This window comes from Miniopterus schreibersii (assembly GCF_964146895.1).
Source record: "Miniopterus schreibersii genome assembly, chromosome: 5".
Classification (NCBI taxonomy): Eukaryota; Metazoa; Chordata; class Mammalia; order Chiroptera; family Miniopteridae; genus Miniopterus; species Miniopterus schreibersii.
The window spans coordinates 50437951-50510039 of record NC_138106.1 but is presented as its reverse complement, the minus strand read 5'-3'; the positions used below and the strand labels follow the sequence as shown (position 1 = coordinate 50510039).

General features: G+C 41.2%; 1 protein-coding gene across 1 annotated transcript; it reads left to right on the top strand.

Annotated features, from left to right (window-relative positions):
- Positions 1 to 39633: 39633 nt before the first annotated feature.
- Positions 39634 to 65801, top strand: UPK1B (uroplakin 1B). Its single transcript, XM_081138463.1, has 8 exons — positions 39634 to 39816; positions 50245 to 50332; positions 51317 to 51517; positions 53490 to 53564; positions 54245 to 54367; positions 56244 to 56423; positions 61103 to 61186; positions 64883 to 65801. The coding sequence occupies exons 2-8, from the start codon at positions 50264 to 50266 to the stop codon at positions 64931 to 64933; spliced, it is 783 nt and encodes a 260-aa protein (XP_080994589.1). The 5' UTR covers positions 39634 to 39816; positions 50245 to 50263; the 3' UTR covers positions 64934 to 65801.
- Positions 65802 to 72089: the final 6288 nt, after the last annotated feature.

The window sequence follows — 72089 nt, the reverse complement described above, 5'->3', positions numbered from 1 at the left end:
AGTGGTTAGAGCATCGGCCTGCAGACTGAAGGGTCTGGGTTCGATTCCGGTATGTACCTCAATTGCAGGCTCAAACCCTGGTCCTGGTTGGGCCTAGTGCAGGAGGCAAGCAATCGATGTGTTTCTCTCACATCGATGTTTCTCTCTCTCTCCCTTCCACTCTCTGAAAAGCAATGGGAAAAAATAGCCTCGGGTGAGGATTAAAAAACAAAAAACAACTTTCCTAAAACCCACCTCATTTCTAAAAGTTGACGAAATTCAATTTCACACAAGAAGTGAGGTAAGAAAAAGTATCAAAGTCAAAACCCAAACAAAATTATTCTTTAACCACTGACAGTCAGAAACTGAATCTCACACACACACGCGTGCACACACACAGTGCTCTTCACATTATGGTTCCCACTCAGGCCTGAGAAGGTGTCATCTTTCTTTTTGCTGATGGCCTCTCCTTCACACTAGGCGCCATGCACTATTAAAGATTCACTGCAAAGAAAATTACACAAACCTCATTTTTCCAAGAAATGAACCCATGAACCAAGGAGGTCGATATGGGTCAGAATCAACAGGATTGCTCCAACCTCTATTGGAGAAGCCTTGCCTGACTCGGAGTTATCGGACCTGGTGAATGAGACCTTCTTACAGCCAAGAAATCCACGTTCATTCTTCAGGTCCGTTTACTTCTCGAAAGTGTGCGCAGCAGGAGCACACAGGGATGCTCGGGGCCCAGGGAAGATTGCCTCCCAGAACCATCTCTACTCCCACTGCTTCGCACTCAGCTCTCTACCTCAAAAGTGTGTCTTCCCCTTACGCCCAGCAGTACGGCTGGTCAGTCAGTCCCACCTTTGTTCAATGCCAAGGCAGAGCAAAAGGAAACAGCGTGACATAGACCTCGACTGGCTTACACACCACAAAATGTTGTGTGTGTCCCACAGGCCCCATTTCATCCCATGGGGCCCCAGGCAGGGAGGGTGACTGTGAGTTCTCTCCTGGAGCCTCAGGCCTTCTAATCCATCCCCCACCTTCTTCTGGACCAGGAGTCTCAGGTTTATCAGACACCAATTTGCACACGGTCTGTTTTCACACACCTTTTGGGCCACGTCTTTGTCACGCTGCCATCTCAACCCTTCCATAAGCCTCTTCCACTTTTTTTACATCTTTACCCGAGGATATGTTTTTACTGATTTTGAGAGAGAGGAAGGGGGTGGAGAGAGAGAAATATCCACATGAGAGAGAAACATCAACCAGTTGCCTCCGGTACGCGCCCCACCTAGGGGTTGAACCCACAACCTAGGCATGTGCCCTGCCGGGGAAGCCAACCCACAGCCTTCTGTTGTGCGGGACGGCGCTCCCACCAGCGGAGCCGCCCAGCCAGGGCCCTCTTCCACTTTAAGGGTGACTACATTGTACCTACCTGTCTCAGCTCAGGCTGCTGTCACAAATTACCACAGACGGAGCGGCTTACACAACAGGCACTGGTTTCTCACAGTTCTGGGGGCTGGAAGCCCAAGATCAGGGTGCCAGCAAGACAGAGTGGATCCAGTTCTCATGAGCGCTCTCTTCCTGGCTTGCAGACGGCTGCCTCCTCACTGTGTGCTCATGGGGCCTTTCCTCTGTAGTGCTCATGGAGAAAGAGGTAGTTCTTCCCCTTCCCCTTCCCCTTCCCCTTCCCCTTCCCCTTCCCCTTCCCCTTCCCCTTCCCCTTCCCCTTCCCCTTCCCTTTCCCCTTCCCCTTCCCCTTCCCCTTCCCCTTCCCCTTCCCTTTCCCCTTCCCCTTCCCCTTCCCCTTCCCTTTCCCCTTCCCCTTCCCCTTCCCCTTCCCCTTCCCTTTCCCCTTCCCTTTCCCCTTTCCCTTCCACTAATCCACAAGGGCCTTGCTGTCGTGACTTAATCCAAACTCAGTGACCTCCTAAACACCCACCTTCAAATACCAGCATTAGGAGTTGAGGTTTCAACACATGAATTCTGGAGGGACACAAACATTCAGTCCGTAATACACCTGAATAATCCAATATAACCTCTCATTTTAGTCATCTGATTAGCAAACGTAATTCCATCTGCAACCTTAACTCCTCTTTGACATATAACTTAACATTCACAGGTTCCAGGATTGGGGTATAGACATGTTTGGGGGACTATTATTCTATCACAATGTCTTTCTCAAAAAAAATTAACTAGTAAATAGCTGGCAAGAACTAGAGAATATTAGGGGGTATGCATCTCCACACTTCTGATATTTCTTCCCAGAAGGAACTCACTAACTGTAGTCACTGGCTTCTCTCTCTCAGAGGAGATTTGTCTGAGTGGTAAATTTGGGAGGACACACTGAGCAGGCTTGACTCAGAGCCTCCCCTCCTTCTGGGAGTGAGGTGTTTATAGGGAGCATTCATTTCACTGCTCCCCCAGGGACTCTGCCCCCGTGGGAGCCAGCCCTGGAGGGAGGGTTGGGGGTGAGGCTTACCCTAAACAGGGGCTTCCCTTTGTGGGGGGTGAGTGGGGTAGCCTGCTGACTCAGGGGCTCAGTATCTGCAAGGCCATCAGGCTAACAGACCTACAGCCAAGTCAGAAGGTTTGGTGATATTTTGGCCCTGTTTCCCAACTCTTTTATTTCTCAAACTGTTCAGAATCCAGGTGAGAAAGAGAAGGACCTTTATTGAGACTCCACCCTAGACCTCAAGAGGACGCACTTGATTCATATGATGCAATTTATTTCCCAGGACGTTTCATTTCTCTGCAAGTGACTGTTTTCTGAGAATGAAGCTTCTGTGAGAAACGGTATACAGCGCGCTGCTGAAGAGTGTGGGCATTGTATTACAACTGCCTGCGTTCCAATGGTGGCTCCACCACTTAAACGTTGTGAGATGCTTGGCAAGGCACTTGACCTCTTTGCACCTCCATTTCCCACCTGTAAAATGGGAATATTAATGCCTACCTGTTAGAGTTGTTGTGAGTAGTGAGATCATAGAAGCAAAGCACTTAGAAGAGAGCCTTTATAACAGTGCACACTGCAAGCATTCAATGCATGCTGTGTATTATTATGCCTATCTGTATCCCATATTTATATAGTATAGAAATACTAAAACAATTTATTTTAATCAAATGAAACAGGGTTCTCTGCAGCAGGGGCTATGCCTTAGTCACCTTTGTATTGCCAGGAAAAGTGTAGTGCCAAGCATGGAACAGAGCTTAACGCATGTTTGCAGTGTGAAAAAATAAAACTGGAAATGAAATTGAAAATTAAGGTAAGAAAATTATTCTGCCACACGACACAATTTGTTTTACTAAATTTAACAGGTAATAAATAATAGGGCTTAACTTACACTTGGCCAGAAATTTAAACAAATATATGGGATTTTTTAAATTAATGGCAAATGCATTCTGTCCAATTTTGCATCGGAAACTGTATTCAAAGGATAATCTCAAAGCCCTTTACTCCTGCCTGAAGCAATCGTGAGGTATTGCTGCCCTCTGGTGGAATAAATTGTGTAGTGCACACAAAGGTGACATCTTAGTTGGCTAAGTGATTTATCTTAAAAAAATAAAAGTTTTCCCACTCAAATATTTTTTTCGAAATACTCATACGTTTTCAAAAAATGTTTCAAAATTTGCATTAATGTCTCAGGTAACATATTTATTTGTATTCATAATCTAGTCCCTTTGGGAAATCAGTCATATTAAGTACAATGTTTCACTTTTTAAATTTTGCATCAATTGTAATAAACTGCAAAATAAATAGACTTAAAAACTGAAACTGAAAGTGGAATCTAATTAACAAAACAAACTGATAAACAAAATAGATCCAGAGACATAGAAGCATGCAACAGACTGATGAATCTCAGAGGGAAGGTAGGGGTGGTGGGGTGGGTGGGTAGAGATTAACTAAAGAACTTATATGCATAACCCATGGACACAGACAATAGTGTGATGAAGGCCTGGCTGGGGTGGGGGAATGCAGGGTGGAGTGGGTCAATGGGGGGGAAAGGGGGACATATGTAATACTTTTAACAATAAAGATAAATTTAAAAAAAAACAAAACTCCAAAAACAAACCAAAAAAGAAACTAATAAGTCATAAGTGAAGAAGGCCATTTAAAAGTACAAGTCTCAAGGGTAGTTCAGGTCCACTACTACTTAAATATGTGTGGTTAATCCCTCTGGCTTCTAACTTCAGCTTTCTATTCAGTTTTATATCGCCAAAGTTCTGCAGAGGAGTCACAGAGTCCTCAATGCAGTCTAAACATTTTTCCTGAGCATCCAGAATGTGCAAAAGTTGGGAACGAGAAGGCAGGTGGAGTATACCAAAATTAAAATGACATGATGTCTGCATGTGAGGCGAAAGGTGCATGGACATATACACCACGAAGCAAAGTGGAAAGAAAATGGTCAGAATGTTATGGAACAAATTTGAAGACATAGGAGCAAGGGGAAGGTTTGCCCCAGGAGAGCTTCCTCAGCAGGTGGTAAATGAATGGGGTCGGGAAGAATGAATGGATATACCTTCAACAAAAATACACAAGGAAAAAGTTATCTTAGAGGGAAAACGGTGAACTAATAATACACATGAGTAAAGAGTACAGATTGAACTCTGGGACAGATGACCGGTCAGGTGTACTCAGGGACGAAGTCAGAAACACAGGCTGGTTCCTCTCTGTCCTGTCTGCGGCCTCGGGATATCCACCCTGAGTCCTTGGAGCTCTGCTTTGAGGCCTTATTTGCAGAGAACGCACATGACTAATGTGTGTTGTTTTGATTTCTCTTTTAACTCATGACAGCATGCTTGGTGGAATGTTTTATGTGCTCCATTGCAATGTCTTGGTACATTTACAGGGATCTGTGTCGACTCCTGTTTGATCAGCACCCAGGTCTGAATGCGGCGAGCTCTCCATGTGGGCACTAGGGCAGGGTGTTGACGAGAGAAAGGAGCCAGGGCCAAGCTCTGACCAGCGGGGCGGCTCCCGGTTCACAGCCATGCTCCTCACGCACACGCTCAGGCCTACAAGGTGCTTCTGCCTTCGAGCCAACGCAGGTGGTGGCTCTAGGGCAGAACCTCTCTTCTCCACCCCTCTCACCAACCGAGTCTCTCTCCTCAGCCCTATCTCACCTGTAAAATGAAAGATGAAACTCAGATCCGGCTTAGCAGGGTGACTCTCCAGGCAGACTTAGGTCACTGCTTCTCACTGGTCTGAACTAGGTCTAGGTATATTCCCAGTGCACATTCCGATTATTCCAAGTAAGAAAATGTTCATTTATGCCAGTTTTTTCCTGAAATATGCAGATGCAAACAGCATCTTCTGTGTCTGTTTATACCCCTATTTGACCATAACTGCTCTCAGTGACCCTCTCCCATATATTGTGGTTCAAGGTCCCAGAGTTCATCTCATTTCTATTCATAGATTGAATTTGCGTTTTTTGCTCTTGTTGCCTTCCAGTGATTTCCGAGAGAAGAGTACAGTGCCATTTTTACTTGGCCATTTTAAAAATGGAAGTCTCTATAATAGGGCTGCTTTTTAATAAAAGAGTTTTACTAGTCTCCCTAACTCCAATCTTCTCCTCTAATCCATTTTTTCAATTACTGTAAGAATGATCTAAAATGCAAATCTGGTCATGTCAGCGCCCTGCACGAAAGCTTTTCATGACACTGCATACTTAGAATAAAGGCCAAACAGGCTATGACCTGGTCCCTGTCTACCTCTCCTGCCAAATCTATTTTTCTCCAGTCTCCTCTACTCTGAATTATAGCATATTTAATTTCCTTTAGTTATTCAGACTCTCCTTGATCTGTTTTGCCTCCAGGCATGCACCGTACTCTCTCTGCCTGGAATATTCCTCTCCTGACATTGACCACTCCGTTTACTGCTTAATTCCTACTAAACCCTCAGCTCTCAGAATAATAATAATGAATTGCCATTTTTATTGTTTACTAAAGAACTGTGCTAAGCAATGTGTATTATTAACTCATGTATTGTTATGGGAACCAATGAAATGAGTACTATTATTGTCCTCATTTTAAATATGAGAAAACTAACGGTGGTAAAGATTAAGAAATGTGTCCATGGTAACAGAGTTAGATGTTGGAGCTGCATCTGGACTCCAGCACCCCAAAGTCATACAACAACAGACCGATTAAACATTATGCTATGTTATGTCATGGCTCCTCACTCCTCGGCTTTGGCTTAAGCACCTCACCGATGTGCACCAAAGGCTGCTTATACTTCTCCCATCAATACGGTGTGTTGTAATTGCTTGTTTTCTTATCAGAGACCCCTTCTAGAATATGAGTTTCCTGGGGTTAAAAAACGTATTGGTTTTGTTTTTTATTGCATCTACCTTGTCTGATACACAGCAAGTGCTCGATAAATATTTTTTAAAACAAAAAATTATTTTTCCCAAGGTTGAGAAATGGGAGACTTTTTTTTAGTAAGTGGGAGAATGTGAGAAGAGGTCAGTATTGTTAAAAGCCTTTCCCTCAGCTAGGTCATCACAGATAATAACTGCTAATAGTATTAAAAATGTTATCAATGTCAAGTCACTCACCAGTATGAGAAAAGTAGTCCTACCAGAGACATCTCTTTTTGCCTAAGAGATGTGAGACACAGGAGAAAGGGCGAATCTATGTTGTGATAACATTATAATCAATGAATTTCATATTTTTTAATTTTTTAAATAGTTGCTTTCTGAAAGACCTCCTTGGATACATGATTTGAGTAAAAATATTCAGATGGAAAACATTTTGTTAAACTACTTAATTAAGTGAAACTTATTTAAAAAATGGATTATAAAAAAAAGAATGAAATTTCACCATTTGCAACAAGATGGATGGACTTGGAGGGTATTATGCTAAGTGAAATAAGCCAGTCAGAGAAAGACAAATACCATATGATTTCACTTATATGTGGAATCTAAAAAACAAAATAAACAAAATTGAAACAGACTCATAGATACAGAGAACAGAGGGGAGGAAGGGGAGGAGACCGGGTGAAAAAGTTGAAGGGATGAGAAGTACAGAGTGGTCGTTACAAAATAGTCACATAATGCAAAGTACAGCACAGGGAATACAGTCAATATTAATGTAATAACTAGGAATGGTGTCAGGTGGGTACTGGAAATATCAAGGGGAACTCTTTGTAAATTATATGATTGTCTAACCACTACATTGTATACCTGAAGCCAATACAAAATAATATCGAATGTAAACTATAACTGAAAAATAAAATTTAAAAACAAAAATAAAATAAATAAAAGCTAACCCAGTTTAGATGTGCATAGGGTCACCCACAGTTGTCCCAACTTCGATCAGGGCAACAGCGCACATGCTGCCTCTCTGTCGCAGTCGCCGCCATCCAGGAGCTCGGAGTTTCCTTCTCTCTATCACTCCTTGCAGTAAGTCATCTTCATCAATGTCGACAAGTTATCAGAACAATAATGTACTTATCCAACCTTCCTTAGTAAATTATGGCTCCTCTGTCATAATCACTAAGGAGTTCAATGTTACACATTCTTTGCAGATTAGGGAACTACACATACACTGAGTCTTTTCACTTGGAAGATGGCATTGACTGATTTTCTTTAACAGATCTAAATCCTTGTGATCTAGGATTAGATTAGTTTCCTAAATATGACACCAAAAGCACATACCACAAAAGAAAAAATAAACTGGACCTCATTAAAATTTAACACTTCTGTATTTCAAAGGATATGACCAAGAAAGTGAAAAGACACACACAGCATGGGAGAAAATATTTGAAAATCATACATTTCATGAGGGGTTTATATCTAGAATATATAAAAAAATTATTACAACTCAATAATAAATAGACAGTTAACCCAATTAAAAATGGGCCAAGAATAAACATTTCTTCAAAGAAGATATACAAATGGGCAATAAACACATAAAAGATGTCCAACATCATTTGCCATCAGGGAAATGCATGTCAGAACCACAAAGATGCACCACTTCACACCCACTAAATATGGCTAAAATAAAAAAGATAAGTGTTGACAAAGAAGTGGAGAAATTGGAACACTCATACACTGCTGGTGGGAATGTAAAATTGTGCAGGCATTATAAAAATAGTTTGGTAGTTCCTCAAAAGATTATACAAAGGCATGAAGAATTACCAATTCCACTCCTAGGTATATATTAAAGAGAAAATATATGCCCAGGTGGATGGGGTCAATGGAGAAGAAGAGGGACATCTGTAACATTTTCAACAATTAAAAAAATACATACATATATATATAGTTATATAGTTGTATATACATATGTGTGTGTGGGGGGGGGTGTCCCCGCATGAAAGTCTTATACACAAATGGTCATAGCAGCAGCATCCACAATAGCTAAAAAGTGGAAACAACTTAAGTGTCCATCAACTGATGAATGGACAGACAAAATGTGGTATATTCAAAATAATGGAAATCATTTAACACTAAAAAGAAAATGAAGTAATGATACAGGCTACAACATTGATAAACCTTGAAAACATTATGCTAAGTGAAAGAATCCAGAAACAGGACATATCATATGATTCCATTTATGTGAAATGTCCAGAAGAGGCAAACCCATAGATTCAGAAAAAAGATCAGTGATTGCCTGGGATTGAAGTGAAGCTAGGGAAGAGGTGGGGGCAAGAATGGGGAACGACTGCTGATATGTACAGGACTTCTTTTTGGGGTGTTAAAAAAAATTCTAAAATTAGATTGTGGTGATGGTTGCAAAACTGCAAATATATAAAAACTACTGGGCTTGACCCCTGATCGGGGTGCATACAGGAGGCAGCCAATCAATGTTTCTCTCTCACATTGATGTTTCTCTCTCCCCGCTTCTTCTCTCTAAAATCAATAGACATATCCTGCTTAAAAAAACAACTACTGAACTACACACATTAAATGAGTAAACTTTATGGTATGTGAAATATATATTAATAAACTATTTTTAAATACATAATTATGTTAAACACTTAGCCTCATCTTAAAGAACAAGAAATTCCCAGATACCACCAAAAAGAACAAAGCAAAGCAAAGACAGGAGAATACCATTTTTTCTAGTACAAACTACAGATTCTTGACTGGGTTTGAGGATAGGCAAATTGACACCTTGAAGTCAGTTCAAGGTTGCTATCACTTTGGTTCATTCACAATGCAATAACTAAACAAGAATGCTAGAGAGCTGACTTAGCTCCCCATTGACCCCTTTATGTGTCATAAATGTACACCCCAAATTTAATGGTCTTGGTAGTACATACAGAGCTAGATATTAAAGGTCAAATGAGCACAAAACTTAATTCACTGTGCATTTTATTATAGCCTTAAGGTCCCAAAACAACTGATAATGGAATTGATAAATGAAAGGGGTATTTCTTTAAGAAAGCTGTTTAAAGAAACATTGGAAAAAATACTACAAAGAAAGTATAACTGGGTATAACCAAGAAAGAGGACTCAGTACTGAAAATTAAAAAGGAAACATAAACATATATAGTGGATATCGAAATAATATTGTAAGAAAATGCTTTATGTTCAATAAATTCTAAATTTGAGAGGAAAGGGAATGTTTTTCTAAGTAAAGTTGAATTATCAAAAATTTTTCAAGTAGAGGAAGAAAATCTAAGTACACCAATACCATAGAATAAAATGGAAAAACTATAGCTCTCTGCAGAACCATAACCCTCTCCCCAACAAAGGAACCAGACCAAGTGATATTACAGGTGAGTTTCAGCAAAGCTTGAAGAACAGATAGTTAATATGTAAACTGTTCCAGGGCCCAGAAAACAATAGTAAGTTCTGAAATCATTTTATAAAGCTAGCATAATCCTGATACTAAAACTTGACAAAATCAACCTCACTGGTTAATAAAACACAAACATCCTAAATAAATATTAGCAACTGATTCTGTTATTGGTGGAAGTGGGGTTCTTGAGGTGTCACTGGAATAAGAAATTCCAGAGGCCCCCATGAGAGGATAAGATATTACAGAGGGACCACATGTTAGGCCACGGAACAAGTCTTAATTTTAAAAGATTGAAATCATACAAAGTATCTTCTCTAAGCACAGAGGAATGAAACTAGAAATCAGTAACAGAAGGAAAACTGGAAAATTCATAAATATCTGGAAATTAAACAGCCCACTTTTAAATAACAATGGGGCAAAGAAGTATTACAAGAGAAATGTAATACCATGAGATGGATGAAAATGAAAACACAACATACCAAAAAGAGATAAATAGTAACTAAAGCTAGAAATAAAAGTGGGGAGATTACTACCAACCTTATGGAAGTAAAAAGAATTAAAAGAGAATACTATGAACAAGTGTACAGCAAAAAATTTAGATAACCTATATGAAATAGACAAATTTCTAGAAACACGTATGCCACAAAAACTGATTCAAGAAGATATAGAAAATCTCAACAGACCTATAACACATAACTAAACTGAATCTGTAATCAAAAACCTCCCAGCAACAATAAAAAAACAGGATGAATTCACTGATGAATTCTACCCATCATTTACAGAAAAATTAACACCAATCCTTGCCAAACTCTTCCAAAGAATAAAAGAGAGGGGACCACTTTCTCACTCATTAGCCAGCATTACCCTGATATCAAAATCAGACAAAGACATCACAGAAAAAGAAAACTACAGACTAATATCTCTGATGAATATAGATTTAAAAGTCCTCAACAAAATACTACCTAACCAAATCCAGAAGCATATTAAAAGCATCACACTTCATAACCAAGCAGGATTTGTCCCAGGAACAAAAGGATGGTTTACCATTAAAACAATCAATCAGTGTGGCCCATCCGGTGTGGCTCAGTGGTTGAACGCTGACCCATGAACCAGAAGGTCATGGTTCGATTCCCAGCCAGGGCACATGCTTGGGTTTCGGTCTCGATCCCCGGTGGGAGGACATGTGGAGGGCAGCTGATCAATGATTTTCTCTCATCATTGATGTTTCTCTCTCTTTCTCTCCCTCTCCCTTCCTCTCTCTGAAATCAATAAAAACATATTAAAACAAAACAAAACAAAAAATCAGTGTAATACACCACAGTAGTAGAATGAAGGAGAAAAAACCCCACATTATCCTCTCAATTGCTGCATTAAAATCAATTTTAACAATCCAACACCTTTGCATGATAAAAACACTCAGAAAACAAGAAACATAAGGGCACCTCTCAATTTGATAAATGGCTTTGATGAAAAAAACCCTTATCATACTCGGTAGTCAGAGCCTTCCCCTTATGATCAGGAATAAGACAAGAATGCCCATTTTCACCATTTCTATTCACCATTGTCCTGGAAGTTCTAGTTTAGAGTAGTTGTGAAACAAATAAATAAGTAGGTAAATAAATAAATGCATTCAAATTGGAGAAGAATAAAATCATCTTTATTCACAGATGACATTATCTCAAATATAGAAGATCCTTTAAATTCGACAAAAAAAAAAAAAAAAAAAGCTATTAGAAATAATAAGAAAATTCAGCAGATGCTGGATACAAGATCAACTTACCAAAAAAAAAAAAAAAAAAAGTTGTATTTCTATATAGTACCAATGCAAAATCCAAAAAAATAAAATTTAAACAATTTCATTTACAATAGCATCCAAAAGAATAAAATACCTTGAAATAAATTAAACCAAGGGTGTGTGTGCATATGAAAGACTTGTACACTGAGAACTACAAAACACTGCTGAAAGAAATTAAAGACATAAATAAATGAACAAACATCCCATGTTTATGAATTGGAAGACTTAGTACTCTAGAACTGGAAGACTTAGTCTTCTTTAAATGGCATTACTAACCCAAAGCAATCTACAGACCCCATATACTCCCTGTCACAATTCTAACGGGCTTTTTGTAGAAATAGAAAAGTCAATCCTAAAATTCATGTGTGACATATAGGGCCCTACATATTCAAAACAATATTTAAAAAGAAAAATTAGAAATAACACTTCTTGATTTCAAAACTTAAAATAAAACAACAGGAATCAAAACAGTGTGGTACTGGCATAAGGAGAGACATATAAACCAATGGAATAGAATTGAGAGTCTAGAAATAAATCCTCACATCTATGGCTGTAACGGACTAAATTGTGTCCCCCTCAAATTCATATGTTGAGATTCTAACCCCTAGCACCTCAGAGTGTGACCGTATTTGGGGACAGGGCCAAGAGGCAATTAAGTAAAAGTGAGGACATTAAAGTGAACCCTAACCCAATTTGACTGGGATACTTATAAGAAGAGGAGATTAGGACATACAGATAGAGACACCAGGGATATGTGGGCACAGAGGAAATGCCATGTGAGGCCACAGCCAGAAGATGGCCACCTGCAAACCACATTCTCTCCTCAGGAGGACCCAAACCTGCTGACACTTTCTTTCAGACTTCTAGCCTCCGGAACTGTAAGAAAATACATGTATGTTGTTTTAAACCACCCAGTCTGTGGTACTTTGGTATGGTAGCTTTAGCAAACTAATATAATGGACAACTGATTTTTAACAAGGGTAGCCAAGCACTCAAGAGGAAAAGAATAGTCTTTTCCACAAATGGTGCTGGGACAACCGGATATCCACGTGCAGAAAATCAAAGCCGAACCCCCTACCTCACACCACATACAAAAATTAACTCAAAATATGTCAAAACCATAAATATAAAGCTAAAACCATAAACTTCTTAGAAGGAAGCATAGATCTAAATTTTCATGACCTTGGATTAGATAATGGTTTCTTAAAAATGGCACCAAAGGCACAAGAAACAAAAGGAAAAAATAGATAAATTAGAGTTCATCAAAATTTAAAACTGTGTCAAAAATCATTATCAAGAAAGACCATGGGAAAATATATTTAAAAATTATATATCTGATAAGGATCTAGTATCCAGAATATATAAAGAACTCTTATAACATCCAAAACACAAACTCAATAAAAAAATAATGGGCAAAGGACTTAAACAGACATTTCTCCAAAGAAAGATGACCAATAAGCGCGTAAAAAGATGTTCAACATTCCTAGTCACTAAGTAATCAAAACCACAAAGAGATACCACTTCACACTCAGCATCATGGCTAGAACTGAAACATGGACAATTACAAGGGTTGGTAACGATGTGTAGAGATCGGAACCCTCATATACCTCATATATTGGTGGGAATATAAAATGCTGCAGCTGCTGTGGAGAACAGTCTGTTGGTTCCTCAAAAGTTAAACATAGAATTACCACGATTCTGCAATTTACTTGTCGGGATTCCAAAGAACTGAAAACAAGAACTCAAGTATTTGCACTCTAATGTTCATGCCAGAACTATGCACAGTAGCCAAAAAAGTAAAAGCAACACAAATGCCCATCTCAGAAGAATGCATAAACAGAATGTGGTACATACATTACAATAGGATATTATTCAGTTATAAAGAGGAATAAAATACTAATATATGCTGCCACACAGATGGATCTCAAAAACACTATACTAAGTGAAAAAATCCAGTGGCAAAAGATCACATATTGTATGATTTCATTTATATAAAATATCCAAAACAGGTGAAGCAGATTTCCACAAAAAAAGAAGCAGATTTGTGGTTTTAAGAAATGGTGGGGAAAGGGAAATGGGGAGTGATTGCTTCATGTGTTTGAGGGTTTCTTTGGGGATGATGAAATGTTTGGAACTTGATAGAAGTGGTGGTTGCACAACATTGTTAAGGTACTAGATGCTACTGAACCGCATACTTTAAGATTGTTAATTTTAAATTACATGAATTTCACCACACACACAGAAAAAAACCCCATTACCTCATTTGATATGTATTCAATCATCAGATTCCTCTCTATTCTCCAACAATATTAAAATAGCAGCTAAGCATCGAATGTTTAAAGGAACATGAGAGCTGTGTTAGTCTGCTAGGACTGCCATACAAAATAGCACAGACTGGGTAGCTTAAAACAACAGAAATGTATTTTCTTACAGTTCTGAAGACTAGAAGTCCAAGATCAAAGTGTCAGCAGGTTTGGTTTCTCCTGAGGCTTCTCTCCTTGGCTTGCAGATGGCTGTCTTCTAGCTATGTCCTCACACGGCTGTTTCTCTGTGTGAGCACCTCACCAGTTTCTTTCTCTTCTTATAAGGTAACCAGTTAGATTAAATTTGGGTCCCACCCTAAGACCTCCTCTAATATATGCCTATCACCCCGGCTGGGTGGCTCAGTTGGTTAGAGCATCATCCCATGCACCCAAAGGTTGCAGGTTTGATTCCCGGTCAGGACACATACCCAGATTGCAGGTTCGATCCCCGGTTGGGGCATTTACGGGAGGCAACCGATGGATGTTTCTCTCGCACATCAGTTTCTTTCTCTAAAAAAAAAAAAAAAAAATCAATTGAAAAAAGAATTACTCCCCTTTTTCCAAAAAAAAAATATATGTATGTATATATACACACACACACACACACACACACATATATATATACACACACACACATATGCCTATAGATATTAGATATATAGATTTGCCTGAGGAACATTCTAGAAGGATATATTTCAAAATGCTAATAAAGGTTATAACTCAGATGTAACTCGGATGAATTATTTCTTTATGCTTGTTTTTCTTACTTCTCTATAATGATTACACTTAACTTATAAATGGAAAAACAAATCTACAAAATTAATGAATGCCCTTCTGAAATTGCAGACCATATAGCCTTCCACTATTTTACTCTAAACGCAGCCTCCATTTGCTCCACACATTTTTAAATAAATAAATAAGGCAGATCATTTGTATATTTATATTCAACAAACACATCTTGAGCGCCTACCATGTTCTAGGTACTATTCCATAATGATTTTACCTTGTGGACCCATATTCTTCTCCCCGCTCCCAAGTGTGCACCAAGGATCCCCACTCTTCCTCTCACACCTTAATCACAACCACTTGCATTTGGATGCTAAGTCTTATCTCTAATTGACTGAATGGAAGTAAGCCCGTGTAAAAGGACTATCTGGCACTATATTACCGACCCTTGGCGTGCCTCAGTGATTTTAGGCTTACAAGAGGCAATCAAATGTCTCCTCAGTTACCACCTCTACTGCCCAGCTCCTGAAAGCAGAGGGCGCTGGTCTGGAGTGGATTCTTCTGATTGGTTTCAAACGGGGAGGGCCAGATCTCAAACCCTGGACCCCGCCGGCCACCCCCTCACGTGCGAATTGCCCCACTTGTTCCTTCTCCTGCCTTTCCCCCACCTTCCTTACTGCCTTTCTTCCTGGAGCGAATTCCTAACCCTACCCCTCCTTTCTGCTGTAAGATTATTATTCTATGGTGTGAGTTTAGAACCCGTTCGGATGGGATCTCCTCCCTCGAGCCTTCCAGCCATGAATGTATGAATCAGCAGAGCATTGGGGCTTGGTTTCCCACAGCCAGGACAGCTTTCCGGGAGGGGATGGGCAACAGCTGCTCACCCGTCCCGAGAGGGAGGAGAGCCTGCTCCTGCGGCAACGACCTGTGGGGGCGGCAACGACCTGTGGGGGCGGCAACGACCTGTGGGGGGCGGCAACGACCTGTGGGGGCGGCAACGACCTGTGGGGGGCGGCAACGACCTGTGGGGGCGGCAACGACCTGTGGGGGCGGCAACGACCTGTGGGGGGCGGCAACGACCTGTGGGGGCGGCAACGACCTGTGGGGGGCGGCAACGACCTGTGGGGGGCGGCAACGACCTGTCGGGGCGGCAACGACCTGTCGGGGGCGTGGGGCAAGGGTGGCAGGGAGACCAAGCTCTCCTCTCTACTCGGTATTGTGAGGGACGATCCGTATCACTTTGGTAACGTGAGTGTTCAGAGGACTAAACTCTTCCTGATACACTGAAAACAGCACCAGCACTGCTTGTAAAGGCAGGATGAAAAAATGGTTTTAAAAAATTAAAACTGGCCCGGGCCGTGGGGCTCGGCTGGTTGGAGCTTCCTCCGCTTCCTCAGCTGGTTGCGGGTTCCAGCCCCCGAGGGGCGCAGTGGGGAGGCAACCCGTGGATGTTTCTCTCTCACATCAGTGTTTCCCTCTCTCTTCTCCTCCCTTCCCCTCTCTCTAAAATCAATGAGAACATATTTAAACACACACACACACAAACCCCATATAGAATTTTTTTTTAAAATTAAGACCAAAAATACATCATTTGGCCACATCACCATAATACTGATTAGAGCCTAAAGAGGAATAAATAACATTGAGCAGGACCATTTGCTAGCACAGTGCCCAGCACCAACATACTGTGGTCGCGAGGTAGCTGTCCTTGGCACGTGGGTGGCAGAGGAAGGACAGGCTGGGTGTGCCGCCAGGAGCCGCCTCTGGTCAGTCCGCTGCCCTCCTGCGGGGCTGCGCGCGGATCATCGCCTGACATTTCTTTGTGGATTGGAAGGGTGGTCCCTGAACAATCCGCCGTGACATGCACCAATCCACAAAGCCCTGAGGTCCAGCGGCTGCGGGGTGGCGACGCCGGCGCCTGGTCATCACCTCTACTCAAGAGAGCAGGCGGTGCCCACCGCGCGCAGCAGCAGAATCCCTCCCCAGGCTGCGCCCAGAGCCCGGCAGCCCTGCAGCCCTCCCCCCGCGGCCAAGCCCGCAGCCACCGCACCTTCTGGCGACAGCCCGAGCTCCAGGGAGGGAGGGAGGGAGGAGGGGGGAGCGGTGCTCTGAGGCCCACACAAAGGCCCCAGGCATTGTTGCCCTGCGTTCCCCACAGGGTCGCCTAGACAACCCAGACTGGCCCCACCCACAGCATCTGGCAACTTAGGCCAGCCAGGGGCAAGCAGAACATGGAAGCGCTTCTAGAAGAGGCTCCCGGGAATCCATTGGAACCTGAAAGCACAAGCAAGTCCCTAAATGACAGCCACCTAGATCTCCAGGAAGACAACAGGAAGAACCTGGACAAAGGGGAGGCAGATAACCAGACTGATCACGGAACAGCTAACCAGGACTATGACCAAAAAGTATCTGGCCAGACTCAACCCATCATATTTGGCCAAGCAGACCACAAAGAGTCTGAATACAGTGAGCACAGAATATCTGATGAGGCTGAGCTCAGAGCATCCAACAGTTATAAAGTTGCTCAACACACAGGAATTGATCAGTTTAACCAAACAATGTCTGAACAGATGGCCAGCAAGGCATCTCACCAAGCCCATCATGTAGAATCTGAGCCAACTGACAGTTGGATGCCTGTTCTGCATAAAGCACTAACCTCTGAACAGATTGACCACGGATTCTCTGGTCAGGCTGACCAAAGAACTTCTGAACAAATTGACCGCAGATTGTCTGGCCAAACTGACCAAAGAACCTCTGACCAGATTGACCACAGATTGTCTGGCCAGGCTGACCGAAGAACCTCTGACCAGATTGACCGCAGATTGTCTGTCCAGGCTTACCGAAGAACCTCTGAACAGATTGACCACAGACTGTCTGGCCAGGCTGACCAAAGAACCTCTGAACAGATTGACCGCAGATTGTCTGGCCAAACTGACCAAAGAACTTCTGAACAGACTAACCACAGATTGTCTGACCAGGCTGACCAAAGAACTGCTGAACAGATTGACAGCAAAAAGCCTGGTCTGGTTGACCAAAGAACTTCTGAACTGATTGACAGCAAAAAGTCTAGTCTAGTTGACAAAAGAACTTCTGAACAGATTGACAGCAGAAAGTCTGGTCTGATTGACCAAAGAACTTCTGAACAGATTAACAGCAGAAAGTCTGGTCTGGTTGACCAAAGAACTTCTGAACAGATTGACAGCAGAAAGTCTGGTCTGGTTGACCAAAGAACTTCTGAACAGATTAACAGCAGAAAGTCTGGTCTGGTTGACCAAAGAACTTCTGAACAGATTAACAGCAGAAAGTCTGGTCTGGTTGACCAAAGAACTTCTGAACAGATTGACAGCAGAAAGTCTGGTCTGGTTGACCAAAGAACTTCTGAACAGATTGACAGCAGAAAGTCTGGTCTGGTTGAACAAAAAACTTCTAAACGGTTTGACAATAGATCATCTGACCAAATTGGCTACAAAACATCTGTAAAGACTCACCACAAAGTATATGGCCAAATTACTGAACTAACTGAAAACCAGGTTGCTGACCAAGGTAAGAGCAGTACTCAGCACCCTACAGTTGACAGGCCTGACTACAGTGCGTCTGACCACGTTGACGAAGAAGATGATGACACAGACAACAACCAGTCTGACTATGGAGAAAGTAACCAGTATGATGACAGAATATTTACCAATAAGGAAGACAAAGAGGCTGACTTCAGTGTACAACCCGGCAAATTAGAGACTAACCAAACAGACCGCAGTGATTCCATGGTTTCAGCTGTATCTAACTCTGAAAGTGCAACCTTTCTGGAAGCATTCAACTCATTTGATTCCAGGTTCATCAATAAGTTCCAAGGAAAAGGCCAAAGATTTTCCCAAGCATTCCCCTCCATCACAGCCAAATTGGACTATATCATCAGTCAAGAAAAAAGTGGAATCCTAGTAACCGATCCTGTAGGTTAAAGGGGCATTTAATACCCGCCTGGGTGGATGGAGGCCAAGCCAGGGGCCTGTGGTGGTGGTATAGGGGGTGGAGGGTGGGCACAGGTTGGATCAAGGATGAGAAATAAACCCACGTGTTGTGATACGTGTGACCTATAAGATTCAGGAAGAAGGAGAAGGGTGGGATATATAGAAATGTGTTGCTTCCTCTGCCACCTCAAGGCCATTCAGGAAGGATCAATGAACCAGCATTCAGGGGACCTGGATTTCAAGTCCTGGGTCTGCTACTAACTCTAAAACACTAAGTCATTTCCCCTCTCTGGGCTTCTACCAAAGAAAAGGAATTTGGAGTAAACTGGAGATGCCTGTGAAGGGAAAAGCACTTGAAGTAGATTGGAGAAGCCTAAGGTACCTCCCAGGACTTGAGGTACATTATCTTGCCTAGAGGATGAGCCAGGTTTCTCATAATAATGTCTTTTTTCCAACTCCTGGTGTTCATATCCCATCATCACCAGATTCCACTGATAATAGCAAAAATAAGAGCAAGACTTCCTGGGGCCTTTTGATTTATTAAAGACTCTTTGGTGGGGGGGTATTTCCATTTCAGAACGATATTTCAGAATACCAAGACGGGAACAGTTCTCAAGCTCACCAAACTTATTGGAAGAAATTCCCTTCTCTAGTTTATCAAGATCCTTATCAAATTTCACTACAATACATGGAGAAACACCACATTCTGCAAATATTCCAGGTAAACCTCTCCTTCCCTTTTTTAATTGTGTTTTTCAGTAACTACAATGTAAAAAACAAACTTTGACCTGGCTTTCATGTGGTACAAGAAAGGGCCTTTGCTAATACAAAGAGTATTCTCTCATTGAGAAGTCAGTAAGATGTGCTAACCAAAAGTAGTAAGTGATAAACACGAAATGAGTGATATTTACCATGATATGAAGCCATTCAGAGAGATCAGTTCGACTGGTTGATAGGGGAAAACTTGGCCAAGAGTTAAAGTTTGAGCCAGACTAGGAAGGATGGATGAAAATATTGGCCATTGAAAAGGAGGGGAAAAGCCTTTCCAAGCAGAATATAATACTTTTAAGGTAGCCAACCTGTGACCATCTAAGAAACTACATTCTGTAGAAGGAGAAAGTAGTTGAGTTGCTTTTTAATTCTTAAAATATTGAATTTGATTGACCTCAGGATATGGAGCTGGAAAATTCTTTAAAGTATAACATCCTTGGCCAATATAGAATTACAAGAGATGATCACATTTATAAAACATTTGTTGTTTGGTGGGTTGTTTTTGTTTGCCTGACATGTTTATTTTTATATTAATATTATTACCCAGCAAGGTACATATTTGCATATAATACATGAGTACATGAAGTAACTTTGTGATTAGAAAGGTGTGAAATAAGAATGGCCCACCTCAAATGAAACATTTAAACTTAAGTTTAAAGAAGTAGTGTACAGAGGAAAGAGCATAAACTTAGCAAATTTATCCTAAGGCTCCAACCTGACTTGACCACTTTTCATCTTTGTTATTTAGGGGAAATTACATAACTTCTGTGAATCTCAGTTTCCTCATATAAAATAAGGACAAGTGATACTTCATTAACTCTGTTCTATGCCTTTTCTTTGTTAAAATGTCCTTTTTGGGAGAGCACTATGGCAGGGTTTTCTGGCTTTTATCAAAGAACAACTAATTATTAAACTGAAGGATGAAAGCTGTTGAAGAAAGTTGAATTCTAGTCATTCTATAAATAATTTTCTTCATCTGTCAAGGAAAAGCAATGCTTTTGCATTCAATATTGTTATTAAAAAATTAGTTATCAAATAAGTGTTCAATAGAAACAAATATAAAATGCTTAATTGGTGTGGGTACATTAAAGAGAACTTGTCTATTTTATAACTAAAATTTGCCCCATTGCTATTCCTTACAAATGAGAATTCTGTTTATTATAACTCAGAGGATTATTCAACAACAAAAAATATGGTAGTGAATCTCTGAAGTTTTCTATATGGCTTCTCATTTATTATTAGAAACAATGAACATCATTCTCACCTTTTAGAATCAAGCACCTCAGAAGGAAGGCTCTATGTAAAATCATATAGTCTTCTTAAAATTTTCTCTGACTATTCTTCAAAACAAATAATGTTAATTTCTCAGTCGAGCAAAATCACAGTTCTCAAAACAAAAACTTTCTCTAAGAAACTTTTTCACTACCTCTTTGATCTTGGAAATTAGAGAAATATCCATGGCTACTTATTACTAAATTTTTATTCCTCCAAATTTTACCTGAGTTTACCTAATTTTATCAGTCATAAGAAAGTAATCTGTCACTTTACAGAGATATATAAATTTCTTTAAAGTGGTGTGTACATGTAAGTGCAAAAGATTGCTTCAGATGTAACCTGACCACGTAACTTTAGTTCAGAACTATAATGTGATGTCTTATGCTCTCTCAGCAGATCACTGAAAATTTAGTTTATGAAAAGCCGGATGACCCCCTGAGTTTTATGTTGTGCCAGGTATGGAATTGGAGAAAAAGAATGATCTTTTAATTACTTTTATTATAAATATAGCACACATACAAGTGTATAAAACAAAACATGTACAACTCAGTGAGTTATCATGAAATTAGCAAACTTATAACTACCATTTAAATTTAAAAATTAAAACATTGCCAGCATCCCAGAAGCTCCCTTTCTTTCCCTCAATTATTACTCCTCACAAGGGACTATTATTCTGAATCCTTTGACGTTGACTTCCTCACTTCTTTTTATAATTTTACTGCTAAACATGAATCATGAATAGCTTTTCTTTAGATTTCTCATCTTTTTCAACTTTATATAATGGGAACCATATAGTAGGTATTCATTTGTATCTAGTTTCTTTTGCTCAAAATTATGTCTGTGAAATTAATACATACTGTTGTGTGTAGCTGTAGTTCCTTTTCATTCCTGTATAGTATTCATTGTATGAAATGCCGCAACTTATCCATTCTATGATGAATGTTAACATCCAGGTTGTTTCCAGCTTAGAACTATTGAAAAAAAATTTTCCTATAAACCTTCGTGTACATGTCCCTTAGTGCACATATACAAACATTTCTCTTGAGTACATACCCTGAGAGTGATTGCTGGATCATAAGATATGTGTTTGCTCAGCTCTAGTATATTATTTCAAACAATTTTCCAAAGTATTTGTACTATTTATATTCCCAACAGAAGTGTATTTTAGGGTTCCAGTTGTTTTACATCCTTACCTAGACTATATCCATTATGTAATATTATCAGTCTTCTTAGCATTAGCCGTTTTGATGGGTGGTTAATAAATCATTGCAGTTTCAATTTGTTTTTTCCTGATTACTAAAGTAGTTTCATATCTTTTCATTTGTTTATTAGCCAGTTGGAAGTACTTATTTTTCTATTATATTGTTAGTCTTTAAAAAAAAAAAACTCATTTGTAACAGTTTCTATATATTCTGGTTGTGAGCTCTTTGTTGACTGTGTTTGTGACAGGTATTATTACACTCTCTGCTTCCCTTTTTATCTCTTATAGGTATTTTTGATAAACAGAAATTATTAATTTTGATGTAGTCAAATTTAACAATCTTTTTATTCATGATTAGTACTTCTGGTATCCTGTTTTAGAACCTTTGCCAAAGGTTCTAACCTTAGTCCCCTATATTATCTTGTAGAAGCTTGTTTGTGGGGCTTAATTGGGGAGGTATTAAATTTTGTTTGTTTGTTGCCTTTTACATTAGGGGTTCCAGAGGAGAAGAGAGAGAAAAGGGGATTGAAAACCTATTTGAAGAAATAATGACCAAAAACTTCCCTAACTTGGCAAAGGAAATAGATATACAAGTCCAGGATGCACAGACAGTCCCAAACAAGATGAACCCAAAGACACCCACACCAACATACATCATAATTAAATGTCAAAAGCTAAAGTCAACAAGAGATTCTTAAAAGTAGCCATTGAAAAGGCAATTAGTTATGTATGAGGACGTTCCCATAAGACTATCAGAAGACCTTCCAACAGAAACTTTGGGGACCAGAAGGGATTGGCAAGAAATATTCAGTGGTGAAAGGAAAAAACCTAAAATGGGGCTAAGGGAAGTGCTGAAATGTAGCAAAAGATAGGAGATAATGTAGACTGTCACCCACTGTAAATGTTTGCAAATGAATGCTTTTTAAATAAGCAGGATTATTACAGGTGATCTATATAAACATCAAAGCCCTGACTTCCAGGCTTTCCATTGTGTATATGGAAAGAAATATGACAATCCTAGTTAATTAGACAGTAGACCCAAAGCCCTTACATTTGATGCATTTTTATATTTAGTTCCATAATTCTGTTTAAATGCATACTGTTATTTCTTTTTCTTGATTTCACTTAGTTACATATATTCCTCATCATCTGATTATTTATTTTTCTTATAAAAATATATCATCAAAATAAATGCTTGAGGTTTTAAAAAAGAAAGGCAAAAACCTACAACCAAGATTACCCACCAAGGTTATCATTTAGTATCTAAGGAGAGAGAGTTTCCCAGACAAGTAAGAACTATAAAAATTCATTACCATTAAATCAGCTTTATAAGAATGTTAAAGGGACTCCTTTAACATTAAGTAGAAAGAAAATATCAAAAATAAAAATAAGAATATATAGGAAAGAAAAAATTCTCATTGACAAAGGCAAACAGTAATAACAGTGGATCAAACAATTTTAAAGCTTGTGCAAAGGTTAAAAGACAAAAATAGGAAGATCATGTGTAAATACAAGAATAAATTAGGGGGTACACAAATATACACACAAAACAGATAAAAATGACAAAAAAATAAACATTGGGGGGGATGAGTAAAAAAATGTAGTGATTTTAGAGTGTGTTCAAACTTAAGCAACCATCAATTTAAATTACACTGCTATAAACATAGCTTGGTATAAATGAAAAGCACATGGTAACTACAAACAAAAATATCTATATAAGATATACAAGAGATAAAGAGAAAAAAATCCAAGCATAACACTATAGAAAGTCATCAACAAACAGGAGAGCAGGAGAATAAGAAAATACCAGAGAAAAACCACAAAAACAGGAAACAATGAATACAATGGCAATAACTACATACCTATTAATAATTACATTAAATATAAATGGACTAAATGCTCCAATAAAACATAGGGTGGGTGAATGGATAATAAATAAGACCCAGAAATATGCTGCCCAGGAGAGATCCACTTAAGATCAAAAGACACACACAGACTGAAAGTAAAGGGATGGAAAAAGATATTTTATGCCATAAGAACCAAAAAAAGTTGGGGTAGCAGAACTTATATCAGACAAAATAGACTTTAAGACAAAGGTTGTAACAGACAAAGAAGGGCATTATATAATAATAAAGGGATAATCCAACAAAAGTATGTAATTATTTTATTACATTTGTTGGGGTGACATTGGTTAATAGGGTCATACAAGTTTCAAGTGTACATTTCTAGGATACATGATCTGTATACTGCACTGTGTGCCCACCACTCAAAGTCAAATCATCTTTTTTTACCATATATTTGGCTCCCTTTACTACCCCCACTCCCTTCCCTCTGGTAACTGTCTGTGTCTAGCAGCTATAGTTTTATATCCCACATATGAGTGAAATCACATGGTTCTTAGCTTTCTCTGACTGACTTATTTCACTTAGCATTGTATTCTCAAGATCTATCCATGTTGTCACAGATGGCAGTATTTGGTCTTTTCTTATGACCGAGTAGTATTCCATAGCACACATGTACCACATCTTCTTTATCTAATGCTCTGTTGAAGAATGCTTTGTTGCCTCCATGTCTTAGCCTCCATGAATAATGCTGCAAAGGACATAAGGGTGAGTATATCTTTGTGAATAAATATTTTTGAGTTTTTTGGGTAGATACCCAGAAGAGAGATTGCTAGGTCATATGGTAACGCTATCTTTAATTTTTTTGAGGAAATACTATACTGTTTTCCATAGTGGCTGTACCAGTTTACATTCCCACCAAGCAATGAATGAGGGTTCCTTTTTCTCCACACCTCTCTAACACTTGTTATTACCTGTCTTGTTGATAACAGCCATTCTAACAGGTATGAGGTGGTATCTCATTGTAGTTTGATTTGCATTTCCCTAATAGCCAGTGAAATTGAACATCTTTTCACATATATGTTGGACATTTATATGTCTTCTTGGGAGAGGTGTCTGTTCAGGTCCTCTGCCCATTTTTTAACTGGATTGTTTGTTTGGTGTTGAGTTGTATGAGTTCCTTATATATTTTGGATATTAACCCCTAGTAGGAGCTGTTGTTTACAAATATCATCTCCCATTCAGTTGGTTGCCTTTTTGTTTTATTGTTGGTTCCTTTTGCTGTGCAGAAGCTTTTTAGATTGATATAGTCCCATTCATTTATTTTTTCTTTTACTTCCCTTGCCTTTGGGGTAGAATTCATAAAATCTTCTCTAAGACCAAGGTCCATAAGTTTAGTATGTATGTTTTCTTCTATATACTTTATTGTTTCAGATCTTATATTTAGTTATTTGACCCATTTTAAATTCATTTTTGTACAAGAGAACAAACTACAATCTAGTTTCATTCATTTGCATGTGGCTTTCCAATTTTCCCAGCACCATTTATTGAAGAGGCTTTCTTTTCTCCATTGTGTGTTTTTTATTCCTTTGTCAAAAATTATTTTCCCATTTACATGTGGTTTTCTTTCTAGGCTCTCAATTCTGTTCCATTGGTCTTTGTCTGTTTTTCTACCAATACCATGCAGTTTTTATTATCACAGCTCTGTAGTATAATTTGAAGTCAGGTAGTGTGATACTTCCAGCTTCATTCTTTTTTTCTCAAGATTGCTTGGCTATTTGGGGTCTTGTGGTTCCATACAAATCATGATTTTTCTTCTATTTCTTTAAAAAATGGCATTGTGATTTTGATGGAGATTGCATTAAATCTGTATATTGCTTTGGGTAATATAGCCATTTTAACTATGTTGATTCTTACAATCCGTGAACACAGAATACCTTTCCATTTCATTGTATCTTTTTCAATCTCTTTTAATAATGCTTTGTACTTTTCAGTATATAGGTCCTTCACATCCTTTGTTAAGTTTATTCCGAGGTATTTTATTCTTTTGGCTGCAGTTGCAAAAGGAATTGTGGTGTGTTTTTTTCATTTACTGAGTTCTGTCATATTCCTCTTACAAATGTTGATGTTTTTGTTTTAGCTGGCAGTTAACATGGTTAGATTCAATTTGTAAGTATTTTCTTGCCTTCTGTGGTTAATGGGTCATAGCTCAGGTCAATTATTTAAGCTTTTGCTGCATTACTTTGAATGTGCCCTGTGAGTGCATGATTCAGGTGTCAGGCTGACTCTTGTGCAAGTTTCATACACAGAATTAGAGAATCTCCTTCCCTCTTCTAGATTTTTCCCTCATTCTTCAGCATCTGGCCATATTTGGCCAGGATTCTTCTCCTGATTCTTCATCCAGAAAGACAGTGGGCTTTCTATCAGAGTTGTAGGCATTTCCATGAGTTTTCATTGGGTCAAAGTCACAAATAATGAGGAATTCATTCCAAGTTGGTCAGTTGCTCCAAGTTTTGACGCGCTTCCCAAATCTGCCGGTCTTTGCTAGTCTCCAGAAACTTCTGGTGGCTTGGGGGGGGGGATTGTGTGTTTGTTTTGATTTGGTTTTTGTTTTTTAACATGGGGAGGGTTGTATTTTGTTTATATTACACAGTTGTTATTGGCAGGATTTATTATTTTTTTAAGTGCTTACTCTTGCATATTGGAAGCAGATCTTCCTTTTTTATGTAAAATATATGCATTTAAGGGTTTATTACATAAATTTAAGTATGTGGTATTTTCCCTTTATTTAGTTCAAAATAGTTCCTGGCTTTTATTATGATTTCTTCTTCAACTTAGAGGTTTTTGGACATTAGATTATTTATATAAATGATCAAATATCAGATTTTTTAGTTACCCTTTGGTTAATGATTTCTAAGTCAATTGCACTTTACTCATAGAACAAGATTTCAAGTGTTTGAAATGTGTTGACTTGCTTTATGATGTAGTATGTAGTTAATTGTTGTGAATGAATTAATTGGGGTTGAAAAAGATTTATTTTGCAATTATTGAGAAGTGTTCTAAATATATCCATTAGGTCAGATTTGCTAAATATGGTGTTCAAATATTCCAATATGATTGTAAATTTGCCTAATGTCCTATAGTTCTGTCAAATTATGCTGTGTCTATGAAGTTAAAGTTATGCTATTAGATGCAAATTAATTTAGAATTCTTACATCTTTCTAGTAAACTGAACTTTTTATCATTAAGAGGTATAACATGAACCCAACTACTCTGTTCAATATTTTTATAGCCATACCAGCTTTATTTTACTCAGTGTTTAAATTATATATATATATATGTATATATATATATATACACATATATATATATCTCCTTATTACTTTTAACTTTACTCTGTCCTTAAGTTTTAGATGTCTTTCTTATAAATAGCATATATTATAATTTTATCATTATTAAAACTTGACAAGCTTTTAATTAAAGAATTAATCCATTTATATTTGATATTATTAAAGATATATTTGGTTTGCACCTATTGTCCTACCATGTGCTGTCCATTTGTCCTATGTCTTCTGTTCCTTTTCCTCTACTTTTTGCTTTCTTTTATCACTCCATTTTTCTCTATATTCATTTAGAAGTTATACTCTCTTAAATTTTTTTGGTCTCACATTGGGGTGACCTTTTACAATTAATAAACTTTGTTTTTTAGAGTAGTTTTAGGTTTACAGAAATATTAAGTGTAACGTAAAATGAGTTCTCATTTATTCCCTTTCCACACCCTGGTTTCCCCTATTAACATATTTCATTCGTGTGGTACGTTTGTTACAGTTGATGAACTAATAGTGACACATTATTAACTAAAGCCCACAGTTTACATAGGGTTCTCTCTTTGTGTTATACATTCTATAGGTTTTTAAAAATGTATATGATGTGTATCTACAGTTACAGTATCATACAGAATAGGGTCACTGACCTAGTATCCTCATATTTTTACTGGTTCTCCTAGAGATGACATGTATTCTTGACTTATCAAAGTCTAAATGATTTGTATAGGACTTCAGTACAGTGTCTACAATTTTAATCCCACAACTACTTGGTAATTCCAAGTAGACCAAAATTGCCATTGGAAAAAAATTCTTTTTCATTCTCCTCAGGTACAGAAAATGATAAAAAAGAGAGACAAAAATGCAACCTACAAAGAATGAATCTCTCCTCAACATTGTTTACAACCATCAGTGTCAACACTATGTTCTGTTTCCTACTCTGAAGAATGGTTTTCGAATGGTCATTACTAGCAATTCTGCCTAAATGTGTTCTTAATTTTTAAGTAAAAATCTATAGGGTATTTTTTTACACTTCACATAATAATTACAGATACCTTTGGCTAATCATAAAAAAATATACATGTTATACTTATCCATACATTGATGTTTCAATACTAATTTCTCCAAAGTACTGAACAATAACAAGTTCAAAAATCGCAAAGAGGATTAAAAAAAGAATATTAGCAATTTACATGATATTCTCCTAAAGAATACAAATCTATCAACCAAAGAACATATATGCATAGCCAGTGGACACAGACAACAGTGTGGTGATGGCCAGAGGCAGGGGGTTGGGGGTTGGGTGGAGGTGGGTAATTGGGGTGGGAGTGGCGGGAATGGAGGACATGTGTAATAGTGTCAACAATAAAAAATGTTTGTAAATTTTTTAAAAAGAATGTTTAAAGTTGTCAGAAATTATCAGAGTGTAGATTCAAGAACATGAGATTGGTTCTATTACCAATCTAATTACTCATTCATGAATAGCCTCCTTTACTTAGGACAAAGTTTCTTATATAATGTCCTCATTTATTATAAGCAATAAAACATTTGTTCACATGAGATTAATTTAATAAAGCACCTTCCCAAACTGTTGCTAATGAAAACCTGTTCTTGGATGTTAATAAATACAACACTTACTTAAATTTAAAAAAATAAAATAAATTCCACAGATCTATAATGTCTCCAAGTTGTCTATAACAATTTCAACCAGAAAATGTACAGAAAATAACTTGTAACAGCACTTTTTTTTCTCTTAATGGGAAATGATTATTGTAATATCTCTTTTCTTGTTTCTTAATACCTCCAACATATTTTTACTATATTCTTCTTTGACCCTGACTGCTATGCTTTGCCATTAGTAGGTAAAATTTAATCTACTCCTGGGGACAGGTTCCTTCTGATTTTTAACCTATAGCAAAATTCAAACATGTTACACTACTCTGCACACCTGTGGGAGAGGCAGAATGACTCTTTCTCATTACCTTTATTCCCTGAAGAGAATCTACATCGATGGAATGTGTAACCAGTCGAACTGGTATTTAACAACAAAAAGCCTTACGGAGATCTGTCTGGTATGAGAGTATCTGCCCAGCAATCGTAACTGAGATGATCATCTGATACTATTTTTGAGCTAAATCTTTACTTAATTTCTATTGGGCCATTAAAGCAGACTTGATTTTTTATATTATTTGTCTGGTGACTTGGTGTGATTTTGTGGTTGCATTACAATGAATTAAGCTTCTGTTTGAACATTCATTCACAAATCTCATTTTTATACTTGAATTTCATTTCTAACAATTATACCAAAAATCCCCTGTTTATAACTTAAGAGTTTATTGAGTTTTCTTTCAGTTGTCCACAAAATGTGCATGCGCTCAGACTCAATAAATGTTATCCACTCAGAGAAACAGCTTGTCTGTTGACTGTAGGCCGGCAAAACTAGATGAAAGCTGATAAATTTGCAGTGAACTTATGGGAAAAGTTTAAGTTGACATGACTAATGTTACAATTAATCAGTTGGTTGAGCAAAGTAACCCAAAGACTGAAGGGCCAACAATATTATTAGTGATTGAACACTGGGATGCTGTCAATAACATCTGAAATTAAGTATTGAATTTAGTGCACTGGTTTTCAGCCCTAATACCAGACAGCTTTATTATGTCTGTTAAAGCAGAATACCTCAAACCAGACCACGGCAGCTACTTCAGCCCTTCTCACAGGCTTTCTGTGATACATTTCACAACTGTCATTTTAATCTTTCAGTGAGGCAGTGGACCAGAGGAACGGGCTTGTTATGGTTCAGTGATCCTGTCTAAACCTATTTGACTGAAAAGGGAAAGGAAAAAATGGAGATCAAGCCTCACTTTCAGTGAGTCGGCTCACTACTAACAGAGGTGTCCAGTGGAAATCAATCAGCTAGCAGTACTTATACTTAGTTCTTCGTCTTTAAGTGGTAGGATGTGGTCTCAGGCCAGGAGTCCACACTACAGGTGAGAATCTGGCTCCAGATGGCTGTGCACCCATGCTTGAATCTTCACTCAGTCCCTTGGCTGGGAACATTATAAAACTAAAACTCAGACAGAGATCATTGTTTTTATGAATGACAAACAATATTAGTCTCCCAGTACCTTATTAAGTTTTCAAAATGCTGTGTTTTTTCTTGTAGTGCTGCCAGGACTTGCAACAAGCTAACCCTAGAGAATGGTAGTGTGACCTAATGATATGAACAGATAGGATTCCAGTTTGCCTCATTTTGTTTTTTAATTGTTTTTAAAAAGCAATTAGTCTCAAACGTCATTAAAAATACAGTAACGGTTACCAAAAAAAGTAAATCTATTTTAATATTCAAAGCAGGAGGGAGAGTAACCACAGATTTTTATGATTTCTGAAAACAGAAAGCAGATGGGATAGCAATGACAAATAAACCAGGGTGGAGGCCCCATCTCAGAACCCACAAAGGCAGCTAAGTGGAGGGAGAAGATGTTTTTCCAGGCAGAGCCTCCGAGGGTTCCAGGCACAGTGTGGGCAGGTACAGAAGAAAGGGGCAAGCTGTGAGTAACAAAGGACTCCTCCTTTCTAATGGCCTTTACACTCTATTTCAGTCACCTACCGCCAAAGCCACGCCTGTCATCACTAAAACTACCCCACAATGAAATCACCCATGCAGGCAAATTACACTTTAGAGATGACACTGAACCTGGAGATTTTGATAGGAAATATTTGTGTCAAATTTGTATATTGAGAAAAAGTGTGATACTTTTTGTCCAACCACATAATTGATTCGTGGGAACTTGGTATAGATTTAAGATATTGCCCTGCCATGTTCATTGCAGCTATTACTCTCAGTGAATCATTGTTGTTTTGCTAACTTTTCCCCTGGAATACTGTTAAAATATTTTATGTTAATTAAAATATTTTATGTTTAATTAGATAAATATTTTTCTTAATGATTTCTGCCTTTGGCATTATGCTTACAAGGGGCTTTCCAACTCAAGATTTCATTATTTTCTTATTTTTTTCTTTCTTTCAGTCTTTCTGTTTTTACCTCTTTTCTATGTATGTGTATATTGTTATGTACGTATATGTATGTTTTTATGTGATATGGGGTAGATCTAACTATATGCATTCAAATAATAAACAATAATTACAGTAACATTAATTGGATGCATAAAATTTCATTGCATGAATATATCACAATTTATTTGGTCCATTTTACAAACTCTCTGGAATGCAATTTGACCACATAAATCCAAAAACTTTAAAATGAGCATGCCCTTTAGTCAGAAATTCTAATTCTAGAAATTCTTACTAAGGAAATAATGAAACATGCTTAAAATTTTATGTACAAAAATATTCCCCATGGCATTATTTATAATGTTGAAAAATTGAAAATCTAAATTTTCAACTTGAGGGATTCAATTAAATACCTAATAGCATAGTCATATGGTGGGATACAGCGCACTCATTAAAATTATGTTGTAGAATAATCCCATAGGGCAGTGATTTTCAAACAGTGTGCTGCAAGAATTTTTAAAACATGCAATCTGACTTTAGTTAGGGCCACTAACCTCTTTTCCCTTAGATTGTCAAATTTTAGAAAATGACAACAGCCAACACAACAACAGCTGTCCAGTGTGAATGAATCAAAATTATACCTTTTTTTTGTCGGATCAGCAAAAATATATTTTTTTGGTGTACCCCAGAATTTTAGTAATTATATTATATGTGCAGTGAGATGAAGAAGCTTGAAAAACACTACCATGGGGAAGTGTCTGCACCATATCATAAGCAAAAATAACTGGTTTAGAAGACTATGAACAGAATGATCACAATTACATGGAGGAAATACACAGAAGAAAGACAGAAAGTGCCACGAGGGTAGAGAGTTTGTCTCCTTTATTCCTGCTTGAATAGTTCCTGAATGGATGCTCCTACGCCAAAATGTTTATTGTGTTTATCACTGGGTGAGGAAGTGTAGTGATTTTTACTTTCTACAATGAACATACATTCTATTTGTTATCAGGATAAGCTAAAAAATATTATTTTTAGCAGCAAACAATAATTTAGAGCAATTCTTAAAGAAATGCAGACACCTTCATATAACTGGCCCTCGGATCAAACACTTTTGGCTCTTTTGAAGTATTACTTAATGTGAGGTTGTTTTTTGTTGTTGCTCCCCCCCCCCCCCCAGGACTGAGTAGATCTAATTCACCCTAAACCTCTGAGGTTAGAAATGCATTCATTCACTCAAAGCTATTCTAGCTTGGGTGAGGCAGAAAGGGCAGAGGAAGAAAGACAACAAATAGATAAGAGAACACCAGATTCTGATTATGTTTACAAAGGAAATAAAACATGGTGATTTGAGAGAAAGCGAGTGGAGTAGAAAGGGCAGGCACTTTTATTAGGGTGATCAGGAAAAGCTTCTCAGAAGAAGTGAGCTGAGTTGCACCTGAAGGGTATAAGGCATCAGCCCTGGGAACCGCTAGGAGAAACGGATTTCCACACACTGGAAGAGCAAATGCAAAAGCCCTGTGGTTGGAGCATACATAGAGGGTGCGCAGCGCCTACTGACACTGGGAAGAATTCATGGGTAACCTGTGAGCCGTGGTAAGGCGTCTGGATCTTACCCCGAGTGCAAAGGGAAGCCAATGGCATTTTTAAGCAGAGAAGCAACAAAGTCTGATTTCTGTTCTTAAAAGTTCTCAGAACATTTCTGATTAAGAAGGTGGCTTTAAATTGCATCACAGAATCTTCCACCCCAATGCCTAGTAAAATAAACAAAAACTTGAAAAAATTAAAAAGTATATATACTTGCCAAATATCAAATAAGAGAAGCCACAACCTAATTCACTGTTCTTCCAAAGCGGGTAGCCAAGTAAAAAAAAGACATTCCCAGGGGGAAAAGCAGAGAAGAAGAAAAAAAGCAAAGGCCTGGAATTCTTATTATTACTCTTAAAGCCAGACAGTGTTGCTTTCTTTATCTTTCAGAGCTTCTAACCAGGACGTAGTAGGGGCGGGGGGCTGACTGATGGAAGCGCAGGTTCGGAGCTAGATTCAGAACTGAGAGCGGGGTCCAACCCTGCAGTCTTCTGACATAATTGGTCGCGCCAGGGAGGGGACAGCAATGAGGAGAAGGAACTGAGAAGGGCCAGCCAGAGACACAGGAGAAGCACGATGAGAACATGGTATTATGGAAGCCAGCGAGGAAAGTAGTATAAGAAGGATGGAGCCCTCGGCCGTATCAGTTGCTGCCGGGGGACCAAGTAAAATGAAGACAAAGACGTGTCCGCTGAATGTGGCAACAGAGAGGTCGTTTGTAACTTGACAAGCAATTTCAGTGGAGCGGTAAGAATGGAGGCAAGATGGAATTCGGTTGAAGGTTTTTTATCTATAGTGTCCAACAGATAAAAACAAATCAGTTGATTAATAAAAGTAGGATCGGAAACGAGATGGCGGCGTAGGTAACAGCTGCACCCGCCGCCCCCCCCCCAACCACATCAAAATTACAACTAAAACACAGAACCACCAGCACTCAGAGCCTCCTGAGATCTGGCTGCACAGAAGCCCCACAACCAGGGAACTGAAGGAGCATCGAGACCGAGACCGGGAGGAGGGGCGGAGACTCGGGCGGGTCAGGGATGAATTGGAGACGTCTGCAGGCCCACACCCGGCGCCGCGGGTCAAACCGGGAGGGAATCTCAGCGGTGGAGGTTTCCTGGAGGGGGGGGTCCCAGCCCCACAGCAGGCCCCCAGCCCAGGGCTCCAGGGCCGGGAAGAGAAGTCCCACAACTCCGGGCTGTGAAACCAGCGGGGACTGTCCCTGAGGGTCGCAGAGGCTGCGGGAGCCCCAGCAGCTCCTCTCAAAGGGCCCGGCACGGACTCACTCGGACGCTCCCTCTGAGCCCAGCCCGGGCAGCGGCCTGAAAGGACCTGGGACACTCGGGGGGGAACTAACCTGCCTGAAATTGGGGTGAGAGCTGGAGGGGCAACTTCCACCATTGCTCCTTTGGCGAGTCCTCCCCGCACACAGCCGGCAGGCAGGCGCCATATTTGAATCGCCAGCACCTGACTCGCACCGTTGGCCCCGCCCCGTGATTCCCGGAGGCCCCGCCCCTCCCCACCTACAGCTCATCCAGGCCATTTCCAGGGGCTTTTCTGTGCAACTGGCCTCTCGAGCCTCATGCTTAGGACTTTCCTAAAATCTCTCAAACAAGCAGCAGCGTGCCCTGTGCCGCTTGATAAGTGGCCCCAGGCCTGGCACTAGCGGCAGCCTGCATTGGCTCATAGCTTGGCCTCTCCTGGACACCTCCAAGCCCAGCACAAGTAGCAGCCAACTAGGGTTTGCTGTGTAGCTCGTGCTGGGCGGCCCTGGGCAAGGCACTGGCACAGGCTGACTTTGCACCTCCTGGGAGGCCCCAGAGACAGTGCACTTGGGGTAACACTCGACCACGCTGGATTACAACCCTACCACATCCATGAGTAACACACTCAAGGGGCGCACTTGGTGAACACCAAAGCTCCATTGAAATAAATCCTGCTCCATAGGGGTGTCTCCAGCACAGCCGCTCTCTGGCCGTAGTTGCAGCTGGTCCTCACAGCTGATTGATCTGGGGGTAAATTGCTCCCAGTAACGCCAACAGCAACCAAGTCTCAACCACAACAGGACAGTGCACACAGCCCACACAGGGGAGCACCTAGAAGGCCCAGCTCAGGTGACTGGGGAGGCTGAGCTGCTGGACCCTACAGGACATCTACTACACAAAGCCACTCTACGAATTCCAGGAGACATAGCAGCCCTACCAATTACATAGAAACAAACACCTAGAAGCAGCCAAAATGTGGAGGCAAAGAAACATGTCACAAAGGAAAGAACAGAAGAAATCTCTAGAAGAGGAACTAAATGAAATAGATCCAAGCAAGCTAACAGATAGAGAGTTCAGAATTTTGGTTATAAGGATGTTTAAGCAGACTATTAGGGAAATAACTGAGAAAATCGATAACATAATAAAGTACCAATTTGAAAGGAAGGCTACACAAACTGAAATGAAGAATAATTTGCAGGGAATCAACAGTAGAGTAGAGGACTTTGAGAATCAAATCAGCAATTTGGAACATGAGGAAACAAAAAACACCCAACCAGAAGAGCAAAAAGAAAAAACAATCCAGAAATATGAAAATAATATAGGGAGCCTCTGGGACAACTTCAAGAGGCCCAACATTCGTATTATTGGGGTGCCAGAAGAGTCAGAAAGAGACCAAGGAATTGAAAACCTATTTGAAAAAATAATTACAGAAAACTTCCCCTACCTGGGGAAAGAAATCAACTTACAAGCCCAGGAAGCACAGAGGGTCCCAAACAAGAGGAACCCAAAGAGGCCCACACCAAGACACATCATAATTAAATGCCAAAGGTTAAAGACAAAGAGAGAATCTTAAAAGCAGCAAGAGAAAAGCAATTAGTTACCTACAAGGGAGCACCCATACGACTGTCAGCTGATTTCTCAAAAGAAACTTCGCAGACCAGAAGGGAGTGGCAAGAAATATTCAAAGTGATGAAAAACATGGAACTACAACCAAGATTGCTCTACCCAGCAAAGTTATCATTTAGAACTGAAGGTTAGATAAAGAGCTTCACAGATAAGAAAAAGCTAAAGGAGTTCATCACCACCAGACCAACACTACAGGAAAAGTTGAAGGGTCTTCTTTAAGAAAAAGCTAATGAACAAAAGAATCTGATGAACTAAATAAATCCAGAGACATTGATGCATGCAATAGACAGTCATATTTCAGAGGAAAGGGGGAAGGGAGGTGGAGGGTGGGAAGAGAGTAACCAAAGAAGTTATGTGCATATGTGCATAACCCATGGACACAGTCAATAACGGGGTGAAGGCCTGGGAAGGGGGTGGGAGTGAAGTGGAGGGGATCAATTAGGGGGGGAAATGGGATACCTATAATACTCTCAACAATAAAGAAATTTAAAAAAACAAAACAAAAAAATACAACAAAAAAACAAATGCAGAGCTTTCCTTCAAAAAAAGAAAAGAAAAAAAGAAAAGAAAAAAGAAAAGAAAAAAGAAAAGAAAAGAAAAGAAAAGAAAAGAAAAGAAAAGAAAAGAAAAGAAAAGAAAAGAAAAGAAAAGAAGGATCATTCTAGATGCTGAGACCAGAGATCGTGTTTTCCCTGGGGACCTCTTATACCTGACATGTATGATTGTGCCCAACATTGTCAACACAGGTTTTATAGACTTGTCCCTTAATGTTGGATATCAGAGATATTATAGAGGTTCTTCTTCACTGGGTGAAAAATTGGGTTAACTGGTTATTTTATTGGAATATGCTTATCCCATATAATAATACCATATAATAACCATAAATGGTTATGGAAATGGTCTAAAGCCCTTTCTAATTGTAAGAGTCTATTAATACTGGCATGTCCCTTTTCTGGGAGAGGGCTGGACTTGCTTTCAGAAGTCACTGTCTGATGGCCATAATTCAAAAATATGAACTAAGTTAAGCATTTATCACCCACAGGAACTGAAGGGGATAGGAGAATGTTAGCGAATGTTGAGCAAAAGGGTTGCTGAGTGAGAGAGAGGACCCAGTAAAGATAAAACAACCTGAATTGCTACATTTCAGTAAAAATTTGCAAAGAAAGTCAAGACCTGCTGGAGAAAAAACATTTTCAGAGGCACTCGAGAATTATGTGGCCCCGGGCACTTCAGGATCATAGTTTTCAGGTTTGGCTCAGCTGTTTCTAATATGGAAGCTGAGCTTTAATACCATTTAGAATGTTACACTGATTGTCTCACTACATTCAAACAATATAGCCTAGTGGTTAAGAGTGTGGGCTCTGGGGACAAACCGACCGGAGTCTTTACCTCTAAATAGCTCTGTGACCATGGGCAAGTCAGCTTCCTCAACTTCCAGTTCCCTCATCTGACAAATAGGGCATAATAATAATATATAATTCACAGGGAGATTGTGCAGAGTAAACTTGACAATGCCTGGGACTTTTAATAAGTACTAAAAATACAGTAAACAACATCATGGCTTGGGAAGTCTTTTTTCCCTGAAGCTGGTGATCAGAGCAAAATGAGTTGTGTAGCTCACACTTCTAGTTCAGAGGACTTCCAGGTCTGAGGCTGTCTCTTTTCCACCCAGATGGCATTACAACTCCCTCCCTCCCCATAAAAAAGTAGATTAAGTGAGGGGTCTGTTTAGAGAGTGCAATGTTTGTTCATAGAAATGTTTTGGGGGTTTCTTGTCCCAGAGATGAGAGAGAAGAGCCCCATGAGGATTGGAAAGTTGAGGGTATGTATAGGACCAACATCTTGTAGCTCAGTTAGAAATCACATTAGTCACCAGGATGGTTAAATTGTCTTGCAATGACCACAGAGAAGGATAGCTTTGGAGGGTGATGGTGCAGTGGTATGGCCAAGCAGAGAGGGGACAAGTATACCTCCCTTTAGTTCCAGGTTCCTGAAATGTACTGAAAATGGATTCAGCTTCGGAACTGGGGTCTTGGAGCGTGGAAGAGATTGGAGGGTACAAACCAGCTGCAAACCGGAGCGCACTCTGGTGTTTAGGAGAGCTGGCTGGGGTTGGGTGCGAGCTCTTGTCAGCCAGACCAGTAGACCACCCCATCTACCCTGAGGCTGCTGGTGGTGAGCCAGATGGTGGGTGGTGCCGATGGCCAAGAGGAAGGGACAGCAGCCTGTCCTGGGTCCGTCACATAAGATGATGTTGCTTCATGTATACGGGGAATTGGGAGGGGGGTTATTGGGGAGAAGACCACCTCCCTTCTGCCACCCTAGCCTCCCAAACCACTGGAGTCTCAAGTCTAAATTGTAGTGATAGGAAGAAAATACCTAAGTCTTTCTAACTGAACTGAGGTTTCTCAAAATGAGAACTTAGTGATGAGCTTTGGAATAGAGTTAAGATGTGGTTAAGGGAAAGGAGACATTAGCAGAACACAATTAGAAAGCAATTACTGGAAAAATAAACCAATCATGCTTATATGTTAAGGACCTTAAATTCCTCATCTAATCAGTTGCAGTTGTTACCTGAAAAGTAATCTTCCTTTTCCTAGCTAGTCTCTTGTTTCTCGTTGTGGGTTTTGTGTTCACATTATCCATTTTGAAAAGATTCGTGTTTATTTTCTCCCCACATAATTCTAGTAACAGAACAGAAAGTGCCTAAGATATAAATGGAGACATATGTCCTTGTTTGCTTCCTTGCTACTTTACCACAAAGATTTCCAAGAGTACCTGTTTTAAATAACTTACACATTTCTCTTTTTATAAGTGTAATATAGATCCTTTGTAAACATGTAAACTATAAAAGTCATCCACATCATTCTCGACATAAATAACCCTGGTAATGTTTGCATCCTTCCTGACTTTTTAATTCATATACACACAAATACACTTAAAAATTTTACAAGTGTATTGAATTATACAAACTTTTTTGTAACCTGCTTTTTAAGTTTTCAATAACTATTTGTTGAATAAATGAGTGACCATATTTTCATGTCATTAGACATTTTCCTGTGGCATCGTTTTTCATTGCAACTGCGCAGAATTCCACTGTGTGAATTCTCATGCTGTGTCTAGCCAGGCCCTGCAGAGCTGGGGAGGAACCAGGCGGGTGATGGACACAGAGACGCCCCGGGCAGGCCCCCTCACGGGGAACGTGCTGCCCAGCTGCTGGAAATACTGGCAGCCCCAGCCTCCACTGGCAGCCCCCTTCAGGGATTGCCTCAGCCACAGAAAGCCGCCCTCCCAGGGTGCCCCCTGAGGACTGATCACAGAGGGGCCCAATGCAGCTGCTGTAGCAGTTTCCTGGGGCTGGGGAAGGGGTGCAGCCTGAGGCTGTCCCACCTGGCACCTCGACTTTTCTCTCTGCCCAATGCCATTTCTTCCCTCTCCTTTCCCTGGGTGTTTAATCCCAAATAAATACACTGCACACTAACCTCTGTCTCTGAGCTGGCTTCCTGGAACACTTAATCTGTGACAGAGACAGTCCTGACCTATGAGATCTCCCTAGTCTATTGATTAAAGCACCCAGTAGGTTCTAACATCGCTGCCATTACCCATCGCTAAACCAGGCAAAATAAACTATGGTGCATGCCCATCATGAAATGGAGCCATTAAAAGAAGTGTGGTTTCTTTTGTTCAAATATTGGTGGGGCTGTGTGTACACATGGTCGGTCCAGAGGAAGAGAGGAGGGGAGGGAAGAGGAGGGGATGGAAGGGAGGAACTGGACATTATCAGATAATTACTTGAGCACTCTCTCTATGCTTGAATTTCTCCCAATCTTTTTGTTCCCAGATCTCTTGCCCCTTAGTCGTTGGACCACCTCAGTGTGAGTATTACTTGGTCAATGACTATCCCCCATAAACGCAGCATATGCAAGTTATAAAAACCAAAACTAGATGAAACCCTGGACAGATATACGTGAACAGGCATGACTACGAGCAGTCAGAACAATATATAGATTTTTAAATGCACCAAAAGCAGAATAAAGGATCTAATCACACTAATAACAACAAATCAAGATAAAAACAAAAGTCCTGCGGGCGTGTTTGAGGGAAGCCCAGACCTGGGAAGGATCCAGAGGAGTGAGGTGCTGAGCCCTGCGGAGGTGCCTCCCTCTGTCAGAGTCACACATTCCAGAGCAGCAGAATCTACTGGCCTAAACTTCCAGTTACTTCCCACCTGGAGGCAGGCTCGCCCAGCAGCAGGCTCGGCCCATGTGAGATGCCTCCTCCCAATCACAGACCATCCTTCCCTGGTCCTGAGGTTCAAGGAACTGCTGGGGGGTAGAAAACCACCCCAGGCCAGCTGGGCTTGCAGACTGGACCAGTTCAGCACCAGAAGGAGGCTGCGAGGGCGCCGTGAGTACACTGATTTCACTCTATGAAGAAGGCAGCTGGGCTCTCAATGCTCGGGTTGCTTTCTCAGGAGGGCAGCTAGCAGCCTGAAAGGGGAGAAGTTAATTTCCTGTCATTTTTGTGTGTGTAATTTAGGACATTGTGACTATTCTGTTCTCTTTACTTTAAACTGTACATATTGCTTTCTTAAGCCCTTTGATATTGTCCAGTTCTCAAAACTAAGATTCAAGTTCTTCCGGAGCTGTTGTTATTCATTCACCCTGATTTCAACCTCAGATTTCCTCATGGGAAGACCAAGAAAACTCCAAGATCCCTGGGAGAACCTGTATCTCCTGATTAAACCTCAGGCAGGCACCTTTGTGAACCCCCCCCCCCCCCCCGTTTCCTTGTGGAGTCAGAAAAGTGTAAGAAAGTTTAAGGAAACTGCTCATGTTCTTAATAATCAGTCTCTTAGTCTAACAGAGAGAAAGTTGTCTGGTCTCTTTGTCAGAAATCATTTGGTTCTGGCAACTCGTAAAGGGATTTGTGAGATAATTTTTTCGGGTTTCTTCTCTGCAAACAATTCTGTTTAATAAATGTGTTGGTTGAAATAAATCAACAAATTTGCTTTTCTATACAACATCATTGTCATTCTTCACCAATTAGTTGATCCACCAGGATCCACAGGTCTTAAATATACGGGGTGGGGCAAAAGTAGGTTTAAAGTTGTTTGTATGGAAAATAATACAATAATGAATAAGTAATAATACAAGAATAAAATCTTGTGTTTCACTTACTCACATCTGTAAACCCACGTTTGCCCCATCTTGTATCATAGCCACTAATCATGTGTGGCTATTGAGCATTTGCTATGTGGCTAGCACAACTAAAGAACTGAATTCTTATTTAACTGACATAATTTGAATTTAAATAGCTACTTGCAGCTACTAGGTACCATTTTGGTCAGAGCAGGTTTAGAGCTTAAAAGAAGGAAAACTAATGGTCTGTGCTCTCTGGATGTCGGGGCCATAGGAACAAGCTCCTCTTCTCCTCGTTCCCCGGGACTCATCCTACCCCAAGTTTAAGGAGACCAGCAACATCCTGGTAGAAAACCTCCACACCCATCTTTATTCTCACCTCTCGGTCATAACAACTGTCTCCTCTTGTTCCAGGTTTCAGACTCGGGGCTAATGCAACAGCATATTGTGTTTCTCATTTCTTCCTTTCCTACCTCTCCTTTTATTTTTTTTGTTAATCCAAATTTCTCTCGCATGAAACAGAGATTGAGGTGTGGTTTGTTTTTGGGGCCAAGAAACTTAGGTGAGGAAAAGAGATAATGAATTTGAAAAAATTATCTCATGCTTGGTGGGTGAGTCTCACTGGTTCTTTGAAAATGGGTTTGTTTAGTGAACAGCCAATGGTTTTTAGACCTATTCAATGTGTCTGGAACATCAGCACTATGGATATGAGTAATATAACAAACTAAATGAAGTCATAAGAAAAAAAAAGACTCCAGCCTTTGAAAAATATCTCTACTCCTCAGAGCAAAAGAACTCCCAAGATGTTGAGTAACTGGAATAAAGCATCTTGGTGCCAGGCCACAGGCAATTTCCCATAGGGTTGGGTTCACAGAGGCCGTACTTACGTGGAAAACATTGGGAGGCAAGCTGTACACTTTCAGTCAGGGGCAACGTCATTTGTGAAAACGACAGCTGCTACTGTGCCCTCTGCCCTCTCCCAATCCCACTTTAAAAAATTCACCCATCCCATCTGCATCCTTTCTAGCCCTACCAGTTTTTTAAAAAATCAAATACAATATGTGGGAAGTGCTGCTTTGTAATAACAGGAAAGTTTCAGTAAAGCCTGTATTTGAAACTACTCATACCTACTGGGGGCTAAAAGGGAAAGGGAAAAGGGGAAGACACATCATATTATCAGGAGTCAGTCAGTCTCTATCCACAGAGACAGCCCCAAGCCCCAAATCATGAGTTAGCAGATTTGGTTGTGTTTAGGCTCTACCCTCTCCTTGGGTCTCTTTCCCTCTCACAGCATCTTCCCTCTCCCCTTGGAAACTTGAGGAAGGGATCTGATAACAGCATTCACAACAAGGCTTTGACATTGATGACTCCTGAGACTCAATGTGCCTCTTTTATATGTAGTGTTTACATTCTAATCCAGAGCAGCCAAGGAGTGATTCTCTAGTTGTGGGAGTTGAGAAATGAGGGTGAAGAGTGTGGAAGAGGGTGAAGAGGGTGAAGACTTTGAAAGGAGGGCAGGAGTAGAAGGCTCTCCTTTCCAGCTTTGTTATATGACTCCCCCTGTGGCTTAACTTGTAAGGGAAAAGACAGGCTCCAGGGTAGAGTGCTGGATGTTACTCTTAGTTTTAAAGAAACATACAGGGAGGTGATATCTTCCTACCTTAAAAAGAGGTAACAAAGTACCAGGCTGGATTGCCGTGGTGGAGACCGGTAGGGGAGAAAAGCCACACTCACATTGCCACCAAACAGGATGTGGCTGGAGAGCTGTTAGCTTAGTGCCAAGAGAGAGAGGTAGGGAACAAAGGGTGATTTGGGGCAAGGGTACTTAGGAAAAGAAGAGATTTTTCAGCTGAGCTTCAGACGATGGTAAATAGTTCAATAGGCAGAAATGAGAGAAGAGATCATCCCAAAGAAAGAGACAACCTAAGCACAACTTGAACGCATAATCAGGACCCTCAGGGCAGCAGGCCCTTTGAAACCCGGCTGTTACCGTCTTGAGTACAAGCTAAGGAGCTTGTGCTTTATCTCTTAGGTTGGCCAACCTCTCTTCCATGGGCTAGAAGGAGAAGGAAATGATTGGGTCTGGACAAATACTGTAAATGGAGACAAAGGGAAGGCATTGGTCTGTCTCTAAGAGCTGAAAAGTCAAAAAGTTTTTAAATTCAGGAGAAATCTGGATTTGAGGAGATTATTCAGCAAGAGAGAATGGGTGGACAAGAGGAGCCATCTGGCAATAGGAAGTAAGAAGGAGCCTGTGGCAGAGCCTGTGGGTGCAGCAGAAGCTCTCCTTTGAATGAAGGCTATAGGGAGCCTTTGTGGGTATTTAAGCAGGGAGGGAAATAAAATCAAAGCAGTGTTTTAAGACACTGGATCTCAAGACTGATTAAGTGGATGGCACTTAGAGGACATGTTTATCTTTGTCCAACACCACAAAGTGTTCATATATTAAATTAAAAATAATTAAGTAGATCATTTTGGCTTAAATTCATACTATAAACTAGATTTTAGCTAGACAGGTGGTAGCAAGCACCCAAGATTTAAGAATAATTTGTGAGAGGAAAATGCTTAAAATGACAAATTTTGATCATTAATTTTTCTTCCAGTTGTGAGATGACTATAATTATTTGATTTAACATGTTGTTTCACCTACTGGGCTCTGTAGGATCCTTGAGACCCTCTGTTTTAGAAGTTTACTCTGGAAGCACTGTGTGGAATGGAAACAGAAACCACTGAATTCATCTGAGCAAAAGTCAGGAACTGTCAGTTAGAATTGGAAGGAAAGGGTAAAATGGTCTCAGGAAACATCAGAAAATTATCATTTTTGCTTCTATCAAAAATATAAGTCAATCCAAGTTGGGGGGGGGGGTGTGTTATTCAGGGTTTGTCACAGAAACAGAACATATATGATATATATATATAATATATATATATATAATATATAATAGGATATTATATAATAGGATATTATACATATATCTGGATATATCCTATTTTATATTATATCTATACATATATATGGATATATCCTATTTGTTCTGTCTCTATTTTGTTTCTGTGAAGAACAGAGGGTGGGGGAGATTTTAAGGAAATGACTCATGTGATTGTGGGGCTGGCAAGTCAGAAATCTGTAGAGCAGGCAGGCAGACTGAAAAGTCAGGTAAAAAGTTGATGTTGCTGTCTTGAGTCTGCAGTTTGCAGGCTGGAAACTCAGGCAGGGTTTCTATGTTTTGATCTTGAGGCAGAATTGCATCTCCTTCAGGAAACCTCCATCTTTGCTCTTAAACCCTCCGACTGATTGGATGAGGCCCACCGTGTTACAGAGGAAAATCTGCTTTACTCAAAGTGTACTGATTTAAAAGTTAACTTCATCTAATAAATATCTTCACAAAATTATCTAGACTGGCATGTGACCAAACAACTGGGCACCGTATCCTAGTCAAGTTGGCAAAGCTAACCCTCACTGAGTGTTCATTTCGATACTTAGCAGGCAGGCAGAGACAGGACTCAAGAAGTTGTTAACTTCTTAGGTGCGATGACTACGGCCCCAGAGAACAGCACAGCTTATGTTCTAGATGGAGCCCATTTGTCCATCCCTTTTGGCCTCTCTCTATGCCTGTCCTCTCTGGAAAGGTCGACAAATTCATAATTTTTGTAATAGCCATCTGTGTGAAACTTTATCACAGTTTTTCTTTTTTTAACCTATATAAGTTTGTTAGTTTGCCCTATGCACAAAAATATAATAGCTTCCAAAGAACTCTAAAAGATTTGCCAGACCTGATTGTTTTCTTTCATAGAAATCACTTTGCCTTTCCTCTGAGTATATCAGGACTGCAGCCTTTCCTAGAGGTTCCTCCAGGTTATCTATTATGGAAGTAAATTCACTTGCCCCAGTTTTCTAGGAGCCTTTCCTAGAAATTTCCACTCAGTGGGGGTCTCTTTGACTCAAAGACTATGTAATATTAATTTACATATTTCAACCAGGGTTTTCCAACTTTGTCTTGAGTGTCTTCTAAATGCTTGGGTAACTTCCTTCTGAGCTCAGCAATTTACCTTCATGTTTCTTTTCTGTTGATTCTAGAATAGTGGTTTCCAACCGCTCTGAGGCTAGCCCTATGGTTAGGGAGTTCAGAGCTGATTAGGCGAAGCTCTGTGAGGCCCAGACTCCCTACTCTTGTTTCAGCAGATGTTAATCTGTTTTTACATATTAGAGTTACACATTGAAATCATATTTCCATATTTCATTTGAAAATGTGACTCTGCTTTAAAACAAAATTAAATCACTAGTTTTAAGTGCCTTCATCATTCAATAGTCTGTTAGATCTGCTCTGTCTGCTTCAAGTAACTGAGGTAAAAGTAAAGAAAGATAATATTTTATGGGTAATATTGTGTTAGAATTTTACATATATTCTTATTTAATTTTCACAGTAACCCTTCAAGTTAAGTATTACAATGCCCATTTAGAGATAAAGCTCAACAAATTAAGTAACTACCTGAGGTCACAAAACTGCTCAGTGGTAGAGCTGAGATTCAAACTCAGGTCTGTCCAAAGTCCATGTTCTTTTTACGTCACTCTACTCTAGCCAGTTCTGCAATAAAGGTCTAGGCAAATTTTACACCCATATGTTCATTCATCCATTCAAATACACATTTTTTAAAATTTACTTCATCTGCCCTTTTATTTAGCAAAATAATGTATTGAGTGCCTACTATGTTTCAAGCACTGTGCCACCTTGGACCTAGAAAGACAAATAAAACAGGGTCCCGGTGCCCTCGCCTGTTTTGGAGACTCTTCCAGTAAAATGCAGGAAAAGCCCTTCCTAGGTTGATACCAGGAGGAAAGAATGGACAAAGGGAGCAGAACAGAGTCCTCCCTGAGGCACGTCTGCATCGGGAGGAAGCAGCCCTGGTACAGAGGAGATAGAGCCTCAAGGTTCATCTCCGCATCCCCTGGCCAGAGCCAGAAGGCTAAGGCCCTGGGTGTGAGCCGCCCAGGAATGCTGGTGGAATGCAGAGGGCCTCTCCCATGGGGACGTGCTGCCCAGTATCTGACTCTGGCCACACCCCGAGCACAATTGGGAAGCTTTTTTTCTCTCCCAAAGAAATGGTTTTTTCCCATGACCCTTTCTGTGGAAAATAAAAAGAAGCACACGTGGGTAAGGTCTCCAGGCCCCTCCAGCAGAGCGGTCCCTGGGCAGGGAGCAGAGGGAAGGTGGAAGGGGCTGCTTCACCTCAACCTCGGAGCCCTTGGTGGTGGGACCACTTACACAGACCCTCCCTCCTAGGCCCCAAGGGCCACTGGTGCATTAAACAAAACCATAACCTGATACTCCGCCCTTCTTAAATATCCCCCTGGTTTATTATTTGTAATTTCCCATTAGACCAGAGCTGCGAGATTGTCACCACAGCCTGGAGACTGCCACAGCTGTGAGCCAACCACCGGAAGCCAAGGCGTGGCTGGCTCCCTAACTGCCCTCCCTCTTGACATTTGTGGTTCTTTAGTGGGTGGAACAAATGTTTTATGTTCTCTAGACAGCAACCAAGTCTAAACACAAATGCCAAGGAGAGGCTATGAAATGTGGACTCTCACATGGACCTGCACTTTGTACCTTTTACTTCCAGGGATTTCATTCCCGAGGGGTGGGTGAGAGAGCTCCAGGTGTGGGACACATCTAGACAGATTTCCTGGAAACCCGTGTGGGTGCGGCACTGGGTTTGGGGGAAATTAGTGCAGTGCAGGGACTAAGGAGACAAGATCCTGGAGAAATGATTGGAGAGAGGCCTGGGGGTTCTGACCTTTGCGAAGGCAGGATCACTTGAGCAGGGAAAATACGTCAGCTCTCTCTGCTCCTGGGGTTGGCAAGGAAGAGCACCAGGCATGGGGGGGGGGTTTCTGTTGAAGGCATTAGCTATGGGGCAGGACTTCATAAGCTGCAGAGTGTTAAGAAAATGATCCAGAGCCCGGCAGACCTGGGTTTGAATCACAGCTTTTGCATTTTCTAGCAATGTGGCCAAGCAAAGGAATCTCTTCAAGCCTCTTTTTCTTTGTCTGCAAAATAACAGCAAAGTAGATTCTCCCCCAGACCTTCCAGGAGTAGGCAGCTCTGCTCACACCTCAAATCTAGCCCAGTGAGGCTCAGTTCTCACTTCTGACCTCCAGAGCCGTAAGAATACATTTGTGTGGTTTGGGTTTTTTCTTTTCTTTCTTTCTCTTTATTTACTTAAGTTAAATTATTCGGGTGACATTGGTTAATAAGGTCATATAGGTTTCAAGTGTACATTTCTATGATACAGGATCTGTATACTGCCCTGTGTGCCCACCACCCAAAGTTATCATCTATGACCATATATTTGGCTCCCTTTACCCTTTACTGCCTCCCCACCCCCCTTCCCTTTGGTAACCACCATACTATTGTGTCTAGGAGTTTCAGTTTTATATCCCACATGAGTGAAATCATACGGCTCTTAGCTTTCTCTAACTTACTTCGCTTACTGTAATATTTTCAAGGTCCATCCGCGTTGTCACGGATGGCAGTATTTCATTTTCCCTGTGGCTGAGTAGTATTCCATTGTAAGCCACTAAGTTTTCGGTAATTTATTACAGCAGCAGTAGGAACCTAATACAGATGTTGGTAAAAATACAGTCTCTTGGGTCTGTTGCGAAGATGAACATAAGTGCCGAGCACGTGCTGAGACCATCATAATTGCTCGTTTAATGACAGTTTTCATCATCATTTTGTTACTTTAAAAGACAAGAGGGACTTTCTAAGTTATTATGTGCCACTGATGCCAAGGGCCGGAAGGAGAAGAGGGCGTGTGGTAGGACAGGAGGAAAATCTAGTGATCCGAGACTTCAGAATATCTTGTCCATCGATCTATCCCTGCCTTCCATACCCCAGCCCACAGCCAGGCTGCCTCCTAGCATTTCCTTCCACATGCTTGTTCTAGGTTTTCTCACCTCACTCTTTCCCTCGAACCACGCTCCTGTGTGCCTCTTTCCTTCTTTCTCCCACTCCTGTCTGCATTTTCCCACCTTGAATCTGACTGCCAGTTCTCCCACAAAGTATTCGATCGTCTCTCCCCCTTTGAAAACTGTGTGGCAGAGTCACCTTTGGGGAAGTATGGGTGCTGAGAGACATAATTGAGTCAGTAGGGCCAAATCCTTTTTCAGGGTCCCTCCAGCTCCTTTCTGGGCCAGTAAAGCCTGTCTTTGGTGACCTCCCTCCCTTTTCTCCACGGCCCTATTTTCCCCTTTACTCCATTGTGTGCAGTCATGTTTGCATTGAATCCCCGCTGCTGTAATCACACTTTAAACTCCCTGAAAGAACAAACTGTGCTTTTTCTGTTCTTTAGGCCAAACTAATCACTACAAATAGGCTGCTACCTGACAAATGGGTGCATACTCGGTGGTGGTGGATAATGGTGCTGAATTGGGCCTCTCCAGAAACTTGCCCTTTACTCTCTATTCTTGTGTTTTCTGAACTTCTACCTTTCACGGTCTAATTTACTTGTTTCTCAAGTTTAGATGGTAACCCAACTGGTTACCATGAACTTTACAATGTGAGCAACCTGGCTTCGTGAGTAAGGTTCCTCTCGGGGAGTTTGTGCATTAACTCCTTCAGGGCACTCGGCTCCTCTCAGTCTAGTGTGTAACAATCTTGGGAAAGAATGAGTGACATTTCTAAGCATGAAATGACATTTCCAAGCAGAAAGAAATGAATGCCATTTCTAAGTAGAAACTACCTTAGGGGTCTTGTAACAATGGCCAGATTCTTCTATTTATTCAGCAAATATTGAAGGAGGGCCCACTATGTGCCCAATTCTGGACCAAAAACACTTATAAATTTTAACTCTTTCAGTTCTCACAGCTACTCAGGTGAACAGGAAAGGGAAAATATTTAGAGATGTTTAAGGTTACTTGGAAGGTTGCTAATACTTACATTAGAGTATAACAATGAAGTAAAAATTTAGTGAAGTCTTAGTAAAATAAAAGGGTTGCTTCCTCCTGATCCCCAGACAAACCGGGACTTCAGCCAAACAGGCTAGACTGTGATATCACAGGCTCCTGGCTCTTGCAGGCTCTAGTCCCCGACCTTCCTCTCACACCCACACACTACTAGTCTACTTAACAAAAACCATACATATTCTGCATGGCTTACATCTCCCCTCTTCAGAACCCCCACAGTACTTAGGGTCCTCCTGGATGTGTTATAACTCTTTAGAAACATCTGAGCTTCCCTACTGGAGCATAAAATCTTAGACCACAACAATCTATCTTTCTTACATTTCTCTGTATATCTCAAAACGCAGGTTGTGTCATTTAATACAATTTTATTTAGAGCATGAATGCATGAAGTGATAGTTAATTAATTTAATAAATAAAACATTGGGAGAGGTGGATGGCTCTTCTCAAGGTGATTCAAGCACAAAAGCCAAACACCTACCATTGTGTTCCTTCTAAGGAGTCCTCAGGGAGGGAGAAGCCCACTCATTTTTAGTGCCATACAAAGCACTAAACCTTGTAAATAATTTCTGGAAGCCAGTGCGGGCTGGGCGGATGAGCTTGGGTTCTGGAGTCACACAGACCAAAATCTCCAGCCTAGTTCTTACACATACTGGCTGTATAACTCCAGGAACTTAACTTACCTAAATTAAAGCTTTGGTTTCCTCATCTGAAAAATGAGCCTCTTCACCTTTTTGCTGTTTCTACATTTTGGGTTATGAGACTTAGATGTGTGTATGTAAAGTACCTAATGAGTGCCTTATAGAAGGAATGAAATATGTTAGTTTTTTTTTCTCCCACTCCTCCCCTTCCATAATAATGTACTTTTTATTTGCCAGTTATTTTTATTAATTTATTTTTAATCATAATTGACATACAGTATTATATTAGTTTCAGGTGTATAGCATAGTGATTCAACATTTATATACCTTACAAAGTGATCACCACAATAAGTCTAGTAACCGTTCACCATACATAGTTATTACGATGTTATCAACTCTATTCCCTATGCTATACATTACATCCCCATGACTTATTTTATGAATAGAAGTTTACCCTTCTTAATCCCCTTCTTCTTTTCCACCCTTCCCCCCCTCCCCTTTGGCGATCAACAATTTGTTCTCTGATTTCACTTCTATGTGGAATCTAAAAAACAAGTGAACCAACAAAATGAAACAGAAACAAACTCATAGATCCAGAAAACAAGTGCCAACTATTTTCAAAGATAACAGAATATTCTGAAAATAATGGTTTTTAACAGCTGCCTATAGTCCCTCTGGGAACCAACTGCCAACTCTGGCCATGAGTTTACCCTTTGGGTTTCATCCCAAGGCCCCTTGGTGAGCTTCGGCCCCGCCCAGTCATCACCACCTCAGGTCTACCCTTGTTGACTTTCAGGACCTCAGTTCATCACTCAGAAGTATGTGATCTGTATATTCCATACCTTAAAGAATTCCTGATAATGCTATCAGACTCTGGCAAGCTTGACTTTTTTTTCTTCCTTATAAAATTACAGTGATTACTGAGTTTAGTAACCAAATGTCCTCCATTGCTAAATAATTTCATGAATTTGGTTTAGATGCTTTGGAATAAGAAGACAAAATACGGTGGTGTGACTTAGTCACGTTATGAAACTTGCAGTAGTATTTGTCTCCTGCTCTTATGAAGTTGTAATGTTCTCAACTGTGTCTCCAGTTTGGGGGAAATCCTGAAGATGGCCAAAGACGACTCCACCATTCGTTGCTTCCAGGGCTTGCTGATTTTTGGAAATGTGATTTTTGGTGTAAGTAAAGAGTATTTTTTCAGGCAATTCTGCTCTTCCTATAATCATGATTTTAGATCAATCAAAAGTGAAAGTTTTTCCCTGGCTGGTGTGGGCTCAGTTGGTTGGGTGTCACCTCTGCATCAAAAGATGGCCAGTTCAATTCCCCATCAGGGCACATGCCCAGGTTGCGGGCTCAATCTCCAGCGGGGGGCGTGCAGGAGGCAGCCAATCCATGTTTTGCTCCCATCCCAATGTTTCTCTCTCTCCCCTCCTCTCTCTCTAAAAATCAATAAAAATATATCTTTTTTAAAAAGTGAAAGTTTAAAGGAAAATAAAGATATAATTACTGGCTCCCTACATCTTTTCTTCATTTTAAGAAATGTGTTAGTAAAATACGTGTGCATCCTCTTGTTCTTGTCGCACAGAGGCCACTCCAGGATGTGAGAGTAGCTCAGGGGTCAAGCTGAGGGGCACATGGTGGCAGGAGAGCACTTAGGAGTCAGGATCGCTGGCCCTTGGCCCAGCCCTGCCTCTAACTCTGTGGGACTCTGGACAAGTCTTTACCTTTCAGGGGTGGGAGAGATAACCATTTAGGTTCTTTCCTGCTCTGATATTCAGTGGCTCTCTGGCACTGATAAATATGATCAGGACCAGTTTAAATATCATAATCTAGGAATTTGTATAATGGGGAGTGGAGATGGGAGATTAACCTCATGCAAGATGATGTTGTTTGGGTGGCTCATGCCCCAAGAACTTTGTAATGGTCTGAAATCGGGTCTTTTCCCTAATAGCAATGAGACAGCAACATGTGGACAGAGGCATGCAACCAATTAGTAGACTGGAAGGAGCTGTTTGATTTCCTGACAATGAGGAGTTCGAGTCAGTTGCAAAAGCCTATGCAGGAGACAGCCAGTCTCTCTTATGCCCTGCCCCCATCTCCACTTCTCCATCCCTTCCCAATGCTGCTCTCCCACCAGCCTGACAGAGCCCCTTTGCCCCCAGATGTGTGGCATCGCCCTGACCGCAGAGTGCATCTTCTTTGTATCCGACCAACACAGCCTCTACCCGCTGCTTGAAGCCACCGACAATGATGACATCTATGGGGCAGCCTGGATCGGCATGTTTGTTGGCATCTGCCTCTTCTGTCTGTCCGTTCTAGGCATTGTAGGCATCATGAAGTCCAGTAGGAAACTCCTTCTGGCGGTAAGACCTTGAATCTCTCTACAGTTGTCTCCTAGACCAATGTTGATGAATTGTTTCTTCTTCCCTGAGCACAATGCTTTGGCCTTTAGTGGGGGGCAGAGGGTGCCAGATGAGATGAGAGGCGGGGAAGACTCTCCCTGCAGTGAAGCTTGTTCAAGTGGAGGCAAGGATGCTATTGCAAGTGCAGAAGATTCCAGTGTAAGGAACCCAAAGGGGAAACCGCTGGGGTGATCCTGTCGAGTATCTTCCAGACCTGTGCTTCTCCAACTCGTGTCTGCCTGCATCCAACTGGCACAGGCAAGAGTTACATAGGCCAAAGGACAGAGAGAGAACTTCACAATTAGATGATATTTCCTTGACAATAAGAGATTTAAAAAACTATTGTAATATTAGCCAGTATTAAAACTAGGATATAAAATACTATTTAATATTAGGATTAATATTAGGATATAAAATACAAAATATGCATGAATTTTTAAGAGAAAGCATGAACCTTTTCTGACATTTTCGAGCTCAAGGCCGATGATTTTGTGTGTTGGCTGGCCTGCACTTCCTATACTGTGCATTCCCTCTGCTTTTCGGGGTCCTAGAGGAGCTTGATGCTCATGGCCTGGAGTGCAGCCTCAGCTCCTGCCTGCCTGTGGAGGCTCTGACTCTGTGTATGCACAGAGGTGCTTTGGCCCCAAACCACAGACAGCAAGGCATACACCCTGCCTTTGCAGAGGAAGTAAATTTGAGATATTTTGCAAAAAATCAGCAGAACTGAGAATGCTTGGGTTGGGTTTAGACCTCTACTCTCTGCCGCCAGGCTCAAGACAGTAGTTTCTCACACTGGGATGGGGTCCCACCCCCACTCCCCACCCTGAAACAATCTCCTACCCCAATGCTGCCAGACCTGAGTTCCACCTTTATTGAACCAGTCCAGCAACCTAGGTGCTTGTTGGTTGACTATTCCTGTGCTCTGACATTGCCCTGGCACCCAGGGAATGCAGATCATTTACATTCTCTAGTTCCTTAGTGTGAGTTAGTTCCAGAGCAAAAGTCTCCACTTTTGGAGGGTGGGGAAAAAAGTGCAGGGAAAGGTAGGGGTGGGACAGATGTCCCTAGAGACAGGCTTCAGCTGTATGTCAGTCTCACTTTGGCCAGTCACGTGTGCCTGACACAGCCAGGAGAACTGAGCTGGGAGAGAATACTTCACCATGCCCCCCAAAGAGGGGCAGCAGGGCGCCCTCCAAGGGGCTGGTGGAGAAAACACCTGCAGCCTGGGCCTCCTCCCCGGAGTATCTCAAGGGGTTTCTGAGCTGCTCTAACAGGAGCCAGCCAAGCTCTTGACAAAGAGCAAGACAGCAGCTAAGACAGGGAGGAAAATGTTTTGAGACCTCTGAAGATGCTCCTGCTGTTTACCCTCCAGCCAAAGCTTTTCTCTGGGCCTAGTGCTCAGGGGAAAGAACAGCTTTCCCTGTGTTCCCCCACCAACACTGACCAAAGAACCGGTTCATTCTCTTGTATTTGTTCTTCTCAGTTAAAACAGAAACACAGGATACTGGACTGAGAAAGCTCTGCATTCAATGGGCATTTATTCTCTGAGCAAAAGGAGAGAATTGAGCTGATTAGCACCAAGTCTTGCTCCAAGTAGCTGGTCAACGAGGGTTTGTTGAATAACTAAGTGAATAATTGGATGATTATATTTATATTACTATGCAGGGGTGGGCAAAAGTAGGTATACAGTTGTGGGTACATGAAACAGAGTTTATTCTTACATTATTTATTTATTTATTTATTTTTATATTATTTATTATAATATATAAATATTATTATATTTATTATTATATTTATTATAAATATTATATTATTTAATATAAATATTATTATATTGCCTAGCCCTGTACTGAAAAAACTAACAACTATTCATTTAAAAATTCCCTTGGAGGTAAATGTAACTCCTTTTTTAAAAAAAATGTTTCCCTTCCAGTATTTCATTCTGATGTTCATTGTCTATGGCTTTGAAGTGGCCTCGTGTATCACAGCAGCAACACAACGAGACTTCGTGAGTAAAATCCCAACAGCACAAAGCAAAACAATCATGTAGATCATCATTATCATTATAGTAAGATAATAGCCAACAGGTATTAAACCCTTACTCCATACCAGGCACTCTAATATGCACATTAATAATAAACATATAATTTTACTTAATCCTAATAATAACCCTATGAAATGGGTATTACCACTATTGTCATTTTATAGATGAAATAAATGCAACCCAACAAGCTAAAGTAGCTTGTCCAACGTTACACAGCTGGTAAGTGGAAGGCAAGAGTCCTGAGTTCAGGCAGTGTGACTCTAGGGCCCAGACTGGCAACCCCTGTGCTCTTCGCCATGGCCACTGGCTCCCAATAGGATAACCGACAATCTGCCACATCTAAGACTTCCTCTCAATTCAGCATCCTGCTTGCTCTTCTTTTCTCCACTCCCCACTGAGCCACCCTGCAATGCTTGTCCACCCTGGTCTCCCAGGGATTTCTTTGAAGAAGAGGATTTCTCCCTACAGGGGCACTTCAGCCACCCAGAGCAGCCTCATACTCACCCCAACCCCTAGTCAGTGCCTCTGAGCAGTTTTACTCCAGGAGACGTTGTTCCCTGCCCTTAGCAATGAGCCAAGCAAATCACTGCCCCTTGGGGATTAGTGTGCTAACCCTCCTTCCTGTGTCGTTGCCTCCTCCACAGTTCACACCCAACCTCTTCCTGAAGCAGATGCTGGAGAGGTACCAAAACAACAGCCCTCCAAACAACGACGACCAGTGGAAAAACAACGGAGTCACCAAAACCTGGGACAGGCTTATGCTCCAGGTAATGCCCACGATCATGGGAAGATGCCGTTTTGTACTCAGACCAGCCCGCAGGGGTGTATGTGGGGCTGGGAGTGAGGTCCAAGGGTGGGGACCGCAGCCTCTGAGGGGATTTCCTTCATGAAGGGCCTTGGCACAGGCAAGTTCATCTGTTGCTCTTATTTACCAGCAGGGAACAGGAGTTGTACACATGACTCAGTGGAACCCTTAGATCTATATTTTATTTCAAGCCATGATGTTGATTAGCTTAATGTATTGGGATAATGACATTTTCAAGAAACTTAGATCAATCACACCCTCTGCCTCTTAGAACTCAGACAGCACTTACATTAAAATGAAGAATGTTGCCTCCTCTGCCTCACTGTGAACTCAAGTGGCGATTACTCTCTATTTTGTTTATTTCGTACCTTTTCACACCTTCTATGGACTAGTCCTGCTGAGGACCAAGGGCCATGACTTGACTTGATCATCCAATTGTCTCTACCTGGCAATTATGCCTCTATGCAAGTTGACCTCAAATACCATCAAAAGTCCAAGCCGTTCAGAATACCCGTTACCACGTCTCTATTGCTGTACATACAGATAAATTCTTATCCCCTGCATAGCCCAACTCTCACACTGCCCTCCACCCCTAACCCCAACACCAGCATTACACAGTCTGTCATCAGCAAGCTCCCTTAGGGTCTGCACCCTTTCTCTGAACTCTCTCTTTACCATCTACCTTCTATAATTTCTTTCACTAACTTTAATATTCCCATTGAATAATTTTTTTTACCCTATTTGAACCTTCAACTCATTGACCTCTTTTTCACTTCCTATCACTCTCTTGTTAGCAAGAATTAAGCTCTTCAAATGAAAATGTGAATGTTCACAAGTTTGAAAAATCCATTTACCAACTTTTTAAAGCCCAGTCTAAAATAAGCTTGGCTCAAACTTACCCATCTTTGCCCAAAATGCTCATGTCAAAATACAAGATAAAATACTTCCTTTGGTAAAATATTTTCCATAATCCAGTGGCCAAAAACGGGACGTGCTTTGAAGATAGTTGATTTATCATCAAGTTTGCTTGAATATATTTATTCTAAAAGTTGACAGATGCCCGTGGTCTTAATTTCTTCCCTTGAGACATTCTAGCAGAATGCTTTATACAAAGGAAGGGAAGTGGTGTGAGTTGTGTTTCATCCTCTGTTTTCAGTTCTATCCACAGTGTGAGGATATTAACTATGTGTTCATAGATCTTTCCTATGTAGAGGCACAGCTGTGCATCACAAGGTTTAGATCATTTTTCCAGTTTATTTTCTCCCATTATAAAAATAATCCATATTTATTGTAAGAAAGTGTTAAAAATATAGAAAAATAAGACAGAAAGCATAATTTCTTCACCACTAGAAATTTAATTTCCTGATTCTCAATTTGCTTATATGTAATATGAGGCTAATTATGCCTCTCACATTGTTGTATCAAGATATTAGTATTCTATTTCTTAAGTATTAGTATTTATTGAGGGTTTATTATGGGCCAGGCAGAGTACATAAACATGACAAGGGTATTAACTAATTTAATCCTCACAACAATTCTATGAGGTAGGCACTTTATTTATCCCAATTTTACAATTAAGGAAATTGAGGTTTAGAGAGTTTAAACAACTTATCAAAGGTTATAGAGCTCATTCATGGCTAGTAAAATAATAAACGTAAAAATATTTTACAAACTCTAAAGTGTACATTATCAATACCTTCAGCTCTCATCGGGGGATTTTTAGTAAACGTAAAACATGGTACACTTTTCATACTTTCATTCTCCCCATAAAATCTCAGTCGCTACACTGATGGCTCTAAGCCATGGAAGAGAATTTTGTATCTCTCGCCTGCTGACAGGACAGTTGCTGTGGTGTGAACGGCCCATCCGACTGGCAGAAATACACGTCTGCCTTCCGGACTGAGAACAACGACGCCGACTACCCCTGGCCTCGCCAGTGCTGTGTCATGAACAAGCTGAAGGAGCCCCTCAACCTGGACGCCTGCAAGCTGGGGGTGCCAGGGTATTACCACGGCCAGGTGAGTCCTCGCCCCAGGTTCTTCAGCTCTTTATGAGGAACACACTGGTTGACTATGGGTAACAATCTCTCGGTAAGGAATTCTGCATCCTTCCTAAACCTTATGTCAACTATTTTCTTCTCTGTTAGTAAAATGTGAATGCTGATCTAGGGCTGATCTGGGAAATTTTACATTTTAATAAAATGAACAGAACATGAGAATTGCAATAGCAAAATCCAACTTTGTTTAAGTGAAAACAATTTGTACAATGTATAGAATTGGTGTCTCAAAAGCTATTTACATTAAACGAAGATTTGCTCTCTTTTTGCAAAATGTAAATTGGGAGGAATGATCTGCCAGTTCTAAAGCAATGGCGACTGCTGAGGGTAAATGCAATAATTATATACCCACATTTCTTATTCCATAATCATATAGGGTGGTCTTAATAAAACATTAGAATAATGATTTGGGTAGAAGGTAATTTACATACTGATTGTTTTTGAAAAAGTGCCTCCTGCCTAATGAGATGATACAATGATGATTGAAACTACCATTTACTGAGCACTTACTAAATGCCAGACACTGTTCCAAGTGCCATCCATATAGTAACTCATTTAATACTCACAGGTAGGTGTCAGTATGACCCCTATTTTATGAATGAGGAACTGAAATACAGAGATTCCAATAAGTACCTTGCCCAAGGTCATGCAGCTACTAAATGGTAGAGTCAGGATTCAAATGCTAGCAGTCTGGCTCCAGAATCCAGACTCTAAGCCATGAAAGAACTTGGAAATATTCCCCAAAAGCCCTGAAGAGAATCTTCAGCCTCTGAAATGCTGTGCACGGCCTTACAAGTAACCACTTTGAGGAAAGCTAGTTGTGGGCCAGTTTGTTAAATAATTGAGAAATGTCAGACTCTTTAGTCTTGGAACAAATAATACAATGTGCTCTTCCAGAGTGAAGGACACAGTGCTATTGGTCATAGGGCCACAGCAGGAAGGGTGCTGGGCTAGGACTGACTGGTTGCATTCATCCAGAAAAGCACAAGATACAGATTATATTGCGGAGTCATTCAAATCAACGCTCATTTAACTCTTCAGCAACATTGTTCGAGAATCATTTCAGTCAGTTATATTCAGACTGCCATAAAAATTAAATGTATTGCCTATCATCATAATCACAATATAATTATCACCCTCAGGAGTCATAAAATGCTTTCAGTATTTCAACCCTGGAACTGGCCCATGCAGACATACCTAAATTAGATTATAATTTAATACAAACTGGATCATCTCTTTGAAAGGGACAGAAAAGGATGTTTGCCTTTAGATAAGCACTTTCCCTCACAGCAACACTTTTACATTCCAGCAATGAGGGACCCCCACACCTGTTTTAACAAGCCCTCTAGCGCCCTCCCTTACAGTTCCTAGGTCTCTCTTGTCCTTAACATTTCCACCTCCATACCCACCAGCTAGCTGCACCATGACTACAAACTGGTTATCACTCAACCCTACCCCCAACCAAGCTCCTGAGTCCTGAAAGTCCCCTCTCTGACTCCCTGTGTTCCTACTTTCTCCATCTCACCTGTTCTTCACCCTCAACAGGATCTCTTATCTATTCTTCCATCCCTGCTCCCCAGGTTCCCCCACACCACCATTCTTCTGAGTCAGAGGGCCTGCTAATTCTCCTATTGCAGCCCTTCTCCACAAAGCAAAATAGGCCACCTCAGTGCCTCATGCACTTCACTTCGATTATGGCAGCTGACACCTTGAACTATATTATAATTGTTTGCGAGTCTGTTTTGTCTATTAGTCTCCTTGAGGGTCATGCATTATTTAGTTCTGTATCTTCAGTACTTAACATAATGCCTGGCACAAAGCAGGCATCGATAAATATTTGGTGGGTGGGTGAATTAAGAGGTGAATGACTCTTTCTCACGTCTGTGTTGAAGCTTCTGAAGATCTGTTTTGTACAAATGAATGTTAACAAAATTAGGGAAGTTGTAAGTATATTAATAATACAAATCAACCAGAATTTTACATAGCATGTCAGATGCAGATATGCATATTTTTGCATCATGGTCCATCTGCCCCAGAAATGCAATGTCAAGTTTTGATCACTACGCTCAGGAACGTTACGCTGGATGGAGAAAAGGCACTAAATGAGGAGAGGTGGAAAAAACTGAGTTTTTCTCTGTGAGCTCCATGAGGGCAAGACCTATCTTTCTCTTCTCACAGCTGAATGCCCAGCCAAGGGCCTCATACATATTATTGGACAAATGACTACTTCCCAAGATTGTCAGGAAGATCAAGTGAAGAATGGGTACAGGAGTGTTTGTGAATCATCAACAGTGTCACATGTGATGCTGTTGTAATCAGTATTTCACACCATGTTCCATTCATCTTGTCAATGTTTGTTAGGTGCCTACCTTGTGCCAGGCACTTTTCTAGAGATTCAAAAATAAACATGATAAAATCCCTGCCCTCACAGAGCTTATAGCATCAGAGGCAATCACCAAACAAATACATGATAAATTTCAGGCAGTGATGAAGCCATGAGCAGACATAAAGCAGGATAAGTATATAGAGAATGATGGGGGGAAGGGCATTTGTCTCTATGGTTGTCAGGAAAGGCTTTTTTGAGATGATATTTGCACAGAGTTCTGAGACCCTCGCTTAAAGAAGATTGGGGGAGAGGGTTCTAAACAGAGGAGGCAGCAAGTGCAAAGCACCTGAAGGAAGAGCATTCTTAGCTTTTTGGAGGAACATCAAGGACTTCAGTATGGCAAGGCCAGAATGAGTGAAGGAAGAGTGGAAGGTAAGAATGGATCTAGATTTTGTAAGAATTAAAGCTTATAAAACGATTGAAAACATGCACACAAAATTAAGTACAGGGTTTTGAAGTGGTCTTGCAAATAAGCAGCCCTAAAGCTTGGACTCATCGGCTTTACAGTAAAACAGCCTCTGGCAGTGAAGCTGGGGTGGTAGAGAGAGGCAGGGCCTTATCATCCAGTGCCTGTGGGCCATTGTGAGGGCTTAAGATTTCACTTTAAGGGTGATGGGAAGCCAGTGGAGGGTTTTGAGCAGGTATGTGAAGTGATCTGACTCATGTTTGACCAGGATCCCTCTGGTACCATATGAAGACCAGTAGAGTGCCAAGATTAGACTCAGGCCCCAGGAAGACCATTTAGAAGGCTCTTGTAGTAATCCTGGAGTAAGGACATGGTGGACCAAGATGGTAGCAGGAAGTAATAAGTGTTTGGATTTGAGATATACTGTAAAAGTAGACCCAAAAAGATGTGTTTACATATCTGATATTAAGTAAGAGAAAAACACTTAAGGATAATTCTAAGATTTTTCATTTGAGCATCTAGGTGAATGGAAGTGCCTGTGACTTAGATGGAGATGAATAATTTGGGGAGAAATCAAGGCAGAGCATGCCAGTGGATTAACAAGGGACTGGACAGAACCTCAAGCAGCCACCTATAGCCACTGAGCAGGGCCTAAACTTCAAGGTTAGCCTTTCCAGAAAATTTTCCTGTGAACCTCTATGGTTCAGGGAACCAGCCTGTTCTTTGTATTTCCTAGGCATTCTCTGTGATTCCCCAGGCTTTAGTGGAGGTCACATAGAAAGCAGGTCTAGCTCTACACATATCACTCCAGCACTTGGCATAGTGACTAGAACAGAGTGTCACTGTGAAACCTTACCAGATTATGGCATGCATGAATGAATAATTTGATGAATAAAAAAAAAATCACTCCCGGCCAGCAGGGCTCAGTTGTTGAGTATCGACCAATGAACCAGGAGGTCACAGTTGGATTCCGGTCTGGGCACATGCATGGGGTTGCGGCTCAATCCCCAGTAGGAGGCATGCAGGAGGCAGCCGATCAATGACTCTCATCATTAATGTTTCTATCTCTCTCTCCCTCTCCCTTCCTCTCTCTGAAATCAAAAAAACATATTTTTTTAAAAAAATGAATCACACTTTTGCATGCACACCAAGGCTCTTCAAGGTCTCACTACAACCAATAAAGATATGTTGAAATATGATGTCAAATGAAAATTTAGAAAGTGTGGTACAGGGGTCACTTTAATAATTTTTAAAAAAACTAAAAAACCCTGGTTTTCATATACCAGAAGCACTTTTATTTAAAAACAAACAAATCAAAAAATAACTCTGCCTTCAAACAAATCAGTAATAAAATCTTTTGGAAAAGAAAAAATACAAATTTTACTAAGAATACTTTACATTATCCACATATTCAATACGAAAAAATGTTAGGCTAAAATAGCAGCACCTTCTTTCTTTAAATTTATTTTTATTGTTGAAAGTATTACAGGTGTCCCCCTTTTTCCAACCCATTGATCCCCTCCACTCCGCATCCACACACACCCCCCAAGCAGCATCCTTTTTAAAAAAAAAAAAAAAGCTTTAATCAGAGGTAATTACCAAAAAAAAAAAAAATAGCACTACCTTTGTTGATTAGATTGAACGATAAAGACATGGATAAATGTGATATAGAAGAGTTTGTTCAACAGGATTATTTCTACTCTCTGGACAAAGCACTGTTAATAACTGGCTGTCCATGGGGATGTGGAAATAGCCTGGTGACACTGAACTGGACTTTGATCCCCTGCCCATCCCTTACATCTTTCTTTCTGGTTCCTTTCCACCGATGCGGCATCACCCACTCCTCCAGGGCTGCTACGACCTGATCTCGGGACCAATGAACCGGCACGCCTGGGGGGTTGCCTGGTTTGGATTTGCCATTCTCTGCTGGACTGTGAGTATTTCCTGGCACATGCTTTATTTCTGAGAGGACCATGATAAGAAGAGGCCTTCAGATTGTCCCTGGTTAGCCCAGCCTCATTAGACTGTCTGGAAACAAAACCTTGGACCTGAAGGCTAGTCAGGAAGCTGCTGGCACCTGAGCAGGGACAGTGGAGTCCCAGAGGAGGTGGGGAGCTGCCTTCCCCTGCCAATGAAAGGATGTGCCCTGCTCACCAGATCCTTCTTCTGGGTGATTGGGATGCACTTGCCTGCTCCTCCAGGTCTCCAAATCTCATTAATTCATTATAGTGAGAGAGCAAAGACTGATATCTATCTAGATGGCTGCCACCAGACAATAATCCTAGTGCCTCCAAAGAGCTGCCTCGCCAGTCTCACCTGTCCCACTGCCCGCGGTATTGGATGCACATGCAGCAAGAGGGTGGGGACATGGTCTCAGCCCTGGCTGCCCATAAAAACCTGGGGGAGCTTGAAAAAGCAAAGCATGCCAGGACCCCAACCTCTGAGATTCTAATTCAGTTGATCTAGGGGCAGGGCACAGGCATTTTTTAAAATTTCCAGATGATTCTAATTTGCTATAGGATTAAGAATCATTGTATTAGGGAAGCAGCCTTAAACTTTTGGTTACAGAACCCCTTTACTCTCTCAAAAAATGATTGAGGCCTCCATAGAGCTTTTTTCTATGGGGCTATCTCTATCAATACTTACACTATTGGAAAGTAACACGGAAATGTCAAAATACTTATTAATTCATTTAAAATAACAAATAAATAAAATAAAATAACAAACCAATTGTATGTTGGCATTAACGATATATTTTTGTGGGGAAAAATGACTGTTTTCCAAAACAAATGGTGAGAAAAGTGGCATTGTTTTACATTTCTGAAGGTCTCTTTCTTCAGTGTGTGGCTTCATAGCAGACAGCTGGATTTTCACATTTTTTTTTTTCAGTCAATCTATTATAATATGTTGCTTAAGTTGAAGGATTTGAAGAAAATCCATCCTCACACAGATAAGCAGTTGAAAAAAACAGGAATGTTTCAATGGCCTTACCTAAATATAAGTGTGAATATTCTTTGGTATTACACAAAACCTGCCAAGTAGTATTCTTAAGAGTTAGTTGCAATATGGAATCTAAAACTATGCCAATGAACTTTTCAGACTCTGTTACATCAGAATACATTACATTTGTCTGTCTTATACTCAGCATAAATCTTTACCTGTGCACTATTCTATAAATCATGCATTGGTTATCTGGGGAAATATTGGTTCGTTGTAGAGATCTTCCAAATGTTGATGAATTTCTTTATGCAATACCAAGAAATCGCATTCACTGATATTGCCACATAGGAAAAGAACTTAAGCATGGGGATGCTATCAAGCCCGTGGTGACAAATACAAGTTTTATGGTTTTTGTTGAAAGTTCAAATTTATTACTGGCAACAAATATTGTCAGTTTTTCCCCTCAAAGTGGCAGACTCACTTTGTAACTTTTCCAGAGCATGTCTGCCAAACACCCAACTCTAAATAACCACATCTTGTCTGTTAGTTATTTTTTTCAAAATAAAAACGATGTTCTCTGAAAAGATACCCAGTTCAGTGCACAACTCGAACAACAACCCAAGTGCCTTTCCTCAAGACAGCCATCATGTTTCAGTTCGCATCAAAACTGCTTTCTGCATTCTTCCTTTCTGTCACACAGAATGTCAAAAAGATGTGTGCTCAGAGGTGAGCGTTTAATAAAAGTAGCAATTCTTACCGCTTCATTGAGGACAATCTCAAGTAGAACCGGCTGTTTTTTCTGCAAGTGCACAGCAGTGAGAACTCAGTGACAACTAATACAGTTTAGTGCCCCTGCCTTGAATCATGCTAAGATGCCAGCAGTTTTACCTTCCTCAGCCTTTGCTTCATCCATGCAAATGTGAAAACAGTGAAACGGGGCAAATGGAGTCTTAATATTGTTATACAAATATTCTTGCAACACGGACCCCTAAAAGGGCCCATCAGGTGTTTGTGCACCACACTTTAAGAAATTTGGGTTTGGAGTGAGAAGTGGAGTGAGGCAGGAAGGAAGGGAAAATCACCTCCTTTGAGGGGTCTTCTATGCCCCCTCAATCCACCCTCTTAGGCACCCCCACGACACCCTGCACACACTTCTAGCTGGGAACTGCTCCTCTGTGAGGTGTTTGTCTCTGCCTAAAGCCTGGCAACCAGCTGCTTGTTGTATCCCCAGTGCCTAGAAGAGCATACAGTTAGTGCTTGGAAACCTGTTGAAAAAAACGAAAAATTATAACAGTGAAGTTTCTATTGTGCCATATTAGCAAGAACTACATGGGCTAATGTTTAAAGGCTTTTGAGGATCTTAGAACTCCAGGCCAGCTGAAACCTTTGATATTTCTGCAAGCATCAAATGGACTGGATTCTGGATCATGTAAGTCCCCTTGAAGTTCAAAATTAGAGAGGGAACTAGATCTATTGAAGGCCTTCTATAGACAAGGCATCATGTCAAATACTTTTAACATTGCATCTCTACAACAGTAGCTAGGAAGGTAGCCAGACTCCTACCTGACAAGGAATAGAGAAATTCAACAGGCTTCAGCTCTTGGGCATGTCCAGTTCACTGCTGCTTACGGAGGGACTGCCCATAGCAGTTAAACAGGTAAACTCTGAAGCTTACTGCCTGGGCTTGAACCCAGCTTCACCACCTACTGGTTCTATGACCTTGAATAAGTCACTTATCTTCTCTGTGCCTCAGTTTGTTCATGGGGTTTGGGAAGCATTAAATTGAGATATATGTGTAGCAATTAGAATAATGCCTAGATGTATAGTAAGTTATCAATAAACATTAGACACTATTATTATTACTTCACTATCACATTCAATCTTCTAACTCTGGGATTGATGAAGATCCTATTAGATTACTTTACAGATACAGGGAGTGAGTGGCAGATCTGCCACAGAACCCAGATATTCTAACCCCCTGCCTGAGGCAAATATCTTGAGTTCCTTGGGGGCAGCTGTTCCAGGTCACAAGCATTTTGGGAAAAAGAGAGAGTCCCCTGGGAAGAGAAGTTCATACTAGAAGCAAGAAACTCAGATTCCAAAATAATACAGACTAGAAGTAGGAATCCACTAGAGGGTAATGAGCCCTGATGGGAAGAAGGAAGAATTTCCCAGGGGGCTAGTTTAACACAGAAATGATTGATGCTGCTTAAGGGAAGATTACCTTTAAAAATCCAGTGTCAAGTACCACATGACAAGCACCACATGACAAGTACCACATGACCTCACTTATATGTGGAATATAATAAACAAAATAAAGTGATGAACAAAGTGGATTCAGAGACATGGAAGCATGGAACAGGCTGAGGGATCTCAGAGGGAAGGCGGGGAGGGGCGGAGGGGGTGGGGAGGGGTTAATCAAAGAATTTATATGTTTATAAGCATAATCCATGGACACAGACATTGGTGTGGGGAAAGCCTGGGGGTGGGATGGATGTGGGGTGGAGGGGATCAGTGGGGATAAAAAGGGGACACCTGTAATATTCTCAACAATAAAGATAAAGGAACTTAAAAAAATCCAGTGTCTCAAAGCCTGAATGAACCTAACTTCATTTCCCCCCCAAATATGAGATGTTCCTCAACCAATTCCTTAACGTTTTAATTTGTGTTTTTTTCTTTTGTATTCTAGTTTTGGGTTCTCCTGGGTACCATGTTCTACTGGAGCAGAATCGAGTATTAAGAATACAGTGTCTCTGCGGTCCCACCTTCCCCCAGGGACTCTGGATTTGGCGCTGGACTGCTCTCCTACTCTTCGCGCGTGCCCCACAGGAACGCGCGTTCTCACTCAAGTTGCCGGGTCAGCGGGTCTGGAGCTCCTTCAGGCTCCCAGGCTCCTGGAATTCTCACCAGTTGCGTTTTCACCCAGGTCTAGGATTCTGCAACATTTTTACTGACTATAAGAGAGGGAGAATTTGGAAAGTAGGTAATAACTACTTTCACCCTGGTTTATTTTTTAATTTGGGAGCATAAAGACATTCATAGGAACCTGTGCTATCACAGCTAGCCAAATCTGTATTTGGACAGCAAATCTGCCTGTATTTCTCACTACTTTCTAAAAGACACCTTTGAAGGCTTTCATTCATCTCAGTACTGTCCATGTGAAAGAACTAAGGAAAAGGGGCCGAGATACATCTTTTGCCTTTTGTTCTGGGGTGGCTTCCACATACGGAGACGCAGGTGGTTCTTTTAATGCCACCTGCGGATCCTTTTACTCTCCAGGGCAATGCCCAATCTTGAGTTAACAGTGGCTTAAATTTCCTCTTGTACATTTTAGAGTGATATGTGTTTGGTGACCTCAACCTCCCATTAATTAAAAGTATGTGAACTTTTGGGGACAAAGTAGGGGCCTGTTATACATATTTACCAGTCTCTACTGGAAACACCTTTCAAATAAAGGAGAAGCAACCAGCTATTAGAGGGGTGGTTTATGGTGATTTTTATTTACTATCAAAATATTTCCCTTCTGAGCTATGTTTCCATTTGTGGCCCTGAAGGAAGTTCATACAACTCAACATCTGTCTTATAAATAAAAAGGGCTTTTAACTATGTTCACTTTCTTTTGTTTTTATCAATATCCTAACTGGTCATAGATGAGTCTAACAAAATGGGTTTTCTAATAGAAGAGCATATTAGGCTCATGGGGACTGAGTTTAGGAGATGGAAGATGCAGCAGGGTGCGGTCTCCTGTTGGACACCAGCGGCCCTGTTGTGCAGTTAAATGGTTAGAACTTCCACGTTTACCTTTACTTTTGCTCTTGCTACACTTAAGCCCAGAGCGGTAATGGAGCTGTTGCTCCTCAAGTCTTTTTCCTCCTGGGCCTGGAAGCAGTGGAAGCGTCTCTGACTCCAACTACCCACAGTCTCCTGTGAAGAAAATGCACCTGTCACTTCAGGGTCCTCCTCCCAGCCGACACAGTCCCAAGGAGTGCCCCAGTACCACACCCCTGACCAGGTTCCTGTGCGTTAGGCTGCGCCCCGGGAGAGGGAGAGACCAGAGAGGAGCGTGGGGCAGCCTCTGCTGTGCACCTGAGGCAGCAGCCTGATCCATGATTCCCAGGACAGGGGGCTAAAGGCTTATGTCCTGACACACATCCAGCTTGTCCTGCCCTGTCTCACCTTATCTTCCAGGCCAGAGCCTGAATGTCAAGAAAAATGACACCTGCGGTTGGCTGAGAAGGTTGTCCGGGGTCTTTCAGAAGAGTGGAGGGGAGAGAAGAAACTTACTCTGGGCAAAGCTTTGAAATGCCTCTCTCCCACCCCCCTTTCCATTCTCTCTCCTGTGTTCTGGTGCCCTTTCTTGCAGCGCTAACTAGGTTTTCCATTGTCCTCAGGCTCTCCACTGGCTGAACAAATCCTGCCCACTCCTGCCTTCCCTCCAGGGCTTCATGCTTCACATGCAAAATTCTATCCTTCTTGTGACTGGATCTCAGCTAGGTTAAGATAAAACCATTTTTGAAAACTAATTCATACTAAGGGGTGATTGACAACTAGTCCCCACTCTCTTCATCTTCTCTACAGGTTTTTCCTTGATAAGTGAAATTGATCTCTAGTTGGTGGAATCCTAGGCAGCCATGTGAGGTAAGGTGGTCCACCTGCTGCTCCTTAAATCTTACCACCTACCTTCTCTACCGAGAAGTGACTAGAAAGAGAATGAATCTTCCGTTAGCAGCTGCCCAACCTCCGTCCAGCCAGCATCCTACATGGAGCCTTAGCCTCATCCTTCAGAGAAGGTGCCAGTTCCACTGTAGATGTATGCGGGCAGGCTCTGCTTCTCCCAAAGACAATGAGGCCCTGAATTCAGGTACCCACTGTGTCCAGGCCACCAACGCTTAGGGAGAACACACCTTTCAGCTAAGACAGGCCCAGCCTGAGGATTCTCCTACAAAAGGTCCAGCCATTCGGGACTTCTGTGCTTCCTGCCATAGAGCCTTCAGTTGAGCCTCAGGGCAGCTTCCTGCTTCCATCCCCCTCTGCCTTCCCTGGAAGCCCAGCCTTCCCCCTTTTCCTTCTGGCATCTGACACTCCTTGAAGGGAGATTCACAGTGAGACCCAAACGAATGTTCAGGGTGAGGCCCAGGCCCAGCCTCACCGAAGACACCTCCAGCCCTACCAGACCAGGGAGGGGGAAGAGAGCAGGAGAGCCTGGCTGCTGGCAGGTTGCTGGACTTAAGGCAGGCCCAGACAAAGCCATCTTATGAAACTTGGACTTTTCCAACAGTCTGTCCACCTGTGTATCAAGTGGGCAAGGAAAACTTATTACCTAACACCAGAAATGTGTCAGACTAACTTTGGGCAGGTTTTCCCTGATTGCAACACCAGCGGGTCATTCGGTTGGCCGTTTGCTCCCCAGCTTGCTACGCAGGCTCCTGGCAAGCTGTTTACACTGAACATTGGAAAGCCCGCTGCTCATATATATTATCAGCTCTGTAGCTTTTTCCCCATCAGCTGGAATCAATAAGAACTGCTTCTATTCTGAGCAGCAGATCAGGTACTCTCTGGATACCCATAAAGAAAAGAAGGAATAATAATAGTCATGTGAATTTGAAAATCTAATCTCCTCTCACAAGCTGGGCTGTGGTTGAGGAACTGGAAACTGAGCTGGTTTCTCATTTCTATTGACTGAACAATTTCTTTTCTCCTTCTGTATCTAATATTTCCTCCAGTTTCTCTTCCCTCTTCACCTCACCCAGATCCTTATTACATCCTATATGTGAGATGAAATCAAAGAAGAAAGCCAGAGGAGGCTATTTGTAAGCTACTGAATTTGCTTTCATGTGTGATGTTTTTATAAGGCTCAAGTGGCCATATCCAATGAGGAAATCCAAAAACATTTGGAGAAATGCAGCATTCCTGAGAAATTCATAATTCCTAGACCCTTCTCCAACCAACCTTCCCTCCCCAGCACCCCACTAACTCCCAACACACACACACACACACACACACACACACACACACACTTGAAGGAGACAAACAGCCAAATCCTGAGGTTAAAGAGAAATGGTGCCATCATGCCCTGCTTTCTAGTGGCCTCTACTCTGAGTTCTTCTTGAAAAAGAAAAAAGGAGGAGCCCCTGACATTCAGAAGCTGGCCTGGCACCCACAACCAGGACCTGCTGTTCTATTAGACGTAAACAATGTCATAGAATCCCAACCTCAGATAAGGTTCCTCTGTGACCAAGATAAAACTGGGCAAAGCAAGGCCACTTCATAATTCTCTCTAAGCACAGACAAAAACAAGGTCACTGTGCCCACCACAAAATGCCACACACCCTTTCTGGGCTAAAGTGAGTGGCTGCTACGTGTTTACCTGTTACAGCTCTGTTTTCCTACTAGTCCCTCCCTATGGATAAAATGTATTGAGGTGCACAGCTCTGACTATCGCATACAGAGCCCACCTCGCTTCCTCAGACCCCTCCCCCCCACCAATGGCCCGACCCACGCCCAAATGCTAGCGTAGGTTCTAGCTCCCTTTTCCTGAGACACCTCATTGTTCCCCATGGTATGTGATATGTTCTCACTCACTGCAATGAGTCATAATCCCAATTTATTTATCTGCAGATGTGTTCCTGGGGGTCTTTGTTTAAAGGACATGACACTCTGCAATTGCCCTTCCTTATTTCCTCTCTTTGTGTATTTGTTGTCTGTTACCATGAAGCGGTTAAGAACATGAATTTTGGAGTCAAATACCTGGCTCCAAATCCCAGCTCTGCATGACTTTGGCAGGTGACTTGGCCTCTCAGAAACTGCTTCAGGAAAACATGTCTATCCTCACACGGAGCCAAGAGGATGCAGCAAGATATGCAAAGCGTGCGCTGGAATGGCTAACAGCCTGGAAGAGATACCAGCAGGAAATTATACCATAAATCTGGTCTGAAGAACTCTGCTTGGCCCATAATCACTGAGAACATGCCAACTAATGTCATCTTGCTTCAATTTATTGAAATAAGTTTAACGACCAAATATACTGGTCCAAATTAATTGGCCCTCAAACAATAGTTATGAGGAACAGCTTTTCAGCAAAACTCCTACTTGATAGTGGAAGAATGTACCAGGGTCATGAAGATAAGGCGTTTTAATGGATACATCTCAAGGTCTGTGTTGCTGGTTTTTAATTCTCACCCGAGGATATGTTTTTATTGATTTTTAGAAAGAGAGGGAAGGAGAGAGAGAGAAACACTGATCGGTTGCCTCCTGCACACACCCTGACTGGGGACTGAACTCACAACCCTTCGGTGTCCAGGATGATGCTCCAACCAACTGAGCCCCCCGCCAGGGCTCTGTGTACTATTTTTTAGCTATAAATAAGATCTCTGCCCATGCTGCCTTCACAGAAAAATCTCCTAATCTCCTGACAAGGTGATATTCTGAGGGGAAAAGAAAACAACAAAAGATACTAGAGTCAAGAGAGACCTGGGTTCAAGTCTCATCTCTTCTGACTTTGGGAAGTTACTTAACTTGAATGTGTTTTCTCTTTGCAGTATGTATATTCCTACAGGGCTATTGGAAAGTTAAAATACAAAACACAGGGATATTAACTAACAAGAAGCAAGCATTCAATTATTATTATGCCCCACCCTTCACCAGCCTCTCCCCCAAGGTCCAAAATTACACACACACACACACACACACACACACACACACGCACACAAGGTTCACTTTTATTTGCACTTTCACTTCAATAGCTGTCAATGGAGCAATGGAGCCTTTGCCTGTACAAGCAGCTTCCTGGGATGGGACCTCTCGCTACCTCCGCGAATACTTTCGAAACCTACCAGGCCCTCTCAGCAGGTACAGGATGGTCTTCAGGGTTCTAAAGCCAATCAAGGAGGCAGTAGCTTAAATACACAAGGGACTAAGGAATAGGCTTTTTAAAAGAAGTTTTGTAATGTGATTGGCAAAAACTAAATTATGAAATATACCTGACTATGCTCCATCCTGTGGGACATGTTAAAGGCCTTTGACAGGGACTGAGTATGTATAGGACTTGGGGAAAGTGGAGGTTTCGAGTCTGGCAGAAAATGTTTCATCTCACCCAAGAGTCATTCACAGAGCATTTTTGGGCCCCCAGGAAACCTGTCTGATAGAAGCTTGAGTGGAAGGGAGGGTGCTAAGGGCAAAAAAACCCAGGGAGAATGTCTGGGAAAGAGCTGAGAGAGACCAAATGAGAATGGAACATACTGTTTAGGGTCCAGAAGATACCAACCTTCTCTAGGAGCTAGGACAGGGATATAGCTTCAGGAAAACTACCCAAAGAATGAGAGAAGCCTGGCCGGGCCTGGCTCAGCAGTTGAGTGTTGACCTAGGATCCAGGCGATCGGGGTTCGATTCCGGGTCAGGGCACATGCCCAGGTTGTGGGCTTGATCAATGACTCTCATCATTGATGTTTCTGTCTCTCTCTCTCTCCCTCTCCTTTCCTCTCTCTGAAATCAATAAAGCTATATTTAAAAAAAAAAAAAAAAAGAATGAGAGAAGCCCAGATGAGGGAATTATTATATAATGATCTTGTAGTCAAGAGACCTGAGTTTGTGCCCTGAGTCTGCCACTTACTAATTGTGAGATGTCTGGCAAGTCCCCCACCTGTTTTTAACTTCCACTTCCTCATCTAGCCTACTTCTCTCAAGATTCAGCAGGATCCATAGAGTACATGTAAAAGCAATACAAGCCATCGAGTGCTATGAGTGGTAGTATAAGAAAAAAAACCAAAAACTTTAAAGTAGCCCAGTCTTCATGCTAAGTCCAAACAGACTGCACCCATATAATCCTTAGCAGTTATGGTAGGCATACCTACAACACTCAAAAAACGTGGCCTCTTAGTGGCAGCTGAAAATGAAAAATACACAGGGCAGGAATTGCGGGGGAAGCTCTGCTCCTTGGAGACCAAACTCCCCTGCCCAACTGTGATAAAAGAGCAGCCGCAGGCCTCCAGCCTGTCCCGGGGCTCCAACTCCCACTGCAGGGCAAGTGGCACAGGGGGAAATAAAGGTCTTAAAAAATTATCTTCCACCTCAAGAAGTTTCATAATGAGTCACTTAAATGACTTGTACATTATCTTGGTTGAAAGAATTATCTGAAGAATAGTGATAGGCATAGTACAGTGATTACTAACATTTAAAAAATGCAGGTGCCTTGTTTCAGCTGAAAATGCACAGGGAGTTTCCACATAGTAGTAACTGTATTTCACTTCCATTGAGTGAGAAATGGGGTTCTCGGATATGGACCCTCAAATTCCTTACACACATTTTTATCTTGCTTTACCCTCAACCACGGCCAGGGACCCACAGCCTCCAGACTGGGGACCCCTAGACTGGCCATCAGCCATCACAATAGTTCAGTCTGTGTGTTATGATAATTAAGAAAATTGGAACAGAATGCTAAAGAAAAATTCTGCAGAAAAGAGAGAAGAGCAAGAGGGGGAAAACACGAAAATCCTCATTCTTTCTGTGCTAATAAAAACAAAACAAAACACTTTTACTTGTTCCTACTGAGTTAAAGGTAAACCAGGCCAGCCCTAGGTAAACCTATAATGTCTATAAAGTGTATTTTCCCTGTCAAATTCTCCTTCCCCGCTTGGGTGGTGACTGCTGTCTTTCTTGGGAGCCGCCTTCCCTCCCTCTCCCTGTTTGGGAAGGATTATTAGTTTCGCTTTTTGGCTGGCACTCATTCATGCTCCAGTTTAACAAAGTGTCATATAATAACGACGACTTGAGAGACCCTGGAGCACAGTTGCACAATACTTGCTTAAGAACATCAACATCTACATTATTTATGTGCCCACTTACCTATGAAAAACAAATACTTTTCTTCCTGTTGACTCAGTATCTATTTCCTATTACCT

Bases quoted from the DNA above. Each gene is read 5' to 3' on its own strand.
- UPK1B (XM_081138463.1), top strand. From the start codon at position 50,264: ATGGCCAAAGACGACTCCACCATTCGTTGCTTCCAGGGCTTGCTGATT. The intron at 50,333-51,316 runs GTAAGTAAAGAG...CTTTGCCCCCAG, and splicing joins TTGGAAATGTGATTTTTGGT to ATGTGTGGCATCGCCCTGAC. The intron at 56,424-61,102 runs GTGAGTCCTCGC...CCACTCCTCCAG, and splicing joins CAGGGTATTACCACGGCCAG to GGCTGCTACGACCTGATCTC.